This window comes from Falco cherrug, chromosome 2 (assembly GCF_023634085.1).
Source record: "Falco cherrug isolate bFalChe1 chromosome 2, bFalChe1.pri, whole genome shotgun sequence".
NCBI classification, from domain to species: Eukaryota; Metazoa; Chordata; class Aves; order Falconiformes; family Falconidae; genus Falco; species Falco cherrug.
The window spans coordinates 2641406-2705819 of record NC_073698.1 but is presented as its reverse complement, the minus strand read 5'-3'; the positions used below and the strand labels follow the sequence as shown (position 1 = coordinate 2705819).

Here is a 64414-nt window from a genome sequence, read left to right as displayed (position 1 = left end):
AAGCAAAGGAGGTGGCTGGTGCCCATACTTGACATTTGGAGCTACGGGTGCCTTGAGAGCACTGCAAAACCCCCAGGATTTTCAGAGGCAAAGGTTTCATGCCTCTTGTCTAAGGTCTGAGGATGGTCTCTAACCTGCCTGGCATGGCTGGGCTACCTCCCACAGGGGTTTCCCTCCCCAGCCTGTCCCATAGCAGGTGAGCCCAGACGCTCTGTGCTCTGTGGGCTGATCCTGACCTCCTGTGCCAGCACCTATTTTGCTCTGCAGCTCTTCCCTTCCTGGCCCTGTAAAGCATCCAGGGTCCAGCCTTGGGCAATGGGTCTTTCTGGCCACTTTCTGTTCTTCTGAATCGACAGCTGTGAGTTTGAGTCCTGCATCAACAGACCTGCATTTGCAAAAAAAGCTGAATCCAGGGGAATTCTTGTCAGAGTGCAGAGATGCAGGAGGTTGAAGGTACCAGGACAGCCCCCAGCTCCAGACACTGTTTATGCCTGCAGGGCTGCAGGGATACTGCAGACCACCAAGGATCAGGACTTTGAGATTAGCCACGATTGAGCTGAATTGCCAGCAAGAGACAGCAGAGCAGCTGCACTGCAGGATTTGTGTGTGACCGCAGGGACACAGTGTCACACACAGGGCTATGTCAATGCCTGCAGGCTTTTTGCTTTGTAGGTTTCCTAACCAGGGCACTGTAATTTGTGGCACTGTGTTATCCCCTGGTATTGCAATCACTTATTTCATCTGTATGAGCAGGAGACCCCAGAAGGGACCTGATTTTCCATCCCTTTCTCCCTCCTCCGCTCACCTCCTGCTCTGGCAGTGCCCAGAGGCCCTGGGGAACACACATTTGGGGGATATGCACATTGCTAGAGGAGCAGAGGGGGTGGCTGAGTGGCTGAGCACCAGTTCCCACCCTCCTGATCAGCTGTGTTGGTACACGCTTGGCTCTGGTGTGAATGCTGCTTTTGGGCACCAGGCAGTTATGAAGGAGATTCTGAAATCCTGTCCTGTAGCACCTCTTTCCTGCCCTAAAAGAAAAAAATTATAGGAAAACTCAATTTACCCCATAGATAACAGGGGTGCATGCTGGTGTGACTAACAAACAGTGGCAGCTGATGTGTGGATAGAGGTATGGCTGCCTGGCTCTGCCTGTGAGCCCTCAGGCAGCAGAGCCGGACCCCAGCCCCACTAAATGATGAAGCCCATTTCTGCTAAATCCAGGGGCAGAAAACAGGCTGTCACATCTTGAGCACAGCCGGGTGCTGGCTTTTATCTCAGGTTGCAGTGAGGGTGGCGAGGAGCTATCTGCGAGGGGCTCACAGGGTGTGGGTGGCGATGAGCTGCCTGTGGGTGATAGAGGGGGAGCTGGGCATGGCCAGGGAGGTGGGGTCCCAGCCAGCCTTTGTCAGGCTGATAGCTGGGTGTCATGCTACATCACTGGGGCCGGGGATGCTGCGCCAGCCTGAGCACTGCAAAGCAAGGCAGAGCCCTGCTCTGGAAGAAGTGGTGCTACAATGGTGCAGCATGGTCCTGCAGCACAGTGTGCATGGTGTAAGACTCGTCACACACCTGGCCACAGCTGGAAAACCTCATTTGGCTCCCTCAACCCCTGCGCCATTGCTCTGCACCCCAGGAAGTGCTGTACCAACCACGTCTGTCACTTGAACAGCCCCATTCTGGTGTCCCCTCCAACCCAGAGCTCCTGTCGGTTCATTTTGCAGCCCAGGGTAGAGGTTCTGGTATGGAAGTCAAAGGCTGGACCCTCTTGCAAGTAACCTGTGTCCCTCTTGCACTAGGCAGATGAAAACCTCATTGAGGGTGAGGGGTGAGAGCAAACCATCAGCTCAATTATAGGCAGAAAAAACACTGCCTTAAATGAGACTGTCTTGGAGACAGCTCATCATAAAAAAAAAACCTGGGTTTGCCCATTTCTAGATTGCTTTTGCCCGAGTTCTTGTGTTGAGGAATAACTCAGAAGCTGTTTAATTAAATTTTTAACTTTTCCATGAATATACTGGCTCTTATTCCTGACTTTGTGCCTTTCATCCCTTCATCTCACTCATTCAGATCTGAACGTAGCCTATGACACTGGGTTGGCTTTAGTGCTGAGTATGTCCTGGTGAATCCCTTTACAGCAATTTAGGGACAGGGATGTATGAACAGAGTCAGGTCACATCTGCCATGCCCTGCAGTTCCCCTGTCCACTTCTGTTGCAGCCAGCCCCTAACCTCCAGACAGTGTCACCTGAGACCCAAATTTCAGACCCAGGAGATTTCCTACAAAATTCAAGCAATACAGTAAAAGGCTGTAAGTCAATTAAAACACCGAGGCCCACACTTGCGTGCTAAGTAAGTCATCATGTGGCGTGAAATTCAGGCCAGAGCAGTCAGAGCAAGGGGTGCTCTGCACCTCTTGGAGTCAGGCCTAAAAGGTACAAAGGGTTAAACCTGGATCCTGAAATTGGAGATCCACAGTTAGGGGCAGAGAGGCATTCATTTAACCTGCAGTTATATTTTCCCTTAGTTTATTGTTACGGCACAGAAACAATTTCAAATGTCTCTATGTTGAAAGCAGAGTGCCCCAGGCGATGAGCCACAGCTAAATTAGATAACTCTCTTTGCAGTAATAACATCAAGCTCTCTGTCTGCTTGCTGAAAAACTCCAATCTGCTCCAAATCTCCACTGTGGTGTGCCTGTACCTCTTCTGTTTGTGGTTTTTCCTATTCTCCCTTTCCCTCCTAAGGAGAAGAATTGCATTTTCAGAAATTCTCCTTGTCTTTTATATTCAGGCTAGTGACCAAACAGTCCCAGCCAGGGAAAGCTGTATAAATTATGGTAATTCAGACCAGCCCGCTGCTGCTCTGCATTTCCCTGAATTCATCATTGACCACATCCTGAACAGGTTTAGGGCAGCTGCTCTGCCAGTTTCCTTAAAGTCTGTGAGTATTTGGTAAGGCTTTGCTGTGGTCCTGAATTTGGGCTACAGCAGCCTGAAAACCCCTGCTGCCCCAAGCACCATTTCTGGAGCAACCCTTTACAGGGTATCTGCATTAGCAGTGTGGTGGTGAGAAGCTAGCTCTGGTCTTCAAGTTAAATCAAGGCACCTGTGGTAGACTGGACACAGCCAAAAGGACCAATGGAGTAGGAGTAGTCTGAAGCTCATATACGAATTTACAGCCCAGAGTGGCTGTAAAAGGTCATTGCTATTACAGGCTTTCAACATCCAGAGGTATACAAGTCTCTGATATGACCCTAACCCGATTAGCTGGCTGATTCACCCATTATTCCTTTTCTACAGTGCCTGTCCTACAGGATTAAGAGAGTGTCAAGAATTACTGTGGGTATAAACCAAGCCATTAAAAGGAAAAAACCAAGCCATTAAAAGGAATCAATACAGTAGAGCAGCACCAAATGAAAGAGTACCCCAATGAAAAGGTAGAATGACTTCAGCCTCTCTTCCTCCTGTTTCCTCCGCCTTCCCTCTTCCCCCTGCCCGCAGCTCTTTGTGACCATCGTTAACCATTCTGTGAAGAAGTGGTCCTGCTCACGCAACTGCAACAGAAAAAAACCCAAAACCTAAATAGGTCAAAGTGTGGGACCAGGACCTGGGGTTTCTCGCTACAAGCCACGTATCTGCTGCCTTTCCTGCAGTCCAGAAAGCCAGCATTTACTAACCACATTTTTATAAAATATTAATACTGCAGTTAATACTCTCCTCCAAACCTCTGTGCCTGATGTCCTGCTTGTCCCAGCTTCGCACTACTCCATGTCCCTGCCAGACCTCCCTGAGCTTTTTCATGCTGCTGGTTCAAATGCAAAAGAAAAGCATCATTATCTTTTCTCTTCTAAAGTTCAGCTTTGCAGAGCTGAAAATGAGACTCCTATCACAGATGATTGCATTGCTAAAAATAGACCCAGATGTATCTTGGATTTTATTTTCAATGCCAGGAAATGCAGGCTACAGGGTGAGAGAAATAATAAATGAAAAGGTCCTGCTAGGTCATTTACTGTCATCCCCCAGCTGAGGATATGGCTGTTTTGGTCAGCACTGTGCTCAGTTGTATGAGCTGGCTGACTCACATGATGGGAATAGCTTGTGAATTTAGGGCCACACATTTTGGATTTCACTCTCTGAGTCCTGTTATATTGAAAAAAGACAGCTTTTGAAGTCTTCAGATCTTAAGAACCGAGGGTGTGTGACCGTGTGTCTGCTCTTTAGGTGAGTAACTAAAGCAAGCACTGGCCACCTGCACAATGCCTTTATCTGCCCAGAGCAGCCTCTGCTCCACATCGTGTTATCAGACCATGCCAGTAGCTCGCTTGCTGCTGAAAGGGGCCTGTGGGCCTGGCCTAGGATTCAGAAATTTAAAAGAATGAATAATGCCTCCTAGGACCCTGTGGCAAGGAGCTGAAATGTAACCACAGACGTGAACCATCCTATCTGGATCATAGTGATGAGCTTGTGCCACTGCTCAGTGTGGCTCCCATGAGATCAATGGACTGGTATCGATCTGTAATGGGTCAGAGGTCTGGATGAAACCTCCTAAACTGCCTGCAGATACACCCAAAGTCCATGGTCTTGTCAGGGTTCCCTACACCTCATGCACCCTGGCTTTGCCTTTCTGAGTGTGGGAGCACATCTTCACCCGAAGCCTGAAAAACAGGAGAACACCCATGGTGTTCAATAAGAAGGTGATACCTAGAGTCAAGCAAAAGCCTTTGGTCAGAGCTTGAACTGGTGGAAATGGATGTTGCTGTTCTGGTTGTGAGATGGTCGGTCCTGCTATCCTTGTGCAAGGCATTTAATTTCCCAGCAGGGACAGGCCAGTGAAGTGTCTGCCTTTTTAATATTGTACATATATTGAAAGAGCAGAGGAGCCTGCACCCAGTCACAGCTTGCCCTGGCACCAGCATCCCACAGAGGTATTCATAGAAACCTAGACCGTGAGGATCTCTGTTTCATTAACACCAAGCAGGCTGCATATCCATGGATCTCCAGCACACGCTTCAGGTGTGGAGGAACTGGACTGACAGGCTGATTTTTTCTGCACTTCTGCCTGGTGAAAGGTGCCTGCTTAGGAAAACAGAGAGGGGCTTCTCTGCTGGTCTGTGTGTGCAAAGCTGCAGCGCAGGGTGAGAGCACTCAGCATATCCAATATGCTTCTGTGCAGAAGGATCTGTGAAGTGCCTAAGTTCATAATCAGGTCATCTGTCCCATCAGAGAAATAGCCCTCAAGTTTAGAGAGCCTGTAAACCCTGCAGAGGGTTGGGTGCTGCTGCAACTCAAAGGTTGGGTGCTGCTGGCATGGATCTCTTCTAAAGTACCTTACACATGGGTCAGTGCCTGCTGCAGACTGCAGGTCATGGGGTGAGCAGGCAGTCAGAGAGCAGGGAAGGAGCAGGAGATAAGAGGGCATTATGTCCTGAGCCTGCTGTTAAGCATGTCCCAGGGCTTTTTCCTTGAAGACCACACCTCACCGCAGACTGACCACTGCGTGGACAGACCGACCCACCACTGCTGGGGACCCCCACCCCAGCCCCAGCCAATGACCCCACAGCGCAGGACAGGGAGGAGCTGCTGGCAGGGGATAAAAACCTCCATGGGGTCTGCAGCTCAGCTACAGGGTCTGTGTCCTCCCGCCGCTCTGAGCAAAGCCGCCTGCCACCATGGTGCACTGGTCAGCTGAAGAGAAGCAGCTCATCACCAGCCTCTGGGGCAAGGTCAATGTGGAGGAATGCGGTGCTGAGGCCCTGGCCAGGTAGGTCCATCTCCCAGGCATCTGCTCAGCTGCACCCTGGATAGACAAACCATGGCAATTGCATTTGGGAGCATTAACATTGTGTCTGTGTCACTCTGTCTCTCCCCAGGCTGCTGATTGTCTACCCCTGGACCCAGAGGTTCTTTGATAACTTTGGGAACCTCTCCAGCCCTACTGCCATCATTGGCAACCCCAAGGTCCGTGCCCATGGCAAGAAAGTGCTCACCTCCTTTGGGGAAGCTGTGAAAAACCTGGAAAATCTCAAGGCAACCTTCGCCAAGCTGTCTGAGCTGCACTGTGAGAAGCTGCACGTGGACCCCGAGAACTTCAGGGTGAGCTGCACTTGGTTTGCATCAGTTTGACCCCCTCTCCCTCCATCCTGTAAAGTACCTCAGTGCCTGCAGGGTTCCAGGCAAGCACCAATAACATATATTTTAGTCACCAAACAGAAAGGGGCTGGTTTGGATGGAAACTGGGGGAGAGGAGGAGGTTGGGCATTTGACAATTCCAGGGAAATGACAGGCTCCAGGCTGTGAGGGGTCTGGGGACAATTATAGGGAGATGCTCTGAAAGCCTGGAGGCTTGTTCAGGCATGGTTTGGGAGAAGTGGTACAAGGATGTCGGGAGGCCTAGTGGGGCTGAGGGTGGAGAGCATAGAGGGAAGTCTCGCTGTGTCAGCGCCATGGGCAACCTCTCCCTGGCACCTCCTCACCCCAAGGATGAGGACCACTTCATTTCACCTTTTTCCAAGGTGAAAAAACATGAGAGGAGAGGGAAAAGCAAGTGTGGGATGGTCAGGGGCTGTACACTGATGGGAAGAGATTCAGGCTGGGATTAGAGAGAGAGAAGACAGATCTGCATGTGAGGACAAGGTCAGCAGATGAGGGAGGGGAGCGGGAGGGAATGAAGCAAAAGAGATCAGGGTGCAGGGGGGTGAGAAGTCACTGCGGGTGAAGAGAGGGAAAATTCGGACTGAAAGGGATTGAGAGAGCTGGATGTGGCTGATGGCCTCTGAGTGAGTCTTTGTTTAAACCTGACTTTGGGGGTGTAGTAGGTAGACCTCATAATGACCTTAACCCCCTGCTCAAGTAGGCATGGATTTTCACAGCAGAAAAAAGAAAAGAAAAGAAAAAAGACAGAAAATGTCTGGAAATACAGTCTAGAGGCTGGAAAAAGAGGCAGTTGAGAGAAGAAGCAGAGACAGATCAAGTGGATACTGGTGCATACGATCAGCACAGGACTATTTTCCTGCACAGAGAATTCAGCTAAAAATTCTTCCCCGGGTCGCAGCCTCCAGGACCCACCAGAGAGTTGCGTTCCCTCCAGCCTCTGGTCCCTGGGTCCTGTGCAGGGGTGCTTAGCACCATGCTGATGTGATTTCCTTCCTTCTCTCTCCAGCTCCTAGGAGACATCCTCATCATTGTGCTGGCTGCACACTTCACCAAGGACTTTACCCCTACCTGCCAGGCCACTTGGCAGAAGCTGGTTGGCGTGGTGGCCCATGCTCTGGCCTACAAGTACCATTAAACACTCTGGAGGCCAATGTGTTTGTAACAGTCAATAAAAAACCCCACATTTTCTGGACTTAGTGTGCTCCTCTGTCTCTGGCTGCCTGTGTTATGGGAGGGAGGGAGCAAGGGTCATTGAAGGGGGAAGATGGGCTCTGGACTGCTGAGACCATCATGGTCCAGAAAGGCATCCAGGCTGGCCAAAGGGGAGGCTACATTTGCTGGCTATTTGGCCTCTCTCCAGAAGGCATCAGCGTACTCACTGCTGCCCTTTCCTGCCTGCCCAGCAGTACTGGTCCTGGACCTCCATGCACAAAGTGATCATAGAATCTTTATAAAATCCTTTAAGTTGGAAAAGACCCTTAAGATCATCAAGTCCACCTGTAAACCATAAATCTCACTTTAAGTGCAGGCCCAATAGCTTAAACCTTATTGTCTTCCAGGGAGGGAAAATACATTGCTTTCAAAGGCACAGGAAAAATGCTTATGCAAAGCATGATATCCTGACAGCAAAACAAAGACGGAAGTCTAGGTGCCCTGATCTCCTGTATCTGACTTCCAAGATAACAAAATACACTGTAGAAAGACTCAGTGAGAAGATCCATGATAGAACAGAGGTACTTCTCAGAGGTGATACTATAAATAAATCAGTTTTGGTGAGTGAAACAGAGCGCAGCTCCATACCCACCCATTCAACTTATTAGCCTTACCAAGTGTATTACAGTAGGACAGCTGCTAGGATGCACCTCACATATGGAGCTCCAGTGGGACATCTGGGGATACTGGCCTCTAAACCAGTGATGGGCACATCCCAGCCCACCTAGTACTTCTGAGCTTGCTGAAATCAGCGGGGGGTATGTGTGTGTATTTCTGACCTATTCTGTGCAGAAGAAGCTGCAGGGCAAGCAAGGGCCCCTCTGTCCCTAAACATCTCAACCTGTGATGCATGTAAGGATATACATTTGTAGAGATTCACTGAAGCCAGTTTAGATTAGGCAGAAATTTAACGCTTTGTATTTTAGTACCAGTACCAATTTTTGTGTATTTTTACAAAGTTCATCAAAAGCGTTCCCTGAATCAGCAAGGAAAATGCTCTTACCATTACTCTTGCACATTTTGATGAGAGTACGATATCTAAAATGTGTATGAACCCACGAGGGGGGAGTGAGGGCTGCTTTGAAACAGGACTGATCAGAGCTTTTTTTCACTCAGATTGGCTCAATGGAAGAATGTTTTTTCATTGGAATGCAAGGATTCTGTGTAATGCACATCAGTTTCAGCAATGCTCTTCCAGGAATAACTTAAAAAGCAACAGGGACAGACATGTGAGTGTTGCAGATTGTTGAAATCTTTTTTTTTTTTTTTTTTTTTTTGCATGATTTAGGAATAAATTTTCTACCTTTCTCCTGAAGTTATGTTATGACACCTCTGTCCCACACAGGCAGCTTGTCTAACAGGCAAAGGACCCAGCCCTGCTGGCAGTACCAAGCACATCCTGGGCTGGGGGAAAAGAAAAAGTAAAAAAACCCTAGAAACCAGTCCAGCTTTCCTGCAGCACATCATTCTCCTTTCAGTCAGCAAATGGGCATTTCAGCAGGATTTTAGGAGATAAGACTGTTTTCAATGTCTTGTTCCAGTTAGCACAAAAGTGCAGTTCAAAACCTTGAAATCTGCCGCCAAACAGAAAAGGGCTCCTGTGCCTGAGGCATGGGTGGATGTAACAGCAAGAAAATGGCTGTGCGTGCATCCAGCAGCACACGCTCTGTCTGTTCATGTCTTTATACCTCTGGGTCCCAAACCAGCAAATGCTTGCAAAGTGTCTGTGGACCTCAGCAATATGTTTTTGCTCCAGGGTCTGTGAATGTCTTAATCATTCTGCTCCTCCTCTCCCACCCTGTGCCATGGACACATACCAGTGGTGATGTGGAGTGTATCCTGCTTCCTAGCCGTGCACTATGCCAGCACCTGGATGGTCCTCTCAGCCTTAATCTGCAGTTAGAGGTACAGGCAAGGGGCAGAATGCAGTGCTGGGGTTGCAGAGCCAGTGTACCAGGCTTTCCAGGTGAGAGTTGCACCTCTCTTGTGTGAAGCAAGAGCAAAGTTATGGCCACCAACAGCCCTTCTGACCCCAAAGGGGGGCTAGAGGTGAGTCCTGGATGCAAGCCAGGCAAACACCACAGCAAACCTGGTGTTGAAATGACCTGCCTAGTCCCCACAGTGTGGCATCAGTAGCTCTAACATCTCTTTACAGAGGAAGTGGTGTCAGTAATGGCTCCTTCCTTTGCAGCCAAGGAATGGAGCAGCCCAGGGAAAGTGGCTTGATCAAAGTGCCTCCAACAGCTGGTGGGAAAGCAGGAATCAAATGTGCATTTCCAGGCCATCACGCTGTGCACATTGTCCTCTCTGGGGAGGAGAGCCCAGCCTCACCAGCACAGTGATGGGGCAAAAGCAGTGCTGGTGTTTTACCATGAGACAAAATAGTCATCAGGGCATTTCTGCAGTGGCTGTGCAGAGTGATGCTGGGATGCTCAGGCAGGGCTGGGAGCCACGAAATGTCCAGGACACAGTGAGCCATCAGCTTGGTCCTTAGCAGCTAGCTCACATTCAGGACCTGACTTCTGCCTTGCTCTCTGTTACACCCTTTCAGTGAGCCCCAGATGCTCACCATGAACCCCAGCATCTCTACATAGTGCAAACACCCTTTTGGAGCCCAGGGTCCCTTTGAAGTGGTTCCAGCCCTCCATGGCCTGATCAAAGCAGGGCTGGAAGATGCACATTCCCACTTTGCTGTCTGCTGCTTCCATTCCAGGGGGAAGGAGCAAGCTCCTGCTCTCAGCTAGGAGAACACAAGGTACTGGCACAGAGTGAGAGGAGCATGGACAGGGTTGTTCAGCTGGGAAAGGAAGATCACAGCAAATAAAGTGGGAACAAAGACGCCCTTGAAATCTACTGGTTTATGACACAAGAAATTGCATGTTTTGGAGGAGGGAGAAGAGGCTGGCCTGGATCCAGAGTGGCAGAGGCTGGGTATGGATATCACTCCTGCTGATAAGGGCTCTGGTGAAGCTTGGTGCTGGACACTCCCTTTTGCAATCAGTGACAAATAAATTCTGCTTGTTTCAGAAAGACTGTCACTGTAGCTGCCTTTTGCCATCATTGGGATCATTTATCTATTAAAAGGGATGGTTCCCATCCATGGAAGTGGGCATGGCCTAGTGAGGGGCCAAGAAATGAAGAACAATTTTGGGAATCTTCCAGCCACCAAAGTGAACAGCCAGCAGGAAGGATGCTTGAGGCAAGAGTCCTGACCATAGTGAAATCCATCCCAGGCAGACAGAAAAAGGGGCCCTAATTTTCCTTCTGGGGATAAGCATGCTGTAGGGTACTGCTGTGGGTGCACTAGGGGAAAGATCTCCCTTTGACACTGTGAACTGGAAAAAAGCTACAGAATTTGCTTCTAATTGGCACTGTTTTGGTTGTGATGAGCATTTCCCTTCCCATCCTGTGCCACCAAACAGCTCCCTCAGCAGACAACCCCTGTACTGGGAGCTCTGAGCATCCAAAAATTGCCAGCCAGGCCTTTGCCCCCAAGACATAAAGCCGGTGGCCTTAAAATGTACTTAAAATGAACTCTTTCTTACAAAAATGGATGCGGTGGATGGAACCCCTGAAGAAGCCCCAAGCAGAGCACAGGGCTTGGACTGTCTGGGCTATTTGCACCTTTGTTTTCTGCCAAGTGTCTCTGCCATCCCACAGCGTACAGGGCTGCTTGCAGCGAATGCTCATGGTGTCCTGGCTGAGATCACCCTGTTATCCTTGCAGGCACCTTCGGGGCTGTACCTGCTTGACTGTGAGCTTGTGCCTCTGACAGCATTATGGACCACTGCCCAACTGTTGTAAACAGCCTCCAGGCCTGCCCAACATAGCAGGTTTCCTTAAAATGTCTTTGTGGCTAACCACCCTTAAAACTAAAAAGCCATTGGAAGTCTTTCACAGGGAGTTTAGTGTCATGCTGTTTCCTTCTGTCAGCTGATAACTACCCCGTGGCACTGATGGAATTGCTGGAGATGATGTGAAAAGCACCTTGAAGGAATCACTTGCCAAGATGGGACGATGTTCTCCAGCAGAAACACTGCAAGCTCAGGAGATGCTGCTGCCCACAGCACTGAGTGAGGAGGAGCCACGTAGGATGTGGAGGGACAGGGCTGAAGGAGAAGGAAGGCAAGATAAGCCAAAGCTCAGCAAGCCCCATGAGCTGTTCATCCTTTGCTGCTTCTCTTGGTTTAGCATCTCGCCTCATGCCTGGGATGGGCATTTGAAACTGCCCTCATGGGATGGTGCATCCAAGCTCTTTTGGTGCTGAGGTACCACAGGACTGATGCCACCAGTTCACCAGTATACTCTGCTAATAAAGAATCTGGAAGCTGTGTCCGCAGAGCAATTTGCTGACATTACAGCTTCCTCATTTCTTATGTCTATATTAAATGGGAAAACACGTGCATGAGCCATTTTGCAAACATAGCAGAACTAGAGTTGCAATTAGACAATTTAGTTTAAAGTCAGGTCACCAGTTGCAGCTGAAGACAGAGCTCAGTACCTCACTCTATAACACACTTCTTGCATCAATGCTTCCTACAGTGCATCAGGACCCAGTTTGAAAAATTATACTGGTACGAATACTTTGACAGCCTCCCTTGTTAGTAAAAAACCACCTTGGATCAAGACGCCTTCTCAAGTAGGAGGGTGGAAAAAGTCACAACTTTCAAAGATCTAGTAACTGCAGGGAGTAATGGTATTGACCAGATGTAAGGCTGGAAGAACTTATTGACAGTTTTATTTGGAGCAGGCAGAGAAAAGACAAGGTAGAGCTCTTTGGATTTGTAAAGGCTCTTGCTAAGAAGAAGACATGAGGGCAGACTTCATCCTGTACCAGTGAGACATCATCCCTGCCAGGCCATTTCTTGGGGCTGAATTATTTGATGTGAACAAGGAATCTGATCAAGACAGCTCTACCAACAGTAGAACTGCTGCTTTGCCAGGACAGCATACTGCTTTTGGGGTACAAGGTATGCTATATACCAAAAAAACTTTTTTTTCAAGTGTAAGCAGTGTCTGCACTCAAGAGTTTGTCAGTACTAGTGCCTGGTACAGCAAAACCATCCAACTGTTGCCATGCAGACAAGGTTTTATTACCTATTTCTGCTAGCTGTCTGAAAAAATAAATAGGTCCCTATTTGGTTCTGCCTTTTATTTGGTGTACACCCTATTCCTGGTTTGATCAGGCTCAGAACTGTGCCCCAAAGCCACCCAGTTATTAGAATAAGGGATAGTCATCAGCCCCATACAGTAATGAAGCATTCAATATCTAAACAAAATAAAAGTTGTGTTGCCCTCTTCCTGGAGGGCTAGCAGATAAAATTAACATTGGTTTTGCACAGTACAGCCTGGTCCTAGGTGGCATCAGGTGGGACTGACTGTCCACGTGGGTGATGTGTCTGGCTTGTACCTCAAGTTGCGCCAGGGGAGATTTAGATTGGATATTAGGAAAGTTTTCTTCACTGAAAAGGTGTTCAAGCATTGGAACAGACTGTCCAGGGATGTGGTGGAGTCACCATCCCTGGAAATGTTCAAAAAAGGTGTAGATGTGGTGCTTAGGGACATGGTTTAGTGGTGGACTTGGCAGTCCTGGGTTAACGGTTGGACTTGATGGTATTAAAGTTTTTTTCCAGCCTAAATGGTTCTATGATTCTATGATTCCTCATAGGACTAAGGATAGGGGTAGCGCTGTGCTCTTGAGACCTGCAACTCAGAGGCATGCCTTCAAGGTGAATCCACTTTCTCTGTTGACAGGGAATTGCACTGGAGATGGGAAATAGAGTTTAGGTTCATGATGGCATGGACAGTAATGATGGACAATGACGATGGACAACAAATCTGAAGCTCTTTGCTAGGAGAGACAAGAAAGAACATTCTTACGTTAAAATCATGGGTCCTAGATTTGGGAGTGATCATTCAATCCTTGTTCCCCAGTAATCCTCTACTCCTTTGAGCTGGGGTGGATGATGCCTAGAGCTGTTCAGGATGAATTCCAGGAATGCAGGGCACCAATGCACATTAAAAGCCTGAAAACATGGTGAAGATGGAGACTGCAAACTCTTTGAACATCTTCTTCTTGGGTCTGCATCACATGTTCAGCCCCCAGCCTCTGGCTGCCGCTGAAATGCTCGAAACCCACAGCTGGGGAGGAGCCGTGCAGGCAGCTCCACCTGCACTTGGGGCTGCAAATACAAGTGCATGGGTATGAGATGATGCTTGTCCACTCAAAGACTGAGGGGGAAAAGGGCCCCTTTTCCCCTTGGACAGCATCCAAAATTGCTATCTTTCCTTGTGCAGCCCAGCTTCCCTCCCCAGCCCCAACCAATAGCTACGTGAATTGAGATTAGAACAAGCGGTTACTAGTGTATAAAAATCCCTGGGGCAGACTTCTGCTCCACTTCCTTGTCATTGTTCAGGGAAGCCCCAGGCAAACCCTCCTGCTCTACACCATGGTGCACTGGACAGCTGAAGAGAAGCAGCTCATCACCGGCCTCTGGGGCAAGGTCAATGTGGCCGAATGTGGTGCTGAGGCCCTGGCCAGGTAGGTCCATCTCCCAGGCATCTGCTCAGCTGCACCCTGGATAGACAAACCGTGGCAATTGCATTTGGGAGCATTAACGTGTCTGCTTGTGTCCCTCTGTCTTTCCCCAGGCTGCTGATTGTCTACCCCTGGACCCAGAGGTTCTTTGCTTCCTTCGGGAACCTCTCCAGCCCTACTGCCATCCTTGGCAACCCCATGGTCCGTGCCCATGGCAAGAAAGTGCTCACCTCCTTTGGGGAAGCTGTGAAGAACCTGGACAACATTAAGAAATGTTTTGCTCAGCTGAGCAAACTCCACTGTGACAAGTTGCACGTGGACCCCGAGAACTTCAGGGTGAGCTGTTCTCAGAGTCCGGCCTCAGCTGGGCAGGGGTTTCTGTTCTCTGGAGGGAGCTTTAGGGGTCTCTGAGGTGTCTGTCAGTCATTGAGACCTAGAGAGAAACTCTGAGGCTGCCTGAGCCTGGGTGCCTGCTGAGGGCGGGCAGCGGCGGTGGAGGGGAGAGGGGAGCGAACAGGCACACTCGGGAGAATAGAGAGGAGTTATGGGACTGGGAACTGTGAGAGGATGAACCCAGGCAGGCAAGGTGGATGGGCATGAAATGCAGAGTCGAATACGTGCTGGTCGTCAGCAATGTTGGCTTGGAGTGGCCAGAGACCAGAAGGGAGGAAAATGAGACAGGGTTTGGAGGACAGAGCTGAGCTTGGCTATGGTGGAGTGGTTAAGCCAACAGAGAAAATAAACACAGCCACTTCACCAGAAGGAGGGGATTTGAGCCAAGAGAAAGCAAGGGTGGGTAGGGATATGAAAGGAAAGGATAAACCCAGTTGAAGAGGAGGGAGGAAGGTAAAGGAAGGTGTGTGGGGAGGAGGATCCAGCACATCCAGGCATCTTGATGAGTGCCAGAGATGCAAGCTGTGCAAGGAGCTTGGTGCTCTGCACAGGACTGTGATAAATCCATTCCTTGCTTTGTGATGCATTCCCCAATAACTGGTCTTCATGTGTGAACACCTGGGTGGTGTGACGGTGGAGAGGGAGGAGGGGGGCAGCACCGGGCTGATGCCTTCTCCTCCCTCCATTGCCAGCTCCTGGGTGACATCCTCATCATCGTCCTGGCTGCCCACTTTGCTAAGGACTTCACCCCCGCCTGCCAGTCCGCCTGGCAGAAGATGGTCCGTGTGGTGGCCCATGCACTGGCCCACGAGTACCACTGAGCCTCCTGCAAACATTTGTGCCTGGAGATTCTCCTGGTTCATGGGGAAACATCCTTTGGTTCTGCTGGTCTTTAATTGCCAAATAAACACCAACTGCTTCAGCTATGAAAAGGTGTCTGCTTCTCTGTGGGGCTGGGGTGGGGGCCACCCCTAGGTGCTGGAGAATGGGAAGGAGGTACTCACACACACAGGGTAATGTGAGCTATGGTCTTGTCTGTGAATTCATGCAAGTGAGACTTGTCTGAGCTGGAAAATCCAGGGGGAAATTTAAAAAAAATAAATAAACACTACAAAATGCAAACAGAAATACTCTGATGCTTTTTTGAGGCTTCAGGCAACATCGTTGAGTTTAACATTATGAGTTTTTCACAGATTAGGTGGAACAAAACTTTGTACAAAAACGTGCAGTGGGAGAAGGGGCAGTGAGATCAGGGCCATTGTAACTTCCTTCATGGAAAGAAAAATGCTTTTTTTGTTGTTTTTTGACTAAATCATTACCATTCTCGAATTATTAAAGGCAGAATGTAATAGACACAACTATATATTATGCAAAAAATACGCCAAGAAGGTAATTTCACAGATGGGAGAGACAAAGCATCTGCTTTCACTGGCACCTATGTTTAACTTTCCACAAGCAAAACGAAATTCCCTGAACAGTCCCCATGCCACGTGGAGGACCATGGCCCTCACCAGCCTCCTATCCTCCTTTCAGACTTGCAGCATCCCCGCAGCACTAAGAGCAATTCAGGGACATGTCTGGGGTTTCTGGGTGGTGAATCCCTCCCACCCCCTTATCAGGGAGAAGTCAGGGTGAATGGCTCCAGAGCAGCTCTGCAGTAAACACTGCACTGTTCAGCGTGGAGGGCTGGGGACCAGTGTCACCCCCCAGGCATGTCCCCAGGGTCCTTTGGCCAAGCCCACTCCTGAAGTGAGCAGGCAGGGGAGAACCGGAGCAGCAATCACTACAGTGGCAGCACAGCCAATGCAAACCCATTGATCCATGGTCATCCAGACCCTGCTGGACCAGCTGGCATCCCTGTGTGCTGCCTGGGTCTACCCCCAAGCTCCATCCCTGACCCCAGTGCCTGTATCCCACACCACCACCTCCAGCCCGCTATGCTGGGAGCTGAAGGAGACCAAGCTGCCTTTCCCACCACTTGGGAGGGCCACTGCTCCTCTGGCTGCAAAATCACTAGCTCAAACACTGTCTCCTGCTGCACATTTGCACAGACCCCAGTATACACAGTCTTCCCCAGCTCTCCTGGGGCCCCTGTGAGCTAAAACCCTACGTGCAATTAGCATGCCTGTGTTACAACATTTCCCTTCCAACGTTGCTTGGCCTTTCCTAACAGGCTTTTTGAGACAGGAGCTCTCTCAGACTGCAAGCCACTGCCCATGGTTTTCTTGGTGTTATTCTGATGTTAGCACACTATTAAATAGCTGATAGGAAAGAATGAGGGCAACCCAAAGCCTGACAGGTCCTGCAAGAAGAGGACAAAGAGAAACAGCTTGTACACTGCTGGTGCATTCAAATGGAGGACCCAACAAGCCTCAAGTCCAAGTCTTCAGCCTCGCAGCCATGCAGCCTGATGTGGTTTGCACCTTCCGAGGGGTGCCAATCCTTGCACACAGCTTCCTCTGAGGGCTTGTGCAGGTCTTGCGTGGTGCCGTGCTTGGGCTTTGCATGGAGATAAATGCCACTCGTCATCAGTGAGCTGCAAAGCTGGAAATCAAAGACGGGGGGAGGGCAGTCTGCCAGCCCATCCCAGTGGTGGATCTGGGCATCTTGCCCCGGGCCCCACCCTGACACCATGTCCCCTCCCTTGGGGTGCCAGGGCTGTGGGCCCCCCCCCCCCCCCCCCGCAGGCCCAGCCAATGGAGGGGTGCATGTGGAAGAGGAGGGGCCCGGTGTAGCATATAAAAATGGAGACTGGGAGAGCTGGTCACCAGCGTGCGATCCCCTTGGGAGCAAGAGCCGAGACTTCCTCCATACCTGCCAGCAGCCACACGCTATCCTCCACCCGACACCATGGTGCAGTGGACAGCTGAAGAGAAGCAGCTCATCACCGGCCTCTGGGGCAAGGTCAATGTGGCCGACTGCGGTGCCGAGGCCCTGGCCAGGTAGGTCCATCTCCCAGGCATCTGCTCAGCTGCACCCTGGATAGACAAACTGTGGCAATTGCATTTGGGAGCGTTAACATGTCTGTGTCTGCTTGTGTCCCTTTGCCTCTCCCCAGGCTGCTGATTGTCTACCCCTGGACCCAGAGGTTCTTTGCTTCCTTCGGGAACCTCTCCAGCCCCACTGCCATCCTTGGCAACCCCATGGTCCGTGCCCATGGCAAGAAAGTGCTCACCTCCTTTGGGGATGCTGTGAAGAACCTGGACAACATCAAGAACACCTTCTCCCAGCTGTCTGAGCTGCACTGCGACAAGCTGCACGTGGACCCCGAGAACTTCAGGGTGAGCCATGCTCCTGACTGGGGGACCCATCCTCCCCATTGCATCTCTGGGCAGTTTCTCTTCTAACCCTGAGCCCTGCCATGTGAGGGATTTACCTTAGACAGACCAGTGCAAATGGAAGAGATGTTGTTGGTTGGGTTTAGGGGAGATGCAGGAGAGGAAGGGAGAGGGAAGGGACCAACCTGCAGCTTGGTGAGAATGCACCGAAGGGGCTGAGAGGTGATAGTTATGGAGAGGTGGACTGGAGGGTGCAAGCAAAGACGCATGGGAGATGGGAAGGAGGCGAGGAAGTGGTTTCAGTGTGGAAAAGGAGGGGAAGAGTAAAGTGAAAGCAGATGTTGAGCAGGAAGAGGTTTGAGCCAAGGAGAAAGCAACGGAGCAAGAGTTAAGCTTGGCATGCAGAAGAAAGGAGAGATGAGTGAGGAGCAAGGCATGGTGGCTAGATGCCAAAAGTGAAAGAGGAATGGGACTCAGGGAGAGAGAAAACTTTGGCTCCCACATCTCTGCAGCTGAGAGTTTCCCAGCGGGGAAGTAACCCTGACATTTGTCACCAGTGCTGGCAGAGATCCACCACCACCTTAGCATGAGCTCATTGTTCGTGCCAGGTCACTTTGCAGTGCTGAGTTCTGGATCCTTGCCGTGCAGCAGATGCTCATCTGTGTCTTCTGCTCAGGGGAAACTCCCAAACAAAGCCAGAAGGGAGAAAGAAAAAAATTAATCAACAGAATTTCTGGAGGCTTTTTGGTTACTTTTCCCACAGCAGTAGCAGAACCTGAATCTTTAGAGTAAAAACAGAGAACAAGTTTAAGGTACATCTTAAAAAAACCTCCAGGGAAATATTTAAGCCTACAAAGTACCTGGAGGTTTCCCTGGGTCTAATGCAAGTGCTTGTGTTGAGGATCTGCAGGCTCCTGGGCATTGCTAACGCAAGGGTGCTTTTGTCCCTGCAGCTCCTGGGTGACATCCTGATCATTGTCCTGGCCGCCCACTTCGCCAAGGATTTCACTCCTGACTGCCAGGCTGCCTGGCAAAAGCTGGTCCGTGTGGTGGCCCACGCTCTGGCCCGCAAGTACCACTAAAGCATCGGCAGAAAAGCCTGAGCAGCATCCTGCGTGTTGTGCACCAGCTGACATGCTACTATGGGGCTGACAGCTTTTAACAACCAAATAAAGCTCATCCTGTGAAGTCTCCCATTGAGTCTGTGTGTCCCTGTGAGGCTGGGGGAGGGGGGGGGGAATGGGGACCTGGGGTACCCGCAGGAGGACTGAAGTGTAAGCTTGAGCAGAGTGGGCATTTTCCTCCGAGGAAATGCCACCTCCCTTTGTTCTGTGTTTTTTTGGGAGGCTTGTGGGGGATTTGCCTCTGGAAATCATGCCTACAGAGTACTGTGTAGATATAGCCCTGCTGCCTCTGTAGTCACACACCAGAAAGTTTGCACTGAGGAGCTCACCAGTATTTTAGTGTGAAACCTGCGTATTTTCTTGCAGGGAACGGTAACTTGTGGAATTCATATTTTTTTAGGGACAATAAACAAAGTGATGACTTTAATCTACCCTAGCTCATTCCTGGCATAAAGCCTACAAGAAATTAGCTGACTCATACTGGCCAAGCAGCCAGCTGGGTGGGGGTAGGTTTTAGATAAACATTTTGTTATCAAAACCTGTCCAGACTTTGTTTATGCTTTTTCACCCTGCACCACCCATTCTGCAATTTGGGGGGGGGGGGGGGGGAGGGGGAGGGGAGAGGGAAGGGCAGTCCTGCTAACAGTGGCAACTATTAATAATTTTCGGATGCGAGTATCAATCGATGCTCAGCGCATGCAGAGCATTTTGGGTGTTTTAAGTGTCTGCAGAGCAGGAGTCTCTAGGGTAGCATTTATTCTTGGTGTGGGAAGCACTGTCCTGCCCTGTGTGAACTGAGCATGATGCAGTAAAAGCAACAGTTAGCTGAACAGACATGCTTATTTTTAAAGGGAAAAAAGGGCATACCTATATATCCCCGTGTCTCTGACACTCTGTTTGCACCGTGTCTTATCCCAGCTTCATCCACATTTATGGGCATCCCACTCACTGTCCCTGACCCACTGGAGGGTATTAAAAGCCCTCTGTGACCCATAAATGCCCCTTCTCACACACCTTACTCGAAGGAAAAGGTATTTTGTTTCTGGTGTTGAGGAGGACTCTGAGAAGGTGAGAAGATGATTTGTAGTAAATCCCAGAGGTTTTTTCCTCCCTGCAGGGAGTCAGGGCAGGCACAGAGTGTGGTGTCTTGGTCAGGAGACCAGGGTCACAAAGAAACAGATTCTTACATGGTTTTTCATAGGTTTCATGATAAATATTCATAAACTTTTATATGAACGTGATTGTTCATAAGACTTTAGGCAGAAATGACTGAATTATTTGAACAAGCTGGTGTTCTCCTGCAAGTGAGGTGTCTGGGGGTAGAAATGAGCCAAGCATACCTCTCAGGTTAGATCCTACATGTCAGTACAGCAAGGGAGGGCTGGGCTCTTCCCACTGTTGTGGTTCCTGCTGGCGTACCCTTTCCCAGGAGCAGGGACGAGGGTTTCCATTCCCTGCACCTGGCAGCAGGGTAGGACCAGTACAGTGCCCACTGGCACTGCCCGTGGCTTCATGCCCCAGCCCCAGCTGCAGCTAGGGGGTAACACCCTGGTTCATGTCCCTACAGCAAATAGATCCTGCGGGATGTCCTCTCCCCATGCTGTTTTGCCTGCTCCCATTTTGTCTCCTTCGTGATGGCCGATGTGGGAACTGATAACCCGCCCGGGCGATGCCTGGTGCAGTGCGGTGCTGGCAGCACCACAGGTCCTGGGGGCGGGGGGGGGGGGCGTGATAAGGCGGTGCAGGAGGGTGGGCACCAGCAGCAGCCCGGTGGCATTTTGCCTGTGTGTTTCTCTCCCCCATGCATGCACCCAGGCAGTGCTCAGCTTGATTTCTCATCATGTTCCAGCACACCAGCCTCATGCATTAGGTTTCCTTAAGAAAAGGCAGATGTAGGCAGCTCTAATGAAGATTACTCATCCCTATTCCATTGAAAAAAACCTCTACAACTAAAAGGGTAAAGAGATATTATCAGGCTGAAAATCTCCCTCAGTATTTTCTTTCTTTTAATTGACTTCCTCCCATTCGTGTATTTGCAGTAAAAGGCTTGAAGACACTTGGCAGGAGGAACATGGAGGAAGGCAAGCCCTGATGTCCAGACAGGAACTTTGTCAGGTCTTTAGCTCCACTGCAGCCTGGCCATCCAAATGCCCCTCATCTTACCCAGCCCCCAGACCAACAAGACCCAGTGCCTCTTACGTAGCCCAATCCAAATCCTATGGAAAACACCAGGGAGACAGTGGATTGATTGCCCTAGGTGCCTTGAGATCAGGATCAAAGCCCGTGTGCTTTCAGCAAGGACAGCATTTATTGGGGCTTTATGCAGAAAATAAATCAGGAGAGCCCCCCCACCATCATGTAAGGGCTCCTGGCAAAGGTCCATTGCCCGCAGATTGCTGAGGGGTGTCCCAGGACAGCAACTCACATGAAGCACAAATATCTCTTCCTGCCAAAGGAGGTTGGGCACAGCCTGGCTGAAACGTTGGGGTGAAACATGAAATACAGCAACCTTGTCAGGTCAGGTTCAGAAGGGAAAGGCCCTGGGCTCCTCCAGGTTGGACACAGCTTTTTGCTGCTTTTTGAACACAAAGGAGATCCCAAAGTGGAAACCCTTGTGTTCAAAGCCCATTTCCCCTGCCTTTTATGGATGTGGATGAAAGCAGAAATGGGATGAAAAGGGTGATCCTTTTTAATACTTGCTCCCTGTCCAGCAGCGCTGCATCTAGGTGGTCCTTTTTACATCTGAGGGGAGAACATTTGGATGAGCTTCCTCACACTCCAAAAGGGATAAGTAAACTAAACAGGTCAAGTTCTGTTACAGGAGGAGGAAAATAGGGTTAATGCAGATCTCAGCTGCAAAGCCTGAGCATCCTCTGGACAACTCCAGCATTGCTCACAGCTGCTGGTGGTGCAAGGACACTGGAATCCTCCTGCAGTACAGGTATCTACACGGTTTCCTGGTGGCAAATCCCTCTAGGTTGCTCTGCCACAGGATGCATTTTGGCAGGGGCATTCATCATTTTGCTGATAGAGGCTAAGGCAAGGCAGAGTCCAGCATTTGGGAGAGCCAAGGCACAAGGCTCTCACCCACTGAGTCCCATGCACTTATCATAAACTCATAGAATGGGTTGGGTTGGAAGGGACCTTCAAGACCAGCCAGTCCCACCCCCTGCCAGGGGCAGGGCCCCCCCTCCCCCCAGCCCAGGCTGCTCCCAGCCCCGTCCAGCCTGGCCTTGAGCCCTGCCAGGGATGGGGCACCCCACAGCTGCTCTGGGCAGCTGGGTCAGCACCTCGCCGCCCTCACAGCAAATAATTTCTTCCTAATATCTCATCTAATTCTACCCCCCTTTCGATTTAAAGACATTCCTCCTTGTCTTATCACTACATGCCCTTCTCCAAAGGTCCTCATCCATGATAAAGCATAGTGGACTACTGCACAGTGGATTGTGCAGTCTTTTCTCTGCAAAGGGGCTCACATCTGATAGGTGAAACAGAGAATTGCCTGCACAGAGGGGAAGGGATAAAGCTCTTGAGCTCAGGATAACCAGGGGCCCCTTCTCAGGATGCCACACCCTGGCCATCCCCTTCTGCTCCACCACTTCTGGGGACCCCCACCCCAGCCAGCCCCAGCCAATGACCCCATAGCACAGGACAGGGAGGAGCTGCTGGCAGGGGATAAAAACCTCCATGGGGTCTGCAGCTCAGCTACAGGGTCTGTGTCCTCACCGCCGCTCTGAGCAAAGCCGCCTGCCACCATGGTGCACTGGTCAGCTGAAGAGAAGCAGCTCATCGCCAGCCTCTGGGGCAAGGTCAATGTGGAGGAATGCGGTGCCGAGGCCCTGGCCAGGTAGGTCCATCTCCCAGGCATCTGCTCAGCTGCACCCTGGATAGGACAAACCATGGCAATTGCATTTGGGAGCATTAACATTGTGTCTGTGTCCCTCTGTCTCTCACCCAGGCTGCTGATTGTCTACCCCTGGACCCAGAGGTTCTTTGCTTCCTTTGGGAACCTCTCCAGCCCCACCGCCATCCTCGGCAACCCCCAAGGTCCGTGCCCATGGCAAGAAAGTGCTCACCTCCTTTGGGGAAGCTGTGAAGAACCTGGACAACATTAAGTTGACCTACGCCAAGCTGTCTGAGCTGCACTGTGAGAAGCTGCACGTGGACCCTGAGAACTTTAGGGTGAGACATGTTTGCAGTCCCAGCCCCTTCCCTACCTCGGGTGGGAGAAGTCAGATTTTGCTTTGAAACGGTTGGTATTTCCTCCAACAACTCTGTCCAAGGGGTGCTTTATGGAAACAGAGTCCCTCTGTAGTACCCAAGCATGGTGATAGCTTGTGCAGGGACTCTTCGCAAGGTTGTGGGTGACTTTCACAGTGAAAAGTCCCATTTTAAGTACCATCACAGTGATGGGGAGATTGTTACCTGAAGGAGATCTGGTCGGGGGACAAAAGAAACAAACCCCAGGGAAGGTGCAGCACGGGCTGGAGGAGTTGGAAGCAGAGGGAAGCAAAGAAGAGCATTTAAGGAAATCATAGGTCCTATAGCAAGATGAGTGGCTAGCGTGCCGGAAAAGCACAGAGAATGGGCTGCCTGTCTGGATGGGACACTCCCTGCTCCTCCAACAGTTTTAAATAGAAAGGGATAATTTTCTCCATTTACATATAAAGGAGAAAAAGAATTAAAAAAAAAAATAAAAACAACCCAAAAAAAAACCCAGAACAGCATTTTGCAGGGTGGGTCTCAGGCCAAATTGCTTTAGCATCCCCAAAATGGTGGGGAATAGTTTCAAGGCTCTTTCTTTCCTTTTTTTTTTTTAAGACTGAAGCAAATACAGTTTTTCGAAATCCCAGAGATTTCTAAGGAACGACTGAGGATTTTGTTGTAGCAGTCTCAGGGAATGGGGAGTGAGCCAGTCGCCATAAGCAGCCCTGGAGCCTGAGGGTCACTTATTAGGAGGCAGAGGAGCTGAGGAGAAAGACGAGGTGTGTGCAGCATGTGAGTCCTTTCAGTAGGGAAGTCCAGCCTCAGGGAGAAGTCAGGAGAAGGGAAATGCAGCCTGTGGGTTACAGGGTGGTGTTGGTGGGGGATGGGAAGGAGAGGGACCAAGGGAAGTCTGCAGCAGGAAAACCAGGGAGACAGGGAGTTTGCATGAAGGAAGAAGCTGTTTAGAGCTAAAGACATGGCAGGGCAGGGTAGGGCTGGTGGAGTTGTGAAAAGCAGGAGCACAGAGCCTTCTCTGAGGGGTTGTGGGTGCAACAGCTCAGCCCCAGTTCAGGGATGCCAGTTCCCTGCTCTGGGGTCTGCAGTGGCACAATGCTTCAAGCAGCACTGAACCTGTCTGTTTTCCTCTTTCTCCTCCAGCTCCTTGGAGACATCCTAATCATTGTCCTGGCTTCCCACTTTGGCAGGGATTTCACCCCTGCTTTGCCAGTTTGCCTGGCAAAAGCTGGTCGGTGTCGTGGCTCACGCTCTGGCCCGCAAGTACCACTGAGCATCCCAGGACCAGCCGTGCAAGGAAGAATCCCTGCTCCACCACAAGCACCTCTGAACCCGAGGAGATGCCCTGTGGGTATTGACAGGCTGTAACCACCAAATAAAGGCTTTCCAGCACTGTGTCTGCAGAGTCTTTGTGCTAGGAAAGTAGGGGGGCCAGGGGAGTTTGTGCTGTTCCACACAATGCCATCCATGTTTGGGTACATTTCTTGTTTCTAAGGGCTGTTGCAAACAGTTTCCTTAACTCTGCAGTGCTGTCTCATGTGTGCTCCCTGCTAGTGCGTGCTTGGGTGCCTGTGAAGATGAAACCCATGCAAAGGGCCCTGACACTTGGGGCTGTTTCAGGGAGGGCCATAGCAATAATGCGAGATTGTGAAGAATCCACATCTGGTCTCCCAGCTCTACATTAATGTGAAATAAGGTGAAGCCAGCACCATCTGGAGCACAGAGTTGCCAGCCAAGCTGCTGCTGCACTTTGGTAGCTGGTGCCTGCCTTGCCCTGCTCTGCTCTAGGGCTGGGGATGGACCATCTCCTTTTAGACCAGCTGATGCAGGAGAAAAACCTTTCAACTCTGACTCTTGGGAGGTTCAGGAGATGTCCACTTCTTCTAGCTGTAATCAGCTGGTCTAACAGGAGATATGCTTCTCCAGGGGGCATTTTTCATGCTGATGCACATAGCAGATCCTCATCCCCAGGCACCCACAGTCCCAAAGACCCCCCTCTGTCCAGACCAAGGGGATTCAGTTCCCAGCATAACCCAGCCGAAAAAAATCCCACCACACTAGCTGGTATTGGGGCTTTTCTGTGCCTGGCCCTCCTTATCCCATCCGAGGGGCCTTCATGGTGCACGGAGCCAGGCTGTGTGTCAGGCTTCGTCATTCCTTCATTGGAACAAAGGTGACAAATTCAATTATTTTTTAGCTATTTTATTATACCAAACAGAAAAAAAAACCCCACCATAAAAATAGCCAGGACTGTGTCTATCTTACTCTTAAATCTTTTCTTAAACCAGGACTGGAGACACCTTGCACAAGGGGGCTGACAACCAGTGCTGTTTACAGCATCTGGCACAGCAGAGACCTGGCTGTGATAGAAGTTTCTGAAGTTACCAGGGAGGACACAGTTGTTTTGGACCATAATCTTTCAAAATCTGCCCTCATCTCACCTGGATTCTGCAGGCTTCTCCTATGTGCCAAATCTGTAGGGATATGGAGAAGAACTGAGCTCCTGGAAACGCTGTGCAGCCAACAGCAGAGCAACCCATGTGCTGACCCTGTTTCAAGCAGGGCATCAGACCAGAGATCCCTGGAGTGCCCTTACCGTTCTGTGGTTCAGTTCTGAGTTTGCAAGGCATTTGCTTGCTTTGCTCACCTATGGCTTAGTTTGAAGGGGTCCATAAAGAAACAAGTTGTAGGTGCCTTTGTAAGTTAGAGACTCACAGAATCACAGAACAGTCTGGGCTGGAAGGGACCTTCAAGACCAGCCAGTCCCACCCCCCGCCAGAGGCAGGGCCCCCTCCCCCCCAGCCCAGGCTGCTCCCAGCCCCGTCCAGCCCTGGCCTTGAGCCCTGCCAGGGATGGGCAACCCACAGCTGCTCTGGGCAGCCTGGGCCAGCGCCTCGCCGCCCTCACGGGGAAGGGTTTCTTCCTCATGTCCAACCTAAATCTCCCCTCTCTCAGCTTCAAGCCATTCCCCCCTGTCCCACCACTCCCTGCCCTTGCCCAAAGCCCCTCCCCAGCTTTCCTGTCGGCCCCTCCAGGCACTGGCAGCTGCTCTAAGGTCTCCCCGCAGCCTTCTCCTCCCCAGGCTGCACAGCCCCAGCCCTCCCAGCCTGTCCCCACAGCAGAGGGGCTCCAGCCCTCTGAGCAGCTCCGTGGCCTCCTCTGGGCCCGCTCCGACAGGTCCGTGTCCTTCTGATGTTGGGGGCCCCCGAGCTGGACACACAGGGCTGGGCAGGTGGGTGTCTCATCAGAGCAGGGTCAAGTCTGGACAATCACCTCCCTCAGCCTGCTGGTCAGTCTGCTCTGTTTGGATGCTGCAAACGAGAGGATTGAAGAGAGGTGGGAGGAGCATGTAGATGTTGCCCATCACAGCGTGTAAGACAGGTGTGCCTCTTTCCCAAATCTGTGCAGGATGGGCTAGCCATATTCTGGGATGAAGAAGACTGAGACCACACAATCTTCAGTCCCTTGCCCTTGGAGGCAATGCTGAGAGGTGTCACAAGGACCATGATGGAGGACAACAAAATGAAGAGGAGAACTGAACCCTTGGTGAAGAAAATTAGGTTTGGGGCATAGATGCTACTGAATGCCATCTCTCTGGAAGGCAGCCAGGTCACCGTGAGATGGAGGCAAATGGGATGGGACAAGGCACTCCTTGGTCACCAGGCAGTCAGAAGAGATAAGGAGACAGGGTATGATCAGGTCTATAGTCCTCTGTGGTTGTGTCCAGCCCTGTTTTGGCTCCCCTAATGCCTGTTGTCATGGTCACACACCTCCATGGGGGGCAGAGAGCCATCAGCTTATGAAGGGGCATGGAAAAAAGCACTGCTGACTCCAGGAGGGTGAAGGAGCACATAAGAAAGAGCTGGGGCACATTTATCTCATAATAGACATTGTTTGCAGTGGTTAACAGGTTTTAATAAAAAGAGGTAGTTGACTAGATGTGCTAGGATACTTAATGGAGTGTGCACAATGAAAAATGTGGTGGTGCATTTTGTGATTATGAGAGAAACATTCCTGTCTTCTCTACAGTAAAATCCTCTTGTTAAATGCTGTGGCACATTGCTTGCAAATGGAAACTTAAAAACTCCAGCTTAGAAAATACAATGAATTAATCAACCCCCTGAGCCTTTTAAGGAATTCTTATTTGCAGTTTAATGTCAGCCTAAGGAGCAGGCTAACCAGGGGACTCTCAGGTAGAATTATTTTAATCTGTCTTGATCTCCACACTTACCAAAATAACAGGAGCAGAAAAAAAAAACCCCAGTTCACTTCTTAGCACAAGCCAAAAATACTTTCACTGACTGTGCTGCCCCTGGTGGGGTTATATATAGTGTAAGGCACGATTTTATGCCTCTAGAGGGAATATGCTGTCAGGAGTGTCAGCATAATAGAGCATTTCAGAAGACAGGTCTTGGAACTGGTGGGACTGGAATACAATCGTAACAAAATTCAGCCACCCATGTGAAATGTTTGTTGTTTTTTCCCACACTATTTGAAATGAGGATGAATGGTAATGTACTTGTTCTGATTTTGAAAAAGATGTTTTAAAGCTTTTGAGAAGTAAATAAAAAGTGGTATTAGCTTTTTCTGGTTTCCCTCTTTGTTTTAGTTGCCCTGTCCGTAAGATGGGGAAAATAAAATGTATCCATCTGTAAGAGGGTTTATTGGGATTCCACTGCTGATGTTTGAGAATGCAATGTGTACATGACAGTGCTTTTGCATGGCCAAAATATAGGCTCACCCTACACCCATGCTGGTACATGCTGCACCTGTGAGCACTGCATATCCCTCTCCCCATCCCTTCCCCAACTCTCTCTCCCCAAACATTTGCCATGGTAGAACTTTTTCAAGCATACAGAGGAAGAAGAGTGAGGCACAGCTTTTGCACTGAAAGGCTTGCCAGGGATGGGTGTGTTTTACTTCATGGTTCTATGTTAAAAGGGAAGACAAATCTTGGGGAAACTTTTTTTTTTTTTTTTTTTGTGTGTCATTGCTGCTCTGACCACCAGTTCCTAAACATTTATGATCCTTGTTTTTGCTCGTGTAGTATTTACCCTTGTGCTGCTGCCAGGGTGGTAGCAGTTAAGGTACAAATGGGAGTACCATTGCCTTCCTGGACTGTGTAGTTGTTTTGCATTTCATGGCCTCAGCCCCTGCAGCAGGTCCCAGGTGACTGCCATTGCTGCTGAGATTTCACACAGGCATTACAAAACCAGACAGCTTCCTCTGCATGTGAAATGGGCAGAAGCAAGGTTCCCTTTCACTCCGCATCTTCTGTGTAAGGACTTCAGCTGAACAGAGGTAAGGACATCTGAAGGCTCAATGCACTTCCCTGCCAGCCTTGCTTCATCACTGATGTTTTAATTTTGGGTGGGACATTTTCAGTTCAGAATTTGTGCTAAAAGGGAGCTTTGGTTCACAGCCAGCTTGCTTATCTGTCACTGTGCATTCCTGCAGCTCTTTCACACACTCCATCCATGCATCCATCCACCCACCCATGCACCCATCATTCTTCCTTTGTTGTGGTTTAACCCCAACAATGTTCAGCGAACAGCCCCCCCCCCCCCCCCCCCCCCCGAGGTTTATGGCTGAGCGCAATGTCATCTGGTATGGAATATGCTGTTGGTCAGCTGCAGTCCTGGCTGCGTGCCTTCTCAAGTCCCTGTGCACCCCCAGCACAAGTGGGGCAGCTGGGAATAGACCAATTAAATTTCTCATGGCACAGTCCTGCCTTTAGCCACAAACCCTCCACTTAAGCAATGCCACATTCCCTGTTTACATAGACAGATGGAGCGCAAATTCCTTAGATGAGCATTTTATAACAGCATGTTTGTTGGTGGGTTGTTTTTTTTTTTACTTCCAACCCCAAAAAGTACTGTCCCTGTGTTCAGAGCTTCAGCCCTTTAAACATTGCTTTTCTTTTATGATTTGTGTTCCACATAGCACTGTATTTCCCTGAGGTCTCTGTGGGCTGTTGACTGGAAGCCCTTGGCTACAGTTCTGTAGAAGAAATGAGAGCTGGCTTTGTGTACACATTGCTTAATTTTACCCATAACTGTTACTGTAAGAACAACATTTCTGCTAAGAATTACAGTTGCTTGTGTATATTACTAACACAGACATCAATTGGAATACCTGTCACTTCAAAGAGCTTGGTGTGCTATCGTTAAGAACTGCACTAACAGCAACAACAATTAGAACAGTAAATAATCTCTGGAGTGGAGGGAAACAACAATGTCCTAAATTTGCCAATGCCTTACCAAATGTAGACTGGTAGGAGTGAGCGTGTCCCCTCAGGGTTCAGAGTGGGTGACAGATAAATTCTGGTAACTGCTGCTGCTTCTGTAGCTCCCAGGGACCCTTGTCAAGGAACACAGTGCCACGATGCTGGGTGCTGCACAGACGCAAACCAAGGGGAAAGCTGCGGGCTTTTCCCCTTTGCCTCCTGCTGAAGGGCAGGTTAAGCGATAGCAAAGGGTGCAGGTGGAGGACAGAAGGACAAGCAGGACCGTATCTGCCAAGAGCCAAGCCACGGTCCCAGCTCAGCAGGCAGACAGGGGATGGTGGTTTGCAGAGCTCCAGGCAGGGCATCCTGCACAGGGTGGAAGGGAGAAGGCTGAACATCCAGCAAGCAAGCTGAGGGAGCTGGCTGGGCAAGATGGTACGCGCAGGTAAGGACAGAGAACAGGCTGGAGGCACAGCCTGGGAGCGGAAACAGGCATCTGGCATCTGCTGCAACAGCCCATGGGCAAGGGGAGGGCTGCCCAGAGAAGCAAGGATGGTCAGAGGGACCATTGTCCTCCTGCTTTGTCCTGCATGGAAGTGCATGGGGTGAGGCTGTGTGCATCAGGGACTGAGAGCAGAGGTGGGGAAGGGGCTGGGGACTGAGGGGAGAGGCTGCAAAAACAAAGCTGAAGAGGGACCCACATGGATGCAGAGACCAGGACCTGAGTGCCAGGGAAGGACAGCAATGTTGCGTACAGCAACTGAGAGGAGAGGCCATAGCAATGTCCTGGGATGGAGGTAGCCCCTGTGTGATAAATGATGTTACTGTTGACATTACAGGGGAGGAGCCTGGGGAGAAAATAAAGCAAGAAACAGGACAGAACTGGCACATCAAAGTGCTCATCTCTGCTCTGGCACATCTTCAAGGAGGAGAAAAGAAATGAGATCTTCATGTGAACCGTTCATTTTCATTGCCTTGTGAAATCTAACCTGGCATCAACTTTGAAACACTAATAAAAAGAGGGGCTTTAACCCAGGCAGAGCATCAAGGTGGGGCAAGTATGTCCCCAGGGAACAGCAGCCATGCCCTGACTTTCCTGCTGACTGGCATTCCTGGGATGGCTCACTTCCAGCACTGGGTTTTCTTCCCTTGCTGCCTGATGTATCTCATCGCAATGCTGGGAAATGGCACCATCCTGCTGGTCGTGAGAGCCAATCGAAGGCTCCACCGGCCCATGTACTACTTCCTTTCGATGCTGGCCACCACAGACCTGGGCCTGACTCTGTCCACCCTACCCACGGTGCTGCGTGTCTTTTGGTTTGGCACTGGAGAGATCAGCTTCCCGCTCTGCCTCACCCAGATGTTCTGCATTCACGCCTTTTCCTTCATGGAATCCTCGGTGCTTCTGGTCATGGCCTTTGATCGCTATATGGCCATCTGCTGCCCGCTGAGATACTCCTCCATCCTCACCAGTGCCAGGATTGCAAAGATTGGGCTGGGGATGGTCTGCCGCTCTCTGATGGCGCTCCCGCCCATCTGCCTGCTCACACGACTGCCGTTCTGCAGGTCCCACGTGCTATCCCACTCCTATTGCTTGCACCAGGATATGATACGGCTGGCGTGCACAGACACCACCCTGAATAGCCTGTACGGCCTAACTCTGGTGCTATTCATCACCCTAGACTCAGTGCTCATCATCTTGTCTTACAGCATGATCATTAAGGCCGTGGTGGGCATCACCTCCAGAGAGGAGCAGACCAAAGCCCTCAACACTTGTGTCTCTCACTTCTGTGCTGTTCTTCTCTTCTATGTCCCCATGGCTGGCCTCTCCTTTATACACCGGTACAGGAAAAATGCTGCACCCTTCAGCCAGATGCTCATGGCCAACATCTACCTTTTTGTCCCGCCTATGTTGAACCCCATCATCTACAGCATGAAAAACAAGCCCATTCGCAAAGGCCTCCTCAGGTTCCTGTGTGCAAGACTGGCCTGGCCTGGCCATGGCCAGCAGCCCAGGAGTCATTGAGAAGTGGGAAGCTTGCCTACATGAAATTCCCACAAGAAATGACAGATGGAACATAAGCAGGAGTTTAAGAAAGGCAAAAATTAATGGGATGAGCACCTTGCAAAGGATGCTCTAACTGTCAGAGGAACACTTTTTAAATGCATCAAAAGCAGGAATCTGTCTGGGAAACAGGTGAGCAAGGGTGAGAAGCGTACTCATGGGTGATAAGGCCACAGCAGAGAAGCTCAGGAATTCTTTCCATGGGGTTTCTATACCCGGCACCGTCTTCATAGCAAATGGATTAGAGGATTTTGATCAGTTCAAAGTAAATATGGAGGAAGTGTTCCATCAAAGAAAGATCACTTAGATATCACTACCTCCCAGAACCAGATATCATTCACCCGAGAGTCTGGAAGAAGCTTAGATGTGAAGCTGCAGAGCTGCTGTTCAGGGTGCAGCACTCTATTGCAAATGGTCATGGTGCTGCAGGGCGGAGCATCCCTTCAACTCCGCCTGCAAAAGGGGCTCCATGGGGTTCCTGAGACCTACTGACCAGTAGCCTTGATTTCTCTCACTGGTAGGACAGTAGAGGTTGTGATAAAGAATAAAGTCACTAAGCGTAAGGGTAAACACTTAGGGGTAAAGCTGTGGTGGAGCCAGCCAGGCTACGGCAAGGGGAGATCCTGCCTTGGTGCTCTGCTGGACTTCTGTGAGGGGGGCTCCAGCTGGAAGGATCCCATGGCCATAATACACCTGGATGCCCCAAAGCCTTTGACTAAATGCTTTTAATGAAATTACTTTGTAGGGGGATTGGAGGAAACTCTCTTCAAGGGATGAACAGTGGGTTTAAGTAAGGGTAGGCCATTTTCTGTCCAGAGAAGACTCAGCAGTGTCCTCCCCAAGGGATCTCTGCCAGAACTCCTTTCTTTCTGCATTGTCATCAGTGACCTGGATGAAGGAGCGCACAGTGAACGATCACAGCTTGCAGATGATACTAGGTCGGCCAAGGTACTGACAGCAACTGTCTTCTGTAGTTTTGTAACATTGTTAAAAATTTAATTGCAATGACAATAAATTCTTGGCTCCACATAGATGGTGTGCTTCCTTTTGCCCTAACAAGCTTTTGAGGGTACCACAGCCCCAACAGACACAGAACCACCATGACACTTGGTAACACCTGAATGAGTAAGCTATTATTTGGACCACAAGTCCCATGCGAGTGGGTCTAAAATGAAGGAGTTTGAGGAAACTCTTGCTGCATGGTGGTATGTATACATAATCCATCTGTGGATAGTTCTCCTGGGCTGCTATGAGAGACAGGGAAATGCCATGAAGCTTGTTTGTCAAACTCAGTGCTCAACCCTGAAACCCTAGGAAGAGGGCTCAGCCTGAGGCAGGCGGCTTCTGTTGTTTGGATCACATCTGAGAAATCTGATCAGCCTGTAAAGCACTGATGGCCATTCAGTCCATGGTCTGACTTGGAGTACACAGGGCATTTTTTGTTAGTTTTCTGTCATTTCCCTTGGGTATTCATGTGCCTATTTAGGCTTCAGTACATACCAGTGTTCCTTGGTTGTTCTCAGTAATGACAGCTTTCTGTAAGGGAAAAAAAGAAAACGGGATTTTTTTGGGCTCTTCTTAGCCCATCCTGAGATGGTGGGTGCTTCAGGACCATGAGGAAGGCGCTGCCTTCAATGTACAGCCTTGTGCACAGCAAGGCTGCGACCAGCACTGCTATCAATAGTTTTAAGTGCATAGCACTGCTTCGCCTCTCTGCTTTCTCACCCTATGCTGAAGCAATCCTATTCATAAAGATGGAAATTAAAGCAGAGGGAGGCATGGGGAGCAGGCAGGATATTCTGGGGTGAAACCAACCCCAACTATCTGCTTTAGGGGAATCTGTGCCACTCTTCTGCAGGCTCTGTCTTGCTCAGATCTCCTACTGGGGGGTAGGGCATTAAACACACAGTGCGCATGGCAGCACCTCGTTTCAGGGGTCCCCAGTGGGAGCTGGCTCTCCTATTGCTGTAATACAGGATGGTGGAGCTGCAGTGTGGTGGCTGAGCTGGACCTACTCACACCGCCTGGGGATCTGACCTGAACCCTTTTGTGTATAATCCCGCTCCTGTTATGCCCTGATGGTATCGTGAGCTGGGTGCTGTTGCAATGATATTGCACAGGCTCCATTTCCATTGTGGGTCCGCATTGAGGCGTTTGGTTGCTGGTCACAGAATCAGTATCACAGAGTGGTTTGGGCCGGAAGAGACCAACCCCCTGACATGGGGGTTCCAACCCCCCTGCCATGGGGGGACACATCTTCCACCAGACTAGGTTGCTCCCAGCCCCGTCCAGCCTGGCCTTGAGCCCTGCTAGGGATGGGGCACCCACAGCTGCTCTGGGCAGCCTGGGCCAGTGCCTCACCACACACACAGCAAAGAATTTCCTGCTAGTATCTAACCTAAGTCTGCCCTCTTTCAGTTTAAAACTGTTACCTCTTGTCCTATCACTACATGCCCTTGTAGAAAGTCCCTGGTCCAGGCAGAGCAGGTGAACCATCCCAGCTGCTGTGAGTCTGCAACACCCTGGAGTGGGCTGGTTACAGTCCTAGGGAAGGGAAATGTCTGGTGACTTTCATCTTAAACACCTCTTGCACATATGTAATCTGTGCTGTAGTGCATGCTGCTGCACTAGAGGCGAGATGGCTGAGCACCTCTAGTTAGCATTATATTTCCCATGCAGATCCATCCCTAGGCAGTGCTGGCCAGGAGGATCAGCTCCCTTGTTCTGACAGGACCCCTGGGTCCAGCTGACCCAGTGCCATGGTGAAGGCAGATAACTCTTATCCCGACATGCCCCATTGCTATGTCTTCCTTGTCTGACCAGAAGGGCCATTAGCTTAGGAGGCTGCAGTTGCAACTCCTCAGGCAGTTACAGACCCTGCACTATTGACCAGGAAAGCATCCGAGACTATAGATACTGTGACACCCCTTTATACGGCAAAGAAAATGCTGTGGGCTTCGAAACAGGGTAGACTTCACCAACTGCATAAAGGTTAAAGGTTCAGGATGCTCAGCACTCAAATGGATGGCAGGCTGGAGTAGAGAGCATCTGCACTGTTATTCACCAACTGTTCTACCATATGCAAAAGCTCTTGAGTCTTCTGTGTCCTACATCAGGGCCTTCTTGGAGTGAGAAGTTTGTGTATCTCTCTGCAGATCTGTTTAGTTTTGACACTGTAAATAGCAGGGTTTAGCACAGGGTGTACAAGGAGGCAGATACTGGCCATGAAGATACGGATCAGAAGAGAGGGAGATTTCCCAAACCTGTACACCATGGACAAGCCGATCATTGGGATATAACAAATCAAACCAGCACAGATATGAGAGATGCAGGTGTCCAGGGACTCGAGACGCTCTCACTTGGATGCAATACACAACACAGTCTTAATGATCATGATGTAGGACAGGATGATGGACAACAAGTCTAGCCCAAAGGTGACCAAGAGGACAAATAAGCCATACATGCTTATTCACCCTGATATCTTCACAGGGCAGCTGGAGCAAGTTGGGGTGCAAACAGAAGTGAGCCAGCATGTGGGACTGGCAGAACGACAGCTTCTTCAGAAGTATTGGCAAGGGGAGCAAGAGGCTAAGGCTCCTGACGGCAAGCCCCAGCCAGATGACACCTACCCTGGGGTTGGTCAGGATGGATGCATACTGCAAGGGGTTGTAGATGGCCATGGAGCAGTCGAAGGCCATGGCCCACAGCACCCCAGAGTCCAGGATGGAGAAAGTGAATGAAAAACATCTGGGAGATGCAGGCATGAAACCCAATCTTGTGTGCATCAATGAGCAACACACTCAGCACTGTGGGGAGACCAGACAGAGACACATCAAGGTCTGCGAGAGCCAGCATGCACGGGAAGAGGTACATGGGCTCATGGAGGCTGCGCTCTGCCTTGATGACAAGGAGGATTGCACTATTTCCCAGGATCGAAATGACATACATACAGCAGAAGGGGATGGTAAGACACACATTCCCATTTGTCATTCCTGAGATTCCTGTGAGAAGGAAGGTAGAAGGTATAAGGAAGATACTGCTGGTCATTTTCCTAGTGCAGCATCTTCGTCCTATCAAAGACCAAGCAGTAGTTCCCACTCCTACAAAAGAAGTCACAGAAAACATGAGAGAGTAATCTCACCATAAAGCAGAGCGTTCTTTACGTCTCTCTCACAGTGACCATAGGGACCCAGACTTCTGAGTTTGCTGAGACAGCAAGAGGGCATTTTACCTTTGTGATCAGTTCTGGCCACGGAGAACTACAGCTCCTAAAAGTTAGAAAGCTTGTGGAGATGGAGGGACACAGTACCTAGCTGATGGCTGAATTATGGCCACCTCTATGCCAGGACCCAAAGAACGTTTTACTAGATTGGCAGGTGTGATAGTGTATTGACTGTGTGGCACCAGCTGGCAAAAAGACTTAGGAGCTGGCATCCTGGATGAAGGCTGAAAGCAGACTTGTATCTCATACAGAAAGCCCACATCTGGACTCGGGAGTCACAGAGGGACTTCACCCGCCCTAGCTCTGGCGTTTCCTTGTCCTGCAGAAGAGCAAGACAAAGGAGCACCATGCAGATACCTACCCCTGTGCTCTGACACTTCCAGGTGACTCCCTCACCCGCATATCTGAGCGTGGCTTCCAGTACTGCATGAATGAGCTTCCTACATCACTTCCGTGCTAGCGTTTCAGAGCATGTCTTCTCTGCCGGTTGTGAGCTTCATCCTCATTTCAGATGTTTTTCTTTCTTTTTTTTTTTTTTGTTACTTTTTTGCACCTCAATTTTCTTTCTTTCTGTGAATGATTATCAGACTTGGTGATCTTTTCCTTCCCTAAAAATAACCCTGGCAGCAAAGACCTGACATAAGTGCCTGTGCACCAAGTGGTTTCTGCATCTGAGAGCTGTGCACAGCTGAGAACCCATGTAGTGCAGCAACATTTTGCAGGATCCAGCCAACAAGCATTCACCAGCATGTTGCCATAAAGCAGTGTTGTGAACATCTGCTAGCCCAAGAGTGAAAGATGTGGGACTCAGATATTCTTGTCTGTGCAAACACAAGTGCTGCTTTGCATTGTAAATGTAATAAACAACAACCAAATGACCCTCTAGCAGGGAGGACAGCTCCAGCAGCTCCCTGTGGTGCACAGGAACCACTTCTGCATGCTGAGAAGAGAAGATTTCAGTCTTACTTGCCCACCTTGCCAAGCTGTAACACAGGCAGGGACTGTTTGTTCTTCCTTACAGGTCGCTGTCCCCTCAGCTGGGTGCAGATGCCTGCTGCATAGGGATCAGCATCTCAGGTGGTTGCCTGGGCCCTGTGAGGCACATTGGGGAACAGGCACTGTCAGAAGGCAGTTTGTCTCACCCTGATGTCTAGCTTGGTCAGATAAATGGTGTGTACAGGCCCCCATCAACAAGAAAAGGGTCTGAGCTCCTTTACCTGAGCTGAGGTAACAAGCTCCTCATTACATGCACATCCTCCTTTTAATAATCACCTGAACAGTAATATTGTAGTAATACTGGCATAGTTCTCTGAAATTATCAAACCGGAGACTTGTAACAGGGGAAAAGCAGCCCAGAAATAGCAGATCACTTTGCCTTAAATATGGAGCAATAGTCAAATATGAGCTGCCTGAGCATCTTGCCTCCAGGCTGCCAGTGAACACGTCTCCATATCCCCACTTCACCAAATCCCCTGGGAGTCCCAGGCTCACTGGATACTGCTGCTTCTGGGGTTTTTTTTGGAGCGAGCCACTGTCTCAAAGGAGATGATGCAAACAGACTATCAGGAATGAAACCCAGTGTCAAGTGGAAGGCTACTGTGGAATGGCTAAGTAGGGCTAGAAACGAGGTGTGAAATCAAAGGAGGACTGGAATGTGGTTCTGGCTTCTGGCTTCAACAAGGAGACATCCAAGAGGAGGAAACCTTCCTGAGAGACCCTCCGTAGGGATGAGAAGGACAGATGCGAACCTACAGACAGGAGAGAGTGATGGTGGCAAAATGTCCTTTTCCCGTCAGCTGTGGCCTCAGGCACCATTGTCAGGGGTAAAACTCCTGAAAATACTGCGCTGCCCATCAGAACATTCAGGTTTGGCCTTCTTCAGCAATTGCACCATGCATTGCTTTTAGATTTCAAAGCACCAGCCCAAAGTTGTACACACCCACCCCCTGAGAAAGTGTGCTTGTGTCCCTGGTTTGGATACAGACCTCCTTGGCTTTCCCACCACTTTCTCCAGGCAGCTGACATGCAGCATTAGCACTGACTGGAGGGCACTGCTGACACCCTCCCACCCCAGCAACCACCCCATCCATACTGTGCAATGCTCCAGATGTCACAGCCAGCTTGCTTTATTTACAGAGGAGGGAATCCCGAGTGGGAGCCTAAGCTGTTTGTGCTGAGTATCTGGCATTATGTGGTGGTGATGGTGTGTATGCACACAACTCACAGGTCACAAAAGCAATATGCATCAGCCAGCCACCTTTGCACTTATGTGGCCAGTAGCGACCCCCTGCTGCTATTTCTTGCTTTCAAAAGGCATCTCTTGGAAGCAACCTCCCGTTGCCACTAGAGGCAGCAGTATGGTGGAATGGATGGGCATGGGTCATGAGGGTAGCTCCCATGTTCTTCATGAAAATGAAAAACACATTTTTTGTGGACCCTGCAGAAAAATGGGGGTTCTACCTCATCAGAGTGGAGGTGGGTCAGCATCAGTCCACAAGAAGTGTGAACCATTTAGGAATTCTTCATGAGTGTGCACTGCTTAATGAAGTGGGTGCTCGGAGACCAGTTCTTAGACAAACTGCCATCAATTCTCTCCTCCTTTAGCTTCCCCTGCCTCTTGCCTGTGGTCCGTGAAAAGCTACTTCTGCTTTATCTGAAGAAAAAGTATGCACTGAGTTGAAATTTCAGTATTCTACTGAAATGGTGCCAAAACCCAGTCGTTTCCCATTTTGCCTGCAGCCTCACATCTGCTTTGCTTCAGCAGAAGTGCATGCTCTCTTCCTGGGGCTCCCCTCATGCTTGCCTTCTAACATCCAGCTCACGGAGAGAGAGCAGAGGTGGGAGACTCCTCATGGGGGGCCACAATAGTCAGCGCTGCTCAAGAAGACAGAGAGCTCCAAGAAACACCAGGCCAGGTCAGAGACCTCCTCTCCATCCCTTAGTGCTCTTCAGTTTGCACTAAAAATAGAGGAAGGGTCTGTAATGTGCTTGAATGTTGTAACTTGAGTTTGGTTGCCTGACCTTCACCTCATTCTGCTGCTTACCTTTCTGAGATACAGAGCAGTGATTTTGTAAAACATGTTTGCCACTTTTTTTAGGATAGTTGCCTTATATTAATGCAGTACAATCCTGTTAGCAATGATCTCTCTGATAAATCACTCCACATAATCACATCAATGAAGATTTCTGATATTTTTGAAAGGGTTTACACTTACATGGCACTGTTGGAATTTGCTAGCATAAGATTAGTGTAGGTTTTGCCTTTACACACACACACACAAAAAAAAAAGGGTTAAGCCTTAAAATTGAATTCTACCATTTCCTTCTGCAAGGATAGTCACCGTTCCCATGTGACCACCTTCCCATAGAATCAGAGGATCATTTAGGTTGGAAAAGACCTTTAAGACCATCAAGTCCAACCATAAACCTAAGACTGCCAAGTCCACCACTAAACCATGTCCCTAAGTGCTACTTCTACATGTGTTTTAAATACCATCACACAGCCCAGGGAACACTTTTCAAATAATGAAAGCACCGCATGAAGATCTTTTGGAGATACTCAGGCTTATAGTGGAACAATTTTCACCATGAGAGGATATTTTTTTTAATAGCGAAGGAATTTTAACAGTGAAGAGTTCAACTGCTGGGAGGGGTGAACTCTCCTTCTCCCAGTGGTGTAGAAGCTGGACTGAATGTTTTTATGCCAAGATTCATGACACAGTGGTTGAAACCTCCTGGACAGCAATAATAGAAGAGGCAATCTAGTGATTTCTGCAAGAATGCATTGCTTAAACTCCAGGCATTGAAGGAGGGTTTCTCCCTGAACAAATCAATAGTCAGAGTGCTGCTGCTTATTAAATTTACCAGCATCATCAGTAAATGATAAGCACAGTTTCAGGCACATACCTATGGGCCAGGTTGCCTTTCACTGGAAGAAGAGGAACACCCTTTCCTGGAGCTTCTTTGTTCTCACCCCATAAACAATGGGGTTTAACATGGGGGGGAGTAGCAGGTAGAGATTGGCCACCATTATATGGACGTGGGGAGGGATGCTCTTCCCAAAGCGGTGGGAGAAGCATGTGAAGAGGACAGCTACATAGAAAGAAAGGATGACATAGACATGGGATGTACAAGTGCTGAAGACTAAAGTCATGCCTCTGAGGATGACAGCCTCATCACCACCCGCAGGATCATGGTGTAGGACACAGAGATGAGAATCGTGTCCAATACTGTCACTATGAAAGCCATGAAAAGGCCATAAATGACACTGAGTCTGGTGTCCCCACATGCCAGCTTCACCACAGCCATGTGCTTGCAGTAAGAGTGGGAAATGATGTGATGCTGGCAGAAGGGCAGCCTGAGAAGGAGGAAGCAGACTGGAATCAACAGGAGAACCCCATGCACCAGCACCAGGCTCCCGAGGGCCACCACCACTGGCACAGAGAGGATGCTGGAGTGCCGCAGAGGGAAGCAAATAGCAGTGTAGCGATCCAAGGCCATGGCCACGAGCATGCCCAACTCCACTGATGAAAAAGTATGGATGAAGAACGTCTGAGCAAGGTAGAAGAGAAACCCAATCTTCCTGGAGTCCAGCCAGAATATGTCAAGCATTTTGGGTAGTGTAGATGTTGATAGGACCAAGTCAGTGAAGGCCAGCATGGCCAGGAAAAAGTACATGGGCTCATGCAGGCTTGGCTCTGCCTTTATGATGAGGACGAGAGTGATGTTCCCCAGCACAGCAATGGCATACCTGATGCAGCAGGGGAAGGCAAGCCAGAACTGCTCCTGCTCCAGCCCAGGGATGCCAATAAGTAGGAAGTAGGGAGGGTGGGAGAATGCAGTAGAGCTCAGAGACATGAAACCCTTCTTGTCTCTGGCCTACACTGAGGGCTCTTGCATCCTGTAAAAAAAAGCATCAAACACACTCAACCTGATCTGGTCACTGCAAACAGTGACCATCATGAGGTAGGTCTAGAAGCTCAAATTCCCCCCATGGGCAGCCATCCCTGTGATAGCTGCTTGCACTGGCTCAGGAGAGCCCCTTTGAAGCAAGAGTCCTGGCAGTTTCCACTGAAAGTGCTCTGTCCACCAAGTGGATGGAGTGGTCCTGGAGCATGCTAGATCAAACTGAATGGGAAGACTGCTCAAGGCACATACCTGACACTCTCCAGTGTCCAAAGGGTATCCAGCCCAGGAGACCAGATGAAAGTTGGTCTGAAGTAAACCTTCTTAAAATGTGCATGGTGGGGATATGAAGTCACTAGCACCAGCTCTACAGAAACTTGTAACAGCATTGTGCTGCTTGCCAGTGTACACACTGACAACGAGGGCTTGCCTCAGTCAAGGAACAACTCATTTCAGGGTAAAAATCTTAGCCAGTGCCACGGTGTTTGACACCCTGCCGACCTACAAACACAGTCCATTCTCCCCCCAGAAAAGACTGCAGCTTGCTCAGCCCCTGCACATTGCTCAGTTCATGGGTTTTCCCCAACACTTTGGGAAAAGTATTCCTTGAAGGCTCCGGCAGCACAGATGAGGCCAGTGTTCCTGACCCTTCAGAAACCTCCCTGGAGCCGCAAAGAGCAGAGGGATGGAGGAGACAATAGCAGCTTCGCAGAAGAAAGCTGAGCTTTTCCTCCCCAAGGGTCTGGTGCCAGCCAAGCCAGCTCCAGCAGCTGCACTCCCGCTCCATCCAGAGAGAGATTTCACACCACGACCACCTCAGCCCAGCCAGCAGTAACCAGCTGGGGCTGGGCTGGCGGGGCTGCACTTGAGACCTTACAGATACATATGGCTTTGGGTCACCTGTGCTCTGGGAGAGATTTCCTCTCTTTTTTCCATGTGGCTGTAAACATCCTAGGAATTAAGATTCCTGATATTTTTCGTTCTTCTTTCCACCTCCTTCCTGCCAGCTGCCTCTGTTGGTGCTGCTAAAACTTCATTCTTCCATGGAGAATGCCAGGATGGGGAATGCAATTCCCAGACAAAGGCAATAAGAGAGACAGGACCCGGGGCTGTTCAGTGCTTGCTGCTGCTGCTGCCGCCCAGGGTGAGTAGTGGCATCAAAGGCCTGACTGGAGAGCAACACATTACTGCCCAAAGCCTAAATACTCATCTGAGTGCTACAGGTTTCCATGCAGGGACTCTGCACTGAGGACACCAGGAGACCGTTTTCTGTCTGTATTCCCCTGCTACTTAAAGTGTAATTAGAGAGAGACAAATAGACAGTTTTTAAGCATCTTAATGCTGGGGACGTCATAGGCACAACTGCATTTTGTCCCATTTTGTACATGTCTTCTTGCAGTGTGTTTATTTGGAGGAGACTTAAGAGCAATGGGGCAGTTCAAGATTGGATCACAGGACTGGGCTGGTAATTAGAACTGCAGCAGCATGAATTATGAAATACTTTCTGAACAAGAGCAATCTATGCTTTCTGTGCTACATTTCATCCATAGCTCTAATAGAGGCTTTGAGAGAAAAGTTGATAACATCATCCCCATTACATAGTTGGAGAGTGGTGAAATGTTGAAAGGCACATTTGAGAGCCCTCTGCATGTTTCATAAGTAACTTTGCTGTGTGGCACACAGCACCCCCCTGTGCTGAGTTCATGCAAAGTAAGATCACTATGCCAAATCTTTGGCAATGCCAATTTCAATTAAAACACCAATCATACAAATACCACCCCCACCCCCCTCCAATGACTGGGGAACTGTATCAAACCTCAAGGCTTGGGTTTGGTACTGAGAGAGTCTGGGACAGCAGAAATGCCAGTTTCCAAAAATGCTGGGTCCTCATGTCCGATTCCAGAGGGGGAGGGTAATACTTGGAGAACCCCCAGGAGATCTCCTGTCACAACACTCTCCAAACTATCAAGCTGCAACAAGGTCTTTTACCATCCCATACCAACACACTCTTCATGCCAGTCCCTCTGCTGCCTTCTCCTTGTCTCGCCTCAGCCAGAGCCCAAGCCCTCTCTCCCTCTCTCTGCTTCTTCCTCCTCTCTCTTCCTTGGCTGTGCTCTCTTCCCTGGCTCTCAACCACTTAACTTAACCAGCCACAGCTGCACCTTATCTACATCAGCCAGCCTGCTGCCGCTGCAGCCAGCCCACATATTATTATAGCTGTATATTATCAATGCTAATTAACCCAGCTTCATTCTTCTACAATCTCCAACTACTGTTCCAGCTCAGTACAACTCCTTGTTGCCCTATTGCCATTTCCAGGCTCCTGTGACTCCCAGTCCTTGCCCCACCACTGTGCAAACCACACTCCCATCCTGTCCTCCACTCCCTTCCTCCCTCTCCTTGCCCCACCCTTTTGTCACCTCCCCAGAGCCAGCTGGGATGCAGCTAAGTCAGTCCATCCCCACCTCTGGCTCTTGGCCCTGCTCATGGAGGAGACCTGGATTCAGATGCCCCATGCCCTGGTTGGAGTTTTCCTTCTGCTGCAGGGCAGAGTTGACCCCAGTGCCTCAGCAATGGACATTTCAGCTGGAAAGCCATTGTCATTGTTGGCAAAAACACATGTTGAGGAAGAGGGCATGTTCCCTCTCTTCTCCAGCAAAGCAAAGCTCTATGACTAAAGTTTGTAAAGCAAGAGAGGAAGAATCCCACACAGTTGTAATCTGCACCCAGGAGAAATTCATCATGCCTCTCTGTTCTGAGGCTTTAGTAACTGTCTATCCTGAAGAAAGATGGCTAGGAAATATAATACAGCGTTTTCAGGATGGTTCATTCATTTTTATTCATTTTTCTCTCAGCATGAAATGAAAAAATATAAGCAACATATGGAGAATGAGTGGGAGACATTTCTCAATGCCACAGCCATCTGAAAAGGGTTTAGATCCACAGTGTGCCTCTGAAAGAATTCATTCGCACTTCCCAAATCACTTTAGGCAGGTACAGATTGTTTTCACTTTTATGAAATTTTTTTACCCTTCTAAGCTCTACTAAAACACGATATGACAAAAATGACAGGGCAAAATTGCCTGGAAGTCCCAGATGGCAACTACTTGTAACTCACTTAAATGAAAGTATTTAGTTTGAAATAAAATGTTCTTTAATTTAGCAGACAGGGTTGTAACAAGATGTGTTTCATGAAGACTGAAGCTATACAGGCACAGACAATGAAAAAGACACCTATTTCACTCTCAGTGTTAGTTGGTGATTGGAGCAAACTGCACCATATGGCCATCATTTGAAAGCCCTGATGCAAGACAGCTTGTGTCTTAGGTGAGACACCTGTTTTAGCACACCTAGAAGTAGTGGACAAGAGGCAGGAACCCTTGAGTGTAGCACTCAGACATGTTTTCTGTCTTCCCTGAGGGAACTCATTATTCATTGCCTGCTTTCCACATATTTCCCTGTTTTTCTCAAGTAATTTCTTTCTTTTTCACAACTAAACTTGCTTATATTACATGAGCATGTACAGGGGCAACAGGAGCACATGCCAATCAAAGGAGGGTTGCCCAGAGAGGTTGTGCTGCCTAATCATTGGAAGGTTTTTAGGACCCAGCTGGAGAAAACCCCATGCAAACTGGCCTAACACTAAATGAAACTTCTCCCTACATATCTTAGACCATCAAGCAAACTTCCACTTGCATGGTGTGAATCAGTGCAGATTTACATGTTCTGTATTTTTTGTTTTTCTCTTTCCTCCTTCTCTAGCAGTTCTTCCTGATGTTTTTTGTTTGGGGCTCTGGGTTGATCTTTCCAGAGTGATCTGCCATGCTCCAAAAGGATTATCCAACAGTCTACTCCATGCTTGGTAAACCAGATCAAGGTACCGTATCTGGTTTTGGGCTGCAGTGAAAAAAAGGCATCAACAAAGTGGAGTAAGTACAGCTGGTGGCTCCCAGAGTGGCTGGGGTTGGAGCAATGCTCTGTGAGGAGAGGCTTAGGAAAATGGGCTTGTTCAGCCTGGAAAAGAAAAGGTTTGGGGAAGACCCAACGGCAGGAGAGCAGCATTCTCCTGCCCTTATCAACAAGATGGAGCCAAGCTCTGCGCAATGTGGCATGGCAAGAAGGAGAATGACAGAAAACAAGCGTAAATTGAAACTAGAAAAATTGAAACTGGATATGAAGATAAGGTTTTTCACAGTAAGGACAATCAAGAACTGTAATAGAGTCCCAAAGAGGTTATGCAACATCCATCCTTGGAAGCTTTCAACACCAAACTGAAAAAAGCCCTGAGCAACCTTGCTGACTGCAGAGCTGCCCCTGCTTTGAGCAGGAGGTTGGATTAGAGATGTCCTGAGGTCACTAGTCATCTCTGAAGGGTCCTGCTGTGCAAGGTTTTGTGCACTACTTCCTTGCACAATGAAAGATAGTGTGTTCAAATTAGAGATCACACCCCACTGGCACCTCTCACTGGAGGAATCCCAGTGGGTTATTGCAGTGGGAACAGCAAACGCGTCCTTGTGCATGGCAGCCGCTTCAAGGATGAAGACCACAATTCATGATAACCAAGAACAAAGTAAGAGTTTAAAAACCAAGATGAAAAAGAAGAGATTGCTTCTTTTTTTCTATTTATAAAGCAACAGATTCATATTTAAAAAGACAAAGAACATTTGGGGAAAAAAAACTTAGAAGTGAATACTCTTCAAATCTGTATGCTTCTTTGCAAAATCTTATTGCAAATCCTTTGTAAAACATCCTTTCCCAGGTTCTTTAATCTTATTCCAAAATATGAAGTGGTGCCTCCATCCTTAGAGATCCTTAGAGATATTCAAAAGCTGCCTGGACACAGTCCCAAACAGCTGGCTCTAGCTGGCCCTGCTTGAGTTGGGGGCTTGGACAAGATGACCTTCAGAGGTGCCTCTAACCTCAACCACTCTGTGATTCTGTGATGGTATAACAGCAAATGCAGTTTTCTTTCAGACCTTCACTGGCGCTACAGCTTCTTGGCTTTCATTGTATTAAGACTTTTATGGTAGTGTCCCACTGGTAGAAGAGTTGTGAGAATAAAGAGAGGAAAGGTTGTCAGGTACTCTGTTTCATGGGCAATACCTAGGAAGCATTAAAAAAGCTTGCAAGCCAAAAATTTTGAACTTAATTTGTAACTTCTTAGGAATTCCAAGCATGTGTGAACTCAAAGGTACAAAACACCTTTGACCTGGAATTACCACTTCCTTCAGCTTGGAAGTATCGCTAACATTTATAACTTGCTTATTTCTTCTCTTGAGACATTGTCATTTTATTTGCTATAATTAGTAACTGCAATTATTTTTACAATTGCTACCAATAAGTCTGGCTCTGAAATTTTTCCAGAGCATCTGCTACAAAGTGGCTGAGCTGTCCTGACTGACGACCCAATAGGACAGGACAAGATCACAGAGGTGGAGGACTTCTGAAGTGCATTTATCTATCTATAATGTTGTGTCCTGGACTTACATACTTAAAAGAGTGATATTATATTTAACAAAGCTTCTGGCAAAAATTTTGCTAAATTGTTTTTGGAAAACAAACGTGCCACAAGTAGAAACCATGAATTAACTGAATCATTCAAAAAACACTGTAGCGTTCACTCAGCTCTGCCATTGTTAGAGGTGAGATGGGAACAAAGAAGTGCAATGTCAAGACATCTTTATCAGTTTGCTGAGCCACTTTTCCTTCCCATTGCTTTACCTGATGGATCAGGGTTGGATTTAGATCATTGCAGTAGATTCTCTCCACGTTTGGTGAGGGTTAACAGTCCTGGAAAGAGTTTGCAATTGCTGTTTATTTCTTGCCTTGTGGTAGGCACCACAGTCTCCTACCATGTCCTAGGTGCCATAAAAACAAAGGACAGTCCTGCACCAAAGTCTCTGAGTGTAAAACAAGGTGAACTGGTATGAGGATACAGGAGACAGTGACCAAGAACAAGTCACTGGGAAATTCTGTTGTTGTATATATGAATTAAATTGAGGATCCTCCTCTGTATCTCTTTGGTCCTCACCCCGTAGATGATGGGGTTAAGCACAGCAGGCACCAGGATGTAAATGTTCCCCATGGTGATATGGACCAGTGGAGCCAGATCCTTCCCAAACCTGTGCACCACGGACAGCCCAATGAGGGGCACGTAGAAGGCCAGGACCACGCAGATATGGGCAATGCAGGTGCTGAACACCTTGATCCTCTCCTTCCACAATGCCAGCTGCAAGACAGCCTTGAGGATCAGGATATAGGAGAGGCAGATGAGGATGGCATCCAGCCCCATGACCAGCAGGATGGCAGTGAGGCCATAAACCATGCTGGGGGTGGTGTTGGCACAGGCCAGGTTCATCACATCCTGGTGCAGGCAGAAGGAGTGTGACAGCACCCGGGAGCTGCAGAATGGAAGGGGCAGGAGGAGCAAAGGCAAAGGTAGGAAGAAGAGAACTCCCCTGGCCATGGCTACCAGCCCTATTTTTGCTGTTGCAGCATTTGTGAGGATGGCAGCATGCCTCAGTGGGTGGCAGATGGCCACGTAGCGGTCCACCGCCATGGCCAGGAGGACAGTGGACTCGATGGCTGAGAGGGTATGGATGAAGAACATCTGGACAAGGCAAGCACCAAAGCTGATCTCCTTGGTGTTGAACCAGTAGAAGGAGAGGACACGTGGTACTGTGGAAGTGGACAAGGCCAGGTCGATGGCAGCCAGCATGCAGAGAAAGAAGTACATGGGAGCGTGTAGGCTGGGCTCTGTCTTCACGATGAACAGCACCACACAGTTGCCTGTGACTGCCAAGATGTACATGGAGCACAGAAAGATCGCCATCCAGAAATGTGCAGTCTCCAGCCCTGGGATGCTGGCCAAGATGAACGAGGTTGGGCTGAGGTCCGAGCTGTTGGGGAAGGGCATGGCGTGTGGGGTGAAAAGCTGTCATGCTATGCCATGGCACATCCCCTGCTGCAAGGAAAAGAGAAACAGCAGCTTTATAAATCCTTTCCCATGACTGTGAATCCCATGGGACTGGGATTGTGAAATGCAAGGGGATCTTATAGTTGTCATACTGATACAGAGAGCTCCTCTCCTATTTCTTTAGCCCATTATGGCTCTATAGAATAACATATGCAGCCACAAAATAGTGGCATTTGAATTTGAACAGGAATTGCTTGAATTTTCTTAAATACAGAACACTGTAAAATCAACATTTTAAATTATAAACCAAACAACTGAACATGTTTTCTTTTATTTTTAAAGGGCAAATTAAAAAAAAAAAAGTTACTGCTTACTGTTAACTATCAGCTATGCTTGAGTTTTCCCATGTGTGCTGTGCTGCCCTGTCAGAAATGTACTCTGTGAAACTGGCTGTGCTGCCTCCCACGGTCCACCACTCCCAAGCACTTCAGACATGCACAGTGAGACATGCATATTTATTTGTTTGCACACAGGGATTGGATTTTCATACTTTCTGCCTGAAAACACATATGGAACTATAAGAATATCTGTAGAGAAAAAAATAGTCTGATTATTCTCCTTATTCTGTATCTGTAAACTTTCCAGGGGTGCTGTGACCTAATGAGAATGGACAGGAAGATATGCCTTTGCTTTAAGTGCCTTTGTATTCCCATTGATCAGATTTTTAAAAATATTGGGAATTAGAAAGTGTTGGGCTGGAGCGTCAAAGGCTGGTGCAAGGGCAGTATCAGAAGTCCCAGTGCTGCACAGCCCAGCCTGGCTTAGGACAGAGGTGCAGACCCTGCCTGACTCGCAGTCCCCACCTCTGACCATAAAGAAGAGGGGGTTAGCTCTACCTCCATGGTGGTATGGGACTTTATCCATCCACCCCAATGAATCAGGCAGCAAGCTAGCAGCTGGCTGTACCTATGCTGGAATAAACTCACCCTCTCCCCTGGCCTGTATGGACAGCATAAGGTCAAGTGCGTAACTGCTATCTGCAGTTTTCTGATATTTCTTTCATGCTCTACCCATGTAAAATGAGGATACAAAACGTTTTAATGTCAAGCTAGCTCCACAGGCTATTAATACAGCTATTTTAAAAGTAACATTCAGTTGTGAAAATGTGTTTTGTGTTTTTACTGCACATCTGTGGTGAAGCCCTTATCCTAAAATAACAATCATGATTTATTTCCCTGATGTGGGATTCTTCCCCCTTGAATCTCTAACAAATAAGATTCATATTCTAGCTTTTTATACACAATTTACAAATAACGTAAGTGGGCTGTTGTTGTCAGTTGCCTAATAGCTATTCTAGTGATGGAATTTTCAGCAAAACACATTAAGATGCAACCTCAATGAACAATGTGTTTCAGTAATTGCCAACAAGTATTGGAGCCAACTTACCTGCCAACCACTGAGGTGTAACTACACTATGAGTCTCATTGTAAAATTTCTGCCATACCATTTATTTTGCAAGAATACAGCTGTGAGAGACAGGCACACAAAGTCAACAATCCCTGGATGTTTCAGTTTACCTTTCATTCTATAGCATCGATAAATGAACCAACATTTTCAGAAGTGACTAAAAGTTTTGGATTGCTAGTGGTATGCAGACCAGGTACTGTAATAATCTTGCTTTCTGTGGAGGTGAAAAGTGAGTCTGTGTCTTTAAAAACACCAGTAAATGCAGATTTGTTTTCCTAGGGGGATCCTTCCACCAGCAAGCCCTGGTAATTGCATTTAACAAGAGGTAAGCACATTCAGATAGTAAAACCATCAAAGCCAAAGGACCACTAACAGCAGCCACAGCAGCTGATCTCACCAAATGCTCGTAAACATTGACCAGGTTTGTCCCATGGGGTCAAAACTGATTTTAGACCAATTTTCCAGAATGGAGCAGGCAATGGGACAGTCTCATCACTTGAATCCATATCTCCAGTACTCCCTCCTATGATATGGCAGTGACAGGGGAATATATATACCCCCTCAAAGTGCTCTGAGCCTTTTTGAATATGTAGCCACTTTTCCATATCACCTCATTGTTAAAAAACAGTATACATCAAGCCAAAACATTACTGCAAGGGAAACGGGAAAAGAAAAAACCACCCACAAGACATCACTTAATTAAATTAAAATCATAATAAAAATTAAATCACTTAAGCATTTTTGAATCAAAATTAAAATTAATCTTAAGCAAAGGTTTGATCACATGTGGTTTTGGGTTTTTTTCCTAGCTGTTTGTTATCATTTGAAGCAGAACATTTGTGGACCTGCTTGTAACTTGGCTACTATTTCATAAATATGCCCAGGTCCTGGCTAAATCAGTTGCTCTGGGCAGGCACTTGCTATATCTGGAGTTCTACAAGCTGTGCCTGTACTAAAGTGAACAAAACATGGCTGCAGACTCATCACAGCATCATCCATGCCATTTACTCATTCCTCACCTCCGGGGACATTCCTGGCTGCTCCCAGCTAGCCCTGCCGCAGGCAGTGCCTGGGCGTGAATCAGGGGGTAGTACCAGCCTGGGAATAATGTCTACTGGGCTGTGGAGTAAAGCCATCCTGGTTAGGAAAGGAAGAAAAGATAGACGGGGTCAAGAAGCACCAGGTGTCTCCAGGACAGAGAATTGTCCTTATCCCTCTTTTAACTATAATGTGGACAAAGCCACAGAGCACAGCAGGGACTGCAGCACGGCTCCATGTGAATGTGGGTAACAGGAGAGTTTCCTAGGGCAGAGGAAGGAGATGCACAGTGCAGGCTTGAAGAGGGGTTGAGATGGGAAGAGCTGGCAGTGGGAACCAATGGAGATGGCAGGAATTCCCTTCCTTCCTTCCTTCTCCTTCTCCTTCTCCTTCTCCTTCTCCTTCTCCTTCTCCTTCTCCTTCTCCTTCTCCTTCTCCTTCTCCTTCTCCTTCTCCTTCTCCTTCTCCTTCTCCTTCTCCTTCTCTTCTCCTTCTCCTTTCCCTTCTCCTTCTCCTTTTCCTTATCTTCTCCTTCTCCTTTCTCCTTCTCCTCCTTCTCCTCCTGCATCTCCTTCTCCTTCTCCTTTCCCTTCTCCTCCTTCTCCTTACCCTTCTCCTTCTTCTCTCCCTTTCCCTTCCCCTTCCTCTTCCCACTTTGTCTCTCCCTCTCTGCATCTCCCATTCCTTCCCCTCCCCTTCCCATCCTTCTCTCCTCCTTCTCCTCTCCTCTCCAAGAGATGCTTCTGATACGCCTCACACTGCTCTTCCTTGTGCCTCATACAAAAGAAAGCTATTGGCAGGTACCGTAAGTGATCCCATGTACAAAGCAGAGAGCTCAGGGCATCACAAAATAGGAATTAGCAGCTTTAAGTGGTTCATTTAGCTCTTCTCTTACACAGATTTTAAAACACAGCTAAGTTTCCCATTCCCCAAGGCAGCCACAAAGGTTTTTGAACATATGTTCCTAAAACACAGTACCTTATACAGAAGTTTCCGTATCTTGAGGGTCTGCTTGGTACCTTCCAGCTACACAGGTTGGGAAGAAGATGTGGTGGCAGATGAAGCTCTGCTGAACTGGATGATGGGGATGCACTAAATGCCACTGCAAGCCTTACTCCACCATGGTCTCCAGCTGTGTTAATAAATGTGCTAACAAATCTCCCACACATTTCCTCCCTTGCTGTCTCCTCTGAATGTTTGCTTGCTGTGGCAGAGCCTCCTTGGGCTTTTTCTGTCTCAGAGAATGGCTGTAGGCAGGAAGCACAGCTATCCACAGAGAAAGTCTGGAAGTTTTCAGAATGGGAGCAGTGTTGTGTAAGGATCCTGCAAGATAAGCACCTCTCCAGCAAAGCTCTTTTCTAGGCTTTTCCACTGAAAGTTGTGTTTGTTCCCTTACGTTAATCTTTCCTCTGATAATAACTGGCTACAAGCACCAGGTTAACCTTAGATATTTTGAGCAAAGAGTGGTCCCATTGGGTGCTATCTCAATGCAAACAGAACCTCCACCCCAAGACCCACTGTGCCAATGCTCAAGCAGATGTTCTGGGGTGGTCTGCTGAACAGTATCTTAACTTGTGCAAGGGCTCACTGGGATCCTCAGCAAAATAACTGGCACAGCACAAAACAAACAGTGGCCTGGGAATCCTCCCCTCAGGAATCTTCCCTTCTCCCTTTACATTTCTTTTTGGAGATGTTCCCTCATTCTTTTCTCTCTATTCCAGGTACTGTTATGTGTACAGCAGAATAGAAAAAGACACTAATCCTGGGTTAGTCTGAAGTGTGAAGTGCTTAGCAGCAGGCAGAAACAGGCCAGTTCTGGTAAGTAATCCTGTCCTCATACCTTCTGCTGCTTCACCTTTCCAAGGTGGACACAATTTCTTATTCTCCACCATGGTCAAGACTGGCCAAAGTATGTCTTTGGAGCAACAAAATTATAGCTCCATAATTTGGAAGCATGAAAGATTTGGGGCAACTTTATTCTATCTGTGGGAGGATGAAAGTAAGGAGGGTAATTAAACCTTTCTATGTGTCTGGCTGAGACCCATCCTACAGCAGAGCAGTAATATGTTGGGACACATTGTCACCTTTCATCTGTGGACTACCCCTGGAGATCTCCTCCTGTCCCTCTGAATGGTACATTCAGTACATGGCAGATCTCAGGTGGAAGACTGTAGAATGTGGTCCTTAGTGTCAGGAAGTTTAGCTATTTCTATTATACTTTTGAAACTTTTTTTCAGCAAGAAAGCTAGCCACACCAGATGCTGAAGCACCATCCCCATGCATCCCTAATTCATATAATCCTGTGCTCATCCACAGCAAATCCTGAAGATTTTAAGCGACTCTAAGATAATATCTCTGCATCATATAGACAGAAAAAAATGGCCTCATCAAGTCTGTTGACTTATAGGTGTCTTTTATTGAAGACTTTTTGCACATACATTACATTCAATGCAAAACAATGGCTGGAACATTAGACTTGATGAAATGGTAAGACTCAAAGGCATCAAAAAGAGATGCAAAAGCAGTACTGTTTCCACTACTGTAGATGTGGATGGCACTTTAGAAACACAAACAAAGATGAAGGTTGAGGGGTTTTTTTAGAAGGAATAAGAGCACTGCAGGCCCACTTAACAGGACCTAATCTTCAGAAAATTATCTGTGTTCAGCCTCTGGAGCTGAGCTCCATTTTGTGGAATGTTTCCAGTTGAACAGCTAATGGCTGGGATATTCGGAGTCGCTCTAAACCCTTGGCCCAAGCCCTGTCCTGTTGAACTTGCTATCTGGGTTAGCTATGCAGTAATATGCCATAGGGGAATGATGGCCCCATGCAAGGGAGTATGAGTGAAGCTTACACAGTATTATCTGGCTACTGGAGTTTGTATTACGTGCATTGCAGAGGTTTCTTGATCCACCCCATTGCATGATTTGAGAAGAGAAAATCTCGCAGCTCATTTTTCTTTAACTGTTTTCTTCTAATTGGGGTTTCCATCTGTATATATCACTGGCATTAATGCTTGGAGTGTTTGCAGGCTGCTGCAAGGGACGAAAGCATCATACTAGGACAAAACATGGAATATCACAGCTCTGGGTATAGGGACAGAGTCCGAGTGGATCTACAGATCTTTCCTCTGGCAGTTACCCACGTGGATGGAGCACCAAGAAGCCAGTCTCACCAGTACTTTCTAACAGAAATAGCAAAGGAAGCTACCACTCAGATTCACTCTTCCTCCACAGTACCCTGAGCAAAGCCTCACGGATGTGGCTGCATTTTATGCTGTAGATAATGGGGTTGAGAGCAGGGGGAATTATAAGGTAGGTGTAGGCCACCAAACTGTTGACCAGAGGAGGAATGTTCTTTCCAAAGCGGTGGATCATGGACAGTCCGATCATTGGGATGAAGAACACTAGAACAGCACAGATGTGGGAGACACATGTATTCAAAGCCTTGAGACACTCCTCCTTGGTTGCAAGGCTGATAACAGTTTTAATGATCAGGATGTAGGACAGCACAATGAAGATGAAGTCCATCCCCACCGTTGATAAGAGAATAATCATACCATAGAAGACATTGACTTTGATATCTGCACATGCTAGGTTCATGATATCAGGATGGAAGCAAAAAGAATGAGAAAGCTCAGTCTTCCCACAAAAGGTTAGTCTCTTGAGCAAGAAGGGTATGGGAAGGAGGGAGACCATACCCCTCATTATAATTGCCAAACCTATTTTTATGACAGTCGTCTTTGTCAGTATGGATGGATGTCTCAGTGGATGGGAGATGGCAATGAATCGGTCAAATGCCATTGCCAGGAGCACAGAGGATTCAATGAAGGACAGTATGTGGATGAAATACATTTGAGTGAGGCAAGCATCAAAACCAATCCTTCGCATATTAAACCAAAAAATGCCCAGAGTAGTAGGCAGCGTACATAGAACCAAACCCAGGTCAGTGACTGACAGCATGGAAAGGAAGTAGTACATTGGTTCATGAAGACTTTGGGTCTTCTTTATGATGAAGAGGATCATGCAGTTTCCCAGGAGAGCAATAAGGTACAGTGCACAGAAAGGGATGGAGATCCAGTGGTGAAGGGCTTCCAGGCCTGGGATGCCCATCATGAGGAAAGCTGAAGGCTGATAGAAGGAGCCATTTAATTCCCACGTGGTATGTGAGTCATGCTCCATCCCAGCTCAGCTCTCACATGACCTATACCTAAAAGAAATGAACAACAGAAACTCCAAATAGTTGGACTCTCCACTGAATGTAGAAGTGGGTAATGACAACTGCCACAACCCTCTACCATCCCACCAGTCTATGAAGATGCCCCCATGCTGTTTAGGACACTAATTACCATAGTGGCACATAAAACTAGACCCTTGTTTATCCATTAAACTATAAAATGAAAGAAAAGGAGGGACAGTTTTTCTTTAAAAGAAAAAATGTTCTTGAAATGAAAGTGAAAACATTCCTAGTGAGTGCTACTGTTTTACAATTGTCCCCAAATTCCACAGGTTGAGATGCTCTATGGAGTGAGCAAATGCTTTTTCTACAGTCATCCCAACCAAGACTAAGCTGCTAAGCACGTGGCTTCTTTTTCATGATAACTGGAGATCAAAGGACACAAAAATGGTGAAAGTTTAACTCTGACTTCTTAGTTAAGAAATCAACATTGAAAATGCAAAATATAACAGAGAATCGGGCACTTAAACACTGCTACTCTCAACTCAGAAGATGGCCACCAGTGTAAGGTAGATTTTTAGGGGAATTCACATCCAAGTTGTTGCTCATTTTATAATCTACCTTACTATCAGGCGCTGGGGAATAAATGAGCAAAACTGCACTTGTGTGGTGCCTGTGACTTTCATTAATAACAGGCAAATGCAAGCCAAGGCACAAGAAGCTGCAGGTTCAGAAGCACTAAGGCATCCACAGGAAGTCTCTGGGTCTGAATCAGAGGGGAGGGGCACAGAGGATATGGTGGGGTTTTTACACAGGGATCAAGAGTATGAGGCAACTGAGGCCTTTACAGAAATCTAGCAGATGTCTACTCTAGTGAGTTCAGCAGAAAGACACTGGGATGTATGGGAGTTGGAGCAATGTCCTAGGGTAAGAGACCAAGGAAAGAGGCCAGCAGAAGGCCACTGAGATGGATGGGGGTTGGAGCAATACACCAGGAAAAGAGATCAAGGAAAGAGGCTTATTCAGCCTGGAGAAGGCTTTGCAAGGACTCAGCAGCAGCCTTCCTCTGCCTACAAGGAGGCTATCAAGAAGGTCGCGGCAGGCTTTTCACAGCAGTGAATGACAGAAGGATGAAAGACAAGAGGTGTAAGTTGAAACAAGGGAGGTTTAGACTGGACACAACAAGAAATGTTTCCCCATGAGGACTGTCAAGCATCAGAGCAGGTTACCCAGAGACGTTGTACATCTCCATCTTTAGAAGTTTTCAAGATCCCAATGGATAAATCCATGAGCAGTTTTGTCTGACCTCACAGCTTTGAGCAGGACCTTGGACTACAGATCACAGAATCATATCTTGGTTTGGGCTGGAAGGGACATTAAAGATCATCTAGTTCCAGCTCTCATGCCAGATCTTCTGAAGTCTCCCCAACCTGAACTGTTCAATGAACCTATGTGCCTGTGATCTTATTACAGGTTTCAGTCCCCTTGGAGGATTCAGCCATCTCAGCACAATCCAGGTTCCTACACTGCACATGACAATGCACCCTAACAGAGATGCTGGAGAGGCTGACAGGGTCCTCGAGCCCTCTCTGTGGCTTCTGTGGCAGAATAACTGGCTGGGTGGATGGGGGAAAACAGTCAATGTGCAAAAGAAGAGCTAATTAAAGGAAATACTTGTGGGTTCCGTCCTAATGCACCTTCCATAAGATACAAAACAAGCAGGTCAAAGAGTACATGAATTATGAGCAAGAGGGCTTACTATAATACACTTCATTTTTGAATAAACACACATATCTTCCATGAAGTATTTATTACGTTCCTAATATGATTTTACTCCATTAGACTCTCAGCCTGCTTGAAAGTCTAGTGTGGCAATAAATCCCAAAGCTTAACAAGGATAAACATCTTCCTGCTCCAGGGCCAAAGCAACACCTAACTGATGAGAACTGAGGAAGACACAAAGTCATTTAATTTCCTCCAAGCAGGACCACTTTATCTTCATTGCAAAGTTACACATTAGTATCAGGAATCATCTTGACAAGCACATAGCCCCACTGTGTCAGTTGCTGAAGGGACAAGTCACAGCCTTTCTTCACCGGCACATGGGATGGCACAGACGTGGATGGGCAGCCAACGCTTTCCCTAACACATTGGCAGTGGTCGACGTTGGCAAAAGGAAACTGTCCAGAGGCACCTCTGGTCCTACAAGGTGCCTTAGAGCTCCCCAAAGGTAAAAGCTGTTCCTTTCTATCAATCCAACAGCATCTGAGCAGTGAGAATTAATCTGCAGACTCCTGCAATTCAGTCTCGTCTGGAGGCTGGGTTAAAAAAACCTAAAAACCTGAGTGCATGCATGCCTGTTTGTCTAACTGTCTCACTTAAAGCAGCATCTGGCAGATATCCAGAACTCTCAAGGATATTAAGATTCAAGAGGTTTCCAGGAATATGGAGGTGGATAAAGAAGGGAGACTGTTAGAGCACGGAGGGAAAGAAAGGACTGGCGAGAAGATGTTCCTACAAGAAAACCTTCATGCAATCCTGATTTTGTTAGACACTGGCAACTTCTACCGTGCAATATGAAGTTATTTAGAAATGGGCTTTACTAGCTCTGCTCCTCTCTGAGCTACTCGGATTTGTGATGTGCCCCTACACTTTAAAGATACAGATCCCACTCCAAGTCATTTTTTCCTCTCCATATTTTATGTGTGTGTCTATAAGTAATATATATAAATATATATATGAAATATATGAACAACTATGCATCCTTATTTATGTTTATGTATGTTTATATGTGTATATATAACATGTAGCACACATATAGGTTACACCTCCTAGTTGAATATCATGGGACAGTAATTACACCTCTCATGCTGCAGCCAAGCCCTGATGAGGAAACAAACCTCCAGCTGGTGGAGGATACAAATTTAAAAATTAATGGCAGCACCTGGGGAGTATTTGATGCTAGCCTAGAAAGGCATTCTACCACAGAGAGAAAGCTGTCTGACTATTCAGTGCCCAAGGCATTTCTGCTCCCCAGGAGCTACTCCAGACTGCCTGAGGAAAGGGGTCAGGCATGAATGCAGATGCCTCATGGAGGACACAGTGCTGTCTCTCCTTCTCCAACCCTCAAAAGCCACCTTGTGATTTCTTGTCTGTCTCTGACTGATTTTCACCAGTAACTTAAGCAAAGTACTGGTGCTTTAAGAGTTCTTCTCAGCATATGCAAGAGCAGGGGTTTGGAAGAGCGGGCTGGGGAAGTATGAGCCTAAGAAATTTGCTTTTTTCCCCAAGAAGAGACTTTGGTATTTTCACAACTGGATCACTGCCCACTCAAGCACCCAAGTGAGGGCTCAGCTGCTCAGCGAAGGGAGGACTCAGGACACAGCACCCACAGAGCCAAATTTCTGTTGACTTTACAGACAAGAACAGGAATGTGCCATTCCCACCAGCTGAGCCAGGCCACCAGACAGTGGAAGAGCAGACTAATTCTTGCACAAAGCCCACAGCACAATGGCAAGCAGCACTGTAATGGCTAGATCTTCCCCAGCAGTACTGTGATGCCAGCACTGCCTGAAATTACACCTGCCCACTTCCACCAGTACATTCCACCCAGTGGGTCCTTTGGAGTGGTGTGGACCTCCCAAGTGGCATTTTGGAGATGCACCTCCCCACCTTTATTGATGTCTAGCCCCATAAACCACAGCCAGAGCACTAGTAAAAGAGTAGTGCAATGATGGAAAGGCTGCTAATTGCCCAGGGTACTTACCGAGTGTGGCGGTGGGGACCCAGGGGCTTTATGACCTGCGCAGGCAGCACAACCCTGCTGTGATGCAGAGGAAGAACCTGCATCCGTGTCTCAGCACCAGAAGGGCAGCGCTTATAACGTGCCCCGAGGACTGACCCTGTCCAATCAACCGGGAGCGGTGCGGAGCCCAGGCTCCCCTGCGTAAACAGTGTGAGGCGTACCAGTGAAAATAGTGTGTGAAGTAAATGATCTTTTCCATTTATGATGTTCTCCCAGCAGGCATGATTTTCTCCTGATAGTTTATTGGGTGACATGTTTATAGCTCACTGTGATTTATGGCTGGCAATGCTGCAGTGCTGGCAATACATGTAATTTTTATAGTAAGAATGGATCTGTAATGCAAATAACAATAAATTTTGCAAGAAGAGTGTTTGCAGCATCTCTCTGAGGGAGTAACAGAGGTGAAGTTCTAGCTATCCGCCTGTGACCAGTGAGACATGAAATGTTTAATTAAAAGCATAATATTTTGCACAATGAAAACAAACTAAATATTACAAAGCCAAATGCAGACACATTAGCGGATATCCTCCCAGATGGTCCAGAAGCCTGTTGTATCTAGATGTTCTGTGTTAATAAGTTTAGCTTTGCCACCTCAGCTGTGAGGTGGAAATTGCTATTAACCCCTCCTGTTTTTGTGGCTGTCAAAGCAAGACACAGGAGAGCTAATGGGTTTGCCCATTCTCCTGTGAAGTGTCTATAGTAAATACAGCCACTGGACCTAAGTCTATGGTCATAAACCAGACTGTGCTGGGGCATTGCCCATGATAGACACCAGGAAATCGTTATCATGGTCCCTGCAATGCTGCTGACCAGAGCCAACTGGTGCTTCAACAATTCCCACACAGGGGCTCAGGGGTCTGCATGATTTCCCTGCCTCATTTTAGAGGCTAAAGGGTTTGCTGGCATGATCCTGGAACGCCTGGTGCTGGGTGGCCTCAGTGCCAAAGAATAATTAATTTACAAGCATTAATTTTAAGTAAGACAGCTGCCTGTTCCTGTCTGGTTGTTAAACCTCATGGCCAGGCTTACAGCTGAATACATTGAGCCTTTGTGACGGTCATCCAAATGGTCCTGGCAGAGGTTTGTTATCTCTAGATGTGTGAGATGTGAAAAAAAGAGGACCATTTCAGGGAAGCTCCTGTAGAAGTGGAGATTATCAGAAAAGGACTCATCAGGCTTGAGAAGAGACAGCAAAGCAGTACAGGAAAAGCCTATAAGACAATGAATGGGGAGGAGAGGATACGTATGGAATGATTATTCCTCTTTTCTCAGACTATGTGAACTAGGAGAGGGAGAACACAGCCTGAAAATATCAGGCAAAAGATTTAAAACAAATTCAAAAATACTTTTTTTAAAGAGCTTATAATGAAATTATGAGACTCATCACCACTGGATGTTGTCAGCCCTAAGTATATACAAGTGAAAAACTGTATTAGACAAACGCATACGTGAGAGATTAACTGATTTCTATTAAACATGATGGTCGAGGTGCTGCCTCCTGTTCAGGAAGCCTCTAAATTGATTGCTAGGTGCTGGGATGTGTGCCAAGGGAAGGATAAACTGTAAATGACCTTTTTAAATGGCCATTAATAGCCACTTTTCAAGGCAGGATGGAGGTACCTTTAGCTTGATTTAGTAGCATAGGTCTTACAGTTTTCAGAGCAAACAAGCTTTAGCCAGAGAACAATGTCTTTACATTGGAAAGTGAAAGTTGTATCCCAGTTGGCCATGATAAGCACAAAACTCAAAGGTGGTGTGATGGGTTTAGGGTGGCTGAGATGCTACAGTGCAGAGTGAACGCAGGAGATGACCTTGGAAGCAGCAGGGGAAGTGTCCTGCAGCAAAGCAAAGAGATGCTGCGGAGATGGGAATAACCAGACTGCAAAGCTAAGACGAAGTGTCATGGGTTGAACTGGCAAGAAGTGGACCTGACGCTAGGACAGGGGTGGACAGTGAAGCAGGGGAGCAGACTGGCATAGTCACGGAGCTGCCACCACAGATGGTTTTCCTGAATGCCTCTCAGTAATGGTTTCAGCTGATCTGAACCTGTCTCAGGGCAAAGGCACAAGCAAGATATCCTCTCCAGGCCCCTTCCAGACCTGTTTTTCCACAGCTCTCCAGAAAAGGAATAATCTTGAATCTTTTTTGATTCATGCATCTTTGATCTTTAAGATCCAGTTCTTCCAGCCCAAACCATTCTACGATGATTCTGTGATCTGTGGAAATGATGCAGTATCTGTTTCCCTGCTTTACCCAGCCCAGCTGCATGCGCATGCTCATCTCTCATGCACATGCTCATCTTTCATGCACATTTACTTTCTTCCCCCTGGGACTCTCTGTCACCATTTTACTCCACATGTTGGACAGTTTCCAGCATTGCTCATTCAGCCTCCTGCAATGAGATGCTGAGACAAACTGTGTTGAGCAAACCTGTGTCTGGTGCAGGTGGAAGCAATGATTGCCTTTGCAAACTGCAGCATCACCCCTAGGAACTCACAGAGTGAAAATTTCCCCTTGTTACTGATCTTACATATGCTGAAATGATAACCTATTTCTAGCATGAAAGTCGAGCTTGAGGGTCCTCTCCAGACCAGTGTGCTGAGCAGCCTGGCTCTATACTTGGCATGGAGAAATGGGTTGCATAGGATCTGCTGGGACAAGGGAATGGCTTCGAGATGAAAACATCTGCTCATGGTTATCCAGCAGACCAGCAGCTGGATGAGAAAAAGGGCTCATGCTCCCAGCAGCCACTATAAAATGCCCAACACTGGTCTTGCTTGAATCACCCCCATGCCTATTGGATAGTGTAAAATAATTTCATCTTGTACCAGATATGCTCAAAAATCTTGTGATTCCCTCTGATCTGTGTCTCAAGACTCGCCCACATGCACCAAGCTTCCTGCAGTGGTTTCCATACTGTGCTCCCACAAAGTCATTCTTGCTGGTTTTCTGCTTAACCCCTTTTCCTAGAAGCGTAGGTATTGCGTGTATGTAAGAAGTGGTGTGAGGATCTCTGTATCTATTTTCCCATCTTGGAAAAAAACTCCTGCTTTCCCAGAACCACAGCTAAGGGCGAACATGATCACCACTTGGCACGCATCAGTCTATTTGCTGGAAATGTTTATAATTTGAGCCTGATCAAGTCCTAATCATATTTACTGTATAGGCCAGAGTTCAGTGTTGGAGTACTGATAGGAGGGTGAGAAGGGACAGTGAGGAGGGAAGGGAAAGACTGGGGGTGGGCGTGGGGGGTGTTGGTCCTCCCATGTAAAAGCCTTTACAAGACCCTCTTCAAAACAAGCATGCTTATAACATTTAGGAAGGTAATGCTCATTGGAGATACACAAATAAATAATGGGAAAGGGTTTAGGAAGATCCAGGAGAACAGGAGCACAGTTACTACTTGAAATCACCACATTGGCACCAGTTTTGACTTCCTTCTTTTCTCCTGGTGAGGGATTCCACTGGTGTCCATGCACAGGTCTGAACTGAAAGGTGAGACTCAAAGGCTGCTGCTGTGGAGGTTTCACCTCCCACCAGCCCAGCAGTGTCCCTCTGGGTTGCTCCAGACTTTGTAGATCCAAGGCAGGGGAGGAAGGCAGGCATGTCCCCTACCCTTCTGTGCTTCAAAAAGTTTCAAAAATGCAAAGGTTGTTTGATCATATGCAGTTTTCTTTGGCTGCAGCAGATGTGTTGAGCTGGACAAAACCACCCCAGTTGCCTGGAAGGAGAGGTTGCAGTCCAGATGGGCTGTCTTCTCCTTGGCAGGCTTCTCCTTCCCACTTGCTATCAAAGCAGCAGCTGACCACATTGCCACTAACAGCTCTGACATCACCAGCAGTGATTAAACGTTTTTCCAAGTCAACCACCTACTAAGGCTCGAATATAGCGCTGAGGAGAAGAGCTTGTCAGGACCTGGACATGGACCAGCTGCTTCAATGACAGATTGCTCAAAGGACCATGTAACCCTGGAGCCAGGGATCTCTCCTGCTTTGGGATCTCCCTTGGGGCCTAGCATTAGGGGGAATCCCTCTCCTGCTGAGGTCCAGGGATGAGCTTGTAGTACCAGCTAACAACCCAGGGGAGGTGTGATGGGTTAAACACCAAAGATCCAGCAGCTCCTCGCAGCCAGCAGCTATTGCTGGTCCCTGCTGTGTGTCTTGAGGGTTCTGGTTGAAGATGGTGGAACTGATGGGTTTGGGAGTACAATCCTGGCCTGAAAGGTGTGGGGCAGATGCTGGAAAAGCATGCCATGGGGCCAGACTTTGATTGTGGTAGGAAGTCATAGAAGCGTAGTATCATAGAATCATTTAGATATATCATTGGAAAAGACCCTTAAGATCAAGTCCAAGTCCAACTGTTAACCTAAGACTACCTAGTCCACCACTAAACCATGTCCGAAGTCCTGGGGAAGGATGAAGAAGGGAGATTTTGGTCAGGGTCCAGTTTGGAGTTGCAGTAAGTGCATGAAGGACTTAGATATGGCAGGACTCAAGTCAGAGGCAGATGTACATGTGCAAGTAAAAATGTCAGTGTCTGTACCTGGAAACAGAGTTTGCTGCGGACACCTGTGTGAATGTCATCACTTCAACTCTGAAAGCTTAAATAGCTTTGAAAGGGGACAAGAGGTCCCTCCCTTCTGCCCATGACCTTGCTGCTGTGCCTGGTGTCAAGGGTGAATGTCCTGCACTCTATGAGGTAAATAAGCTGGCTGCAAGACTTTTTGTAGTCTGAACTATGAAAGACAGGATCAAGAGGTGGTGAAGCCCAGATGTGACTCCATATATTTGTGTGCAGGGTTTCTGGGAAACTTCCAAAATGGCAGAAACCCTGACTGGCTCTGCTACTGTACTGAGTGCCCTGCCAGGAAAGCACCGTGCAGCACCCTCCAAAACTCTCCCAGGTTCTGTCATACTGCTGTGTTTTGGTATTTAGTGTTTATCACCTTGATGCTCATACATTTTTTCAATAGAAAACCCTCATTGCGTGGTTGCTAATAGAAATCAGTCTTCTGAAAGAACACCACACATTCCAGCTCTATTATCCCTCCTGAAGCTGGTCCATTTTAACTTCACCAGCTTATGAACAGCAGGGTCACCTCAACACAGAGATTGGGAGAAATTATAGAGGCAGACAATGATACTCCAGCGTGGTCCTCTGTTAAACCTGTACGGAGCACTTTTTGTCTTGTACAACTGCAGCTTGATCAGAGGCCAAGCTGCCCAGGCTGTTTCAGCAGAAAGATAGTGTCTTTAATTGAAATCACTACAAAAACCCTAGGTAAAGTGAAGCGGTGTCAACCAATTTCCTGTGCTGCCCTGAGTGACAGACAGGAGATACTTGATCACCAGCACCCCATCCTGTAGAAGCAAATGAGCTCTTTCACATGCAAACATTGACATATTTAATGCCTGACTTGGTACATCACACAAATAATACAACGGTGGGATTTAGAAAATGCAGAAAGGACAGGGAGTCCTGTCACAAAGGCAGCAAAGTCTCTGCTTTTAGTGTGCAGGGTGGAAAATCAAACAATCCCAGAGAAATCTGCAAACATTGCAAAGCTCCGTATTTCATTTTCCCATATTAAGTGAAGCTGGTAGATAGAGGTGATTCAGAAGCAACTGAGAGGTGAACGTAGGTCCACGCAACCTGCATATATTTTGCTAAAATACAAACTCAAAGCAGCATCATGCACAGCATGTCCCAGACCTCCACTAGCAAGATAACATTGTCTGAAGGCTGTAAATAACAGCTGGGATGCAATAAATTTACCTTGATGGGGAAGAAATTTTGAGGTAATGCTGTGAAACATGTTCCTGGTGTGTGATCTCAATGAGAGCAGTGCCTGATCCCCAGACTCAGCAGTGTGTGCCACAACTCTTGGACAAGCATCGTTCCTTAGGGATTTCCTTACAAGCATGGTTTCTACCTCCTCATGATCACCATCTGCAGCACAGCTGCACCAGGAACAGCTGGTGGAAGTAGAGGGCACAGCATTACCTGTAGAGAGACCACTGTTTTGCCAAAAAAAATTAAAAAGTGTGTGTGGAAAGCACACTTCACTTATAGGTGTATCCTGAAGTACCTAAATCGGGGTCAAAGGGGTCCAGGTGCTTGCTGGTGGCAGGAACAGCCATGATCTTCTCTGCAGGGGGATTTCCTTCTTAGAAGGAAAAAGAATGATGTCAATTAATTAATCCAAAGGGTTTCCAGGTTGCCTGGCCCCATCTGGATCAAGGTGGCTGGACTGCAGTACACCCGTGCCACAGGAATTTCACACTTGTCTTCACCCCAGCTTGCAAGGTTTAAAGAGACCGAGGTTCCAGAATATCATTTTGAAAAGGTTGAAAAGACTTTGAGTTTTGATCTCATCAAAATATTTGGTATTCTGTAGGTTGTAGGAGTTTCATTCTGATAAGGCCAAATGTGTCCATTCATCTTTATCAGTCTGCTATAAATGTGATGATTTTAAGATCTCACAATGGACGATCTCAGTAACAGCAGCGAGGAAATGAGTAACTAAGTTACATTGTTATTCTGCAATGATTTCTTCAAAATAAATCACTGTGATATCATTGAACTCGTCAAAATTCAACCTGACAATTGAGAAAATGTCAGATGACTCTGCTTTCAAAAGAGACCAGAGGAAGAATCAAGGGGATTTGATAATTGACAC

The 64414-nt window shown here is 48.1% G+C and overlaps 9 protein-coding genes and 1 long non-coding RNA gene across 10 annotated transcripts; 6 read left to right on the top strand and 4 right to left on the bottom strand.

Annotated features, from left to right (window-relative positions):
* The first annotated feature begins 4347 nt into the window (after window positions 1–4347).
* LOC102049361 (hemoglobin subunit rho) lies at window positions 4348–13890 on the top strand. Its single transcript, XM_005440509.4, has 3 exons — window positions 4348–5759; window positions 5869–6091; window positions 7158–13890. Exons 1-3 carry the CDS (start codon window positions 5668–5670, stop codon window positions 7284–7286), a joined length of 444 nt encoding a protein of 147 aa, XP_005440566.1. The 5' UTR covers window positions 4348–5667; the 3' UTR covers window positions 7287–13890.
* LOC102049538 (hemoglobin subunit beta-like) lies at window positions 13744–15226 on the top strand. The gene is made up of 3 exons (XM_005440510.4): window positions 13744–13904; window positions 14015–14237; window positions 14987–15226. The coding sequence occupies exons 1-3, from the start codon at window positions 13813–13815 to the stop codon at window positions 15113–15115; spliced, it is 444 nt and encodes a 147-aa protein (XP_005440567.1). The 5' UTR covers window positions 13744–13812; the 3' UTR covers window positions 15116–15226.
* Window positions 15227–17054: 1828 nt separating this feature from the next.
* Window positions 17055–18765, top strand: LOC102049712 (hemoglobin subunit beta). The gene is made up of 3 exons (XM_005440511.4): window positions 17055–17236; window positions 17353–17575; window positions 18526–18765. Exons 1-3 carry the CDS (start codon window positions 17145–17147, stop codon window positions 18652–18654), a joined length of 444 nt encoding a protein of 147 aa, XP_005440568.2. The 5' UTR covers window positions 17055–17144; the 3' UTR covers window positions 18655–18765.
* Window positions 18766–20751: 1986 nt separating this feature from the next.
* On the top strand, window positions 20752–24314 carry LOC102049884 (hemoglobin subunit epsilon). Its single transcript, XM_055703102.1, is given in 6 exon segments — window positions 20752–21637; window positions 22397–22543; window positions 22655–22736; window positions 22738–22878; window positions 24061–24126; window positions 24128–24314. Coding segments are annotated over 5 exon segments (444 nt in total). The 5' UTR covers window positions 20752–21637; window positions 22397–22451; the 3' UTR covers window positions 24191–24314.
* Window positions 24315–30203: 5889 nt separating this feature from the next.
* Window positions 30204–33588, top strand: LOC102051257 (olfactory receptor 51I2-like). Its single transcript, XM_055703096.1, has one exon. The coding sequence runs from the start codon at window positions 30204–30206 to the stop codon at window positions 31167–31169; it is 966 nt and encodes a 321-aa protein (XP_055559071.1). The 3' UTR covers window positions 31170–33588.
* On the bottom strand, window positions 31916–35333 carry LOC102051429 (olfactory receptor 51I2-like). Its single transcript, XM_027807146.2, is given in 3 exon segments — window positions 31916–34674; window positions 34676–34940; window positions 34942–35333. Coding segments are annotated over 3 exon segments (1011 nt in total). The 3' UTR covers window positions 31916–34320.
* Window positions 31916–41335, bottom strand: LOC102051594 (olfactory receptor 52R1-like). The gene is given in 2 exon segments (XM_055703099.1): window positions 31916–39582; window positions 39585–41335. Coding segments are annotated over 2 exon segments (930 nt in total). The 5' UTR covers window positions 40288–41335; the 3' UTR covers window positions 31916–39355.
* A 1797-nt stretch (window positions 41336–43132) lies between these two features.
* On the bottom strand, window positions 43133–51479 carry LOC102050056 (olfactory receptor 51E2-like). Its single transcript, XM_027807150.2, has 2 exons — window positions 50735–51479; window positions 43133–47299 (listed from the first exon to the last, which is right to left on the bottom strand). Exon 2 carries the CDS (start codon window positions 47249–47251, stop codon window positions 46295–46297), a length of 957 nt encoding a protein of 318 aa, XP_027662951.1. The 5' UTR covers window positions 47252–47299; window positions 50735–51479; the 3' UTR covers window positions 43133–46294.
* On the top strand, window positions 47127–57965 carry LOC129735439 (uncharacterized). The gene is made up of 4 exons (XR_008731079.1): window positions 47127–47216; window positions 48998–49043; window positions 51478–51574; window positions 55404–57965. It is a non-coding gene; the product is annotated as an uncharacterized LOC129735439 (long non-coding RNA).
* LOC102051763 (olfactory receptor 51G2-like) lies at window positions 52715–55407 on the bottom strand. Its single transcript, XM_005440517.4, has one exon. The coding sequence runs from the start codon at window positions 53933–53935 to the stop codon at window positions 52961–52963; it is 975 nt and encodes a 324-aa protein (XP_005440574.1). The 5' UTR covers window positions 53936–55407; the 3' UTR covers window positions 52715–52960.
* Window positions 57966–64414: the final 6449 nt, after the last annotated feature.

Bases quoted from the DNA above. Each gene is read 5' to 3' on its own strand.
- LOC102049361 (XM_005440509.4), top strand. From the start codon at position 5,668: ATGGTGCACTGGTCAGCTGAAGAGAAGCAGCTCATCACCAGCCTCTGG. The intron at 5,760-5,868 runs GTAGGTCCATCT...GTCTCTCCCCAG, and splicing joins GGTGCTGAGGCCCTGGCCAG to GCTGCTGATTGTCTACCCCT. The intron at 6,092-7,157 runs GTGAGCTGCACT...TTCTCTCTCCAG, and splicing joins TGGACCCCGAGAACTTCAGG to CTCCTAGGAGACATCCTCAT.
- LOC102049538 (XM_005440510.4), top strand. From the start codon at position 13,813: ATGGTGCACTGGACAGCTGAAGAGAAGCAGCTCATCACCGGCCTCTGG. The intron at 13,905-14,014 runs GTAGGTCCATCT...GTCTTTCCCCAG, and splicing joins GGTGCTGAGGCCCTGGCCAG to GCTGCTGATTGTCTACCCCT. The intron at 14,238-14,986 runs GTGAGCTGTTCT...CTCCATTGCCAG, and splicing joins TGGACCCCGAGAACTTCAGG to CTCCTGGGTGACATCCTCAT.
- LOC102049712 (XM_005440511.4), top strand. From the start codon at position 17,145: ATGGTGCAGTGGACAGCTGAAGAGAAGCAGCTCATCACCGGCCTCTGG. The intron at 17,237-17,352 runs GTAGGTCCATCT...GCCTCTCCCCAG, and splicing joins GGTGCCGAGGCCCTGGCCAG to GCTGCTGATTGTCTACCCCT. The intron at 17,576-18,525 runs GTGAGCCATGCT...TTGTCCCTGCAG, and splicing joins TGGACCCCGAGAACTTCAGG to CTCCTGGGTGACATCCTGAT.
- LOC102051257 (XM_055703096.1), top strand. From the start codon at position 30,204: ATGTCCCCAGGGAACAGCAGCCATGCCCTGACTTTCCTGCTGACTGGC.
- LOC102050056 (XM_027807150.2), bottom strand. From the start codon at position 47,251: ATGCCCTTCCCCAACAGCTCGGACCTCAGCCCAACCTCGTTCATCTTG.
- LOC102051763 (XM_005440517.4), bottom strand. From the start codon at position 53,935: ATGGAGCATGACTCACATACCACGTGGGAATTAAATGGCTCCTTCTAT.